General features: G+C 32.8%; 1 protein-coding gene and 1 long non-coding RNA gene across 3 annotated transcripts; one reads left to right on the top strand and one right to left on the bottom strand.

Annotated features, from left to right (window-relative positions):
- Positions 1 to 14,623: 14,623 nt before the first annotated feature.
- Positions 14,624 to 18,692, top strand: LOC128993640 (uncharacterized). Of its 2 annotated transcripts, XR_008490781.1 has the most exons (4): positions 14,624 to 14,895; positions 15,778 to 15,943; positions 16,861 to 16,971; positions 18,621 to 18,692. It is a non-coding gene; the product is annotated as an uncharacterized LOC128993640 (long non-coding RNA). The 2 variants fall into 2 exon arrangements; XR_008490782.1 differs by lacking the exon at positions 16,861 to 16,971 and having other exon boundaries at positions 18,621 to 18,665.
- A 17,128-nt stretch (positions 18,693 to 35,820) lies between these two features.
- On the bottom strand, positions 35,821 to 63,740 carry LOC128992649 (uncharacterized). The gene is made up of 7 exons (XM_054416335.1): positions 63,614 to 63,740; positions 47,689 to 47,960; positions 46,876 to 47,104; positions 45,498 to 45,739; positions 44,510 to 44,765; positions 43,283 to 43,454; positions 35,821 to 36,070 (listed from the first exon to the last, which is right to left on the bottom strand). The coding sequence occupies exons 1-7, from the start codon at positions 63,738 to 63,740 to the stop codon at positions 36,067 to 36,069; spliced, it is 1,302 nt and encodes a 433-aa protein (XP_054272310.1). The 3' UTR covers positions 35,821 to 36,066.
- Positions 63,741 to 72,089: the final 8,349 nt, after the last annotated feature.

Below are 72,089 nucleotides of genomic sequence, written 5' to 3'. Positions count from 1 at the left end.
ATATTACGGTATTTAGAATGTAAAATGGGGTAGAATAAGGTAGAAACCAGTCAAGTTTGCCTAATTTTATAACAAAAAATCGTTATATTTAAGTTATTTATTATTTGATAATTTGAATTTGGTATAGTTTGATAGATAATTTAAAATGCTAAATAAAACTGTAATTGATATTTTTTCATAAAATCATCCATTTTTGAGTAATTTAAGTTTAAAGAATTTAAATAGTCACCATTTTAAATTTGTAGGCTGAATCAAGATGAACATTTTTTATAACACTATTCTTATACTCTTCTACCCTGACATACATACAAAGTTTCATAAAGATAGGTTAGAAATATTTAAAGATAAAAATGTTTATGTAAATATTACAAAATGGTGGATATCTGGTTAAAGAAACGATTTTAGAAAAAATATTATACTTGATATTCTTTTTATTTTGACCTAACAAATCACTGGGTAAAATATGTCCCCACCTTTTTGAACACCCTGTATATTGCTACAGTTAGGCTACTATAAAAAATCTATATATTAATTTGAAACTGTTTTTCTTTGTCATAGCTATTTTGAGAGAACGGCTGGGCGTAGAAACTCGGTAGGGGTGTCTAAAGAAAGGTCTTGGTCTGTAGATGAGCCATCAAAAGAGAAACGTGGTAAATTCCCTCGGGGCTCTGCCCCAGTGGCCTTTAAAGTCCCATCCCATGTTATTCTTATGGAGGAAAACGGAGTTTTTGTCACAGCTAATTTGAGAGAACGGCTGGGTGTAGAAACTTTGTAGGGGTGTCTAAAGAAAGGTATTGGTCTGTAGGTGAGCCCTCAAAAGAGAAACGAGGTAAACTTCCTTGGGGCTCTGCCCCAGAGGCCTTTAAAGTTCACTCAGCAATTTTGTTTACATTATGAACATATGGATAGTTTTAATTTTACACTACTTTTAATGAACCAGCTGTTAATATTAAAATTGTATTCAAAGGTCTACTGAAACTGTCAAAATTAAATGTTTACATTATCTATATATTAATTTGAAACTGTTTTTCTTTGTGACAGCTAATTTGAGAGAACGGCTAGGCGTAGAAACTCGGTAGAGGTGTCTAAAGAAAGGTCTTGGTCTGTAGATGAGCCATCAAAAGAGAAACGTGGAAAATTCCCTTGGGGCTCTGCCCCAGTGGCCTTTAAATTCCCATCCCATGTTATTCTTATGGGGGAAAAACGATTTTTTGTCATAGCTAATTTCAGAGAACGGCTGGGCGTAGAAACTTGGTAGGGGTCTCTAAAGAAAGGTCTTGGTCTGTAGATGAGCCATCAAAAGAGAAACGATGTAAATTCCCTTGGGGCTCTGCCCCAGAGGCCTTTAAAGTCCCCTCAGCAGATTTGTTTACATTATGGCCATATGTATAATTTTACACTACTTTTTAATGAAACAGCTGTTAATATTTATATTGTGATTTATTGAATTTGTCAAAAAAATGAAGTATTTGCAAATGTTTTTTCTGATTTTAAAACCGATTTTCTTCTGCATCGTGTCATGTTTTGCAATATGATGTTGTAATGTTGTAATGTTATAATGTGCAATCCAAATCAATGGAAAATCCTAATATCACAGTAACTCTTAAAATATTTCTTATGGAGTTAACTTATGTTTATTGTATGGGTTGGTTTCTGCCTTTTTTTATCACTTCTTGGAGATCGTACGTAGGCGTGTTGCACTTAGATGATGTTCTTTGGCGTATTGCATATGTAGAAATAATGTTTTTTTGTTCATTCATAATCGTTAATAGAGAACCTAATGTGGCTATGAGTGGGAAACATTTGTAGAAAACTCTAAAAAAACAAGATCAGCTTTTGAAAAAAGATAAGATATTTACAAACAATTTTGATTATATCTAACTGTTGTGTACATCGTGAGTATTTCCATAATCTTTGAGTCGACTTCAATAAAGTCCTCGGAAATTATGACCGTTATTCGTTTTAAAATAACGCATGTAATGCTTCGCAATTGCTCGAATTCGAGCAACAGGTACACTAGTAAATAATTAATTTAAAACACTGTACAACACCTTATTAGATTAGGATAAATCCAAACATTGGACGAAATGGGAACCACTGTACCAGCTGATCGTAGTCGTAGTATCTTTAACTGTTGCCAATCAATTTCCAAGTGTACACGGATTACGTGCATAATAAAATCACGCTGTTTTGTGTTGTTTGGTTGGAACACTAGTGTTTGACAAAGTAAAAAATGTGCTGCAAAGTAAGTAAATGCAGCAATTAGCAGCTTTCTGTACTATAATCAATGCAAGGAAGCCCACATTTTCGGGCAAAAATCAAATAATATATTTTGTTTTGGTCAGTGTTCATTATTTGTAAACTAATTGACATTTACCGATACTTTATAAATAATCATGAACTCTGCAGACATTAGAGAAGTGTCGAGGGATTACGTTTTGCAGGTGATCAAATTAATAATCGCTTTAGTTTAAGCATTGACTATTTTAACAGTCAACGGTTTAAGGCAACGGTTACTTTATATTTTATAAATTGCGAGGCGTTAGCCCGTCCTACGTACGGGAATTCAGTAGTCAGTTAAAACCGTGTTCAATTCAGATCAGCTAGTTTACACAAATAAAGGCAAAGTTTCTTACAGTTTTAATGTGAAAAATCATCTTGTAAACAACTGTTGTAAGACCAAATATGTTTTCATTCCATCATAGGCCTATACGATATGCATTTTAAATCCAACATTTTAAATGTCGAATTGAATGTGACGAATTGTAAATGACATTAGACATTTATGTAAATGAGATGTAGGTTTGCAGTTACAATCGAAGTGCTATACACACAGTGCTACAATCACAGTGGAGGGTATCTTGAAAATGACAATAGCTTAGTAAGAAATATTCAAATCTAAAAAGTTGATCAAAATATATCTTCAAAGAAATCAAATATATCTTTATTTTAACTAATTACAATAAAACCCCTTTACTATAGACCGACATTCGTAACAGTTCGTCTATTCACCGCTAGACAGCACTGACATCGTCGTTCTCAACAGTTCGTCTCGTTACCGCTAGATGTCACCTAAACATAGCTTTGAATGTACCGTAATATTATCAGTAATATACCTTGTATTAAGTATAATAAACAATTTTGACCTTAATAAAACAAATCAAACAGTTATTTATTGAACACCAATTCACAACACTCTGGTCTAAAACTGCAGTAGTACCATAAATAAGCTGTTTTACTTATTGATACTCGCAGTGATCTTTGTGTCGCTCGCAGATATAAGGATCCTTACTAACCCATTATGACAATTCCCAATCTTTCATTGTGTGTAAAGATTATTTGAAAAGCCGAGAGTCGTAACTCCTAGTAAGTATGAGGTCGACGATTGGCTTATAAACGAACATTGTTAATAATATGATATGATTGATTAGTGATTTATGATGGGAGTTTGAGAGATTTTTAATAGTTTTCAGTTAATTTATAATTATAGTTGATTTTCAAATTTATTATTTTTACCTTTGGTAATGTTATTTTTCAACATGTTTTGTTTTTATTTTTATATCGGTATATCTATCTATATTATTAATACGCTACATGAAACTATGTGAACAATAAGGCATTTTTGTTTTAAGATTTAACCCCACAAATAGCAAAATATTCGTCTAGGTGTGTGAATTTAACTCCTTGGGCTCAGTGACTTTTAAAAGATCCTATGATAGCCTTATGAGAACATATTTGTTTACATTGTAATCAGATGGACAATTTAATCGCTGTTAATATTTTAGTTGCAATTTAAGGAAACGTGTGCTACAAACATTTAATGACTTGGTTGAAATAAAATATTTACTATTTTAATTTAGGTTGGCGTGAATATTACAATGGAAAATAGCAAGAAAGCCTGGACAATTTCACGTTGTGAAGCTATCGCATATAAGGATCCTTACTTAGCATTTGCTTATTCCCCCCGTAGAGTGAACCACATTTAAGTTAAAACTATTTGAAAAGCCCAGAGTCGTATCTAAGTAAGTATGAGGTCGATGATTGGTTTATAAACGGACAATATAAATGGTATGATTATTGTTTGATGAAGGGAGATTTTGTAATCGTTTACAGTAGGCTTAATGTTAGTCCGTTGATAGGCGACACTTTGTAAACATATCTTTTTACGATTTTTTGTAGTGTGTTCAAATTTGGCATATAGATTAATCTATATATATAATTCCGTAAGTCAAATTTTTGTAAAGAAATTGTGAGTGACTGGATGACCGTAGAAGGACGGGAGGGGTCTTATTTTAAAGGTCTTGACGTGAATTTTGAGGGAAAACTATTCATTTTTCTTATTTTTTTACCATAAATTCGCAACAGAATAAAACTTTTCCTATTAAAACAACATGGGGTTTAATTTGTTTACATCTTTTGAAATTAAAACAGCTGTGCCACAGATTTGTATTAGTTGTATTTCTGAAAATCTGTGTACTCATAGCCTTTGATATAGATACCAGCTGTACTTTTTTATGAATTTCAGTTTGTTTACTACAGCAATGTATAATTTTTAGTTATGGTGATCTATAGTTATCTTATCGTATTTCTTCTTTTCTACCTAAATATAGTAATGAACAACGGAGGAAGCCCGCTTCGCCGAGGTGTTGGCTTTCGAAATCAGCATGACAGACGACAGCGTAGGCGAGAAATTTATAATGAGGAAAGGAACCTATAAAAGGTGAAGTGTATGAAGGGTCACATTTTACAGCAGGCGAGAGTGTGTTTGTTAAGCCGCCAAACCCATCCTGTACTTCGAGATGGAAGGAAGGAGTGGTTACTGGACAGTTTTCGCTAACGAGTGTTGAATTCAATGGTAGGCCTCACCACATAGCAGATGTGCGAAAAGTATTTGAAAGTAAAAACGAAAGTGGAAGTTGTGTCGGTACCTCGAGGGCGTGTAGTGGTGTTGACACCACGGGGGCGTGTAGTTGTGAACTAGCATCAGCTGACTAATAGTTTGTTTATGTTTACGTTTTTGGCTAGTTTTGGTTGTTATGGTGACGAATAATTGGAGAGTTGGATTATGTTTAAAAGTTGAGATAGAAGGTTCCTTTTTTTGTTGTTGTGAAAATATAAGTAAGTTGAAGAAAGCCCTGAAAAGTGTTATTTACTCATTTATTTTCCCACAAGGTATATAATATATTGTATACATTTTGTGTTGTAAACTATTTTATAATGCTAGAAAATCAGTGCTTATTTATAAATAACCAATGAAGGTTGATAAAAAATTTATATATTTTGGGTTTTTAGGGGCTTTTGCCCCTACAAGCACCTAGTAATAATTATACGTCGGAATTGCGGCTATTTAAACTTTGTAAACTTAAATATCATTAAAGCTGCATAGCTAAATACAATTATCATTGTCGTTGTGTTTCTATTAAGGAAATTTTATTGCAAGCCAAACGATAAAAGTTGGTTCATAAATAAAGGAGACATCTCATTTTAAAGATACTTTACCCAATATTAGAGCTCATTGGTATCTAACAATTAAAACAGCTGATTGTTTTAGCTAACTAGCAGTGATGTTACCTAATTACCGCATTTCCTTTGATATAAAGTATCTAAAAATGGGGGTCTTCTTATTCATGAACAATTTTTTTTTATTTAGTAACGTTAGAATTGTATTTACGTTTTCTAAATAAAACATTGCTGTTCAGTTTTGTTTACCTATGTAGCTTTATGTTCTTTAAGTTTACTCATAAATGGCTGCAGTTTTGATACAAAAGATAAAAAATTTTACTTCTCTTAAAACCAGTCTTTGGGCTATTAATAAAAAAACTTCAATATTAATCCAAAATTCCAGAAACTTTTTGAAGAAAAAGAAATTGTTTGGAAAAAAAGACTACGTGCATGCTGAACTGGTAATTTTAATTTTGGAAGTTTTTGATAGTTCGTCTTCTCACCGCTAGGTAGCACTTACATCGTTGCTTGCAACAGTTCGTCTAATTACCGCCACATGTCACTAAAATTATTAGATTCTTTCCTATGTAAATTATATAAAACGTTTATTTATATGAGCATTTAGATTTGCTGCTACAATGGGAGATTTCTTATAAATGACAACAGATTAGTATAAAATAAACAAATAAAAAACTATCAAAATATATTTTTAACAAGAAACTACAATATATTTTTCTTAATAAGATTAAAAACTTTCAATCTGAAAACCAAATAGTAATCCCATAAAACGACGTTCCCATAGCTAGATCGGTGTTCAACATTCGTAAATTAATAACATTTATCAATAAACCCCTTTAACTATAGACCGACGTTCGTAACAGTTCGTCTATTCACCGCTAGACAGCACTGACATCGTCGTTCTCAACAGTTCGTCTCGTTACCGCTAGATGTCACCCAAACGTAGCTTGGAATTTATCATAATATTATCAGTAATATACATTGTATTAGGTACAAAAAAACTAATTTGACCTTAGCCAAACATAATTTAACAGATATTTATTTAACGCCCATTCTCAACATTCCGGTATAAAACTGCAGTAGTACTATAAAAAAAGCCTTTTTACAGTTGACACTCGCACTGATCTTTGTGTAGCTCGCGCATATAACGATCCTTACTTCGAATAATAAATAAGAAAATTATCTTAAAGTTAAGCTGTAAAATTATTTGAAAAGCCGAAAGTCGTGCCTCTCTGTAAGTTAGAGGCCGGCGATTGGCTTATTAACCCACAATGCTCATGATATAATTGATGATGCGATATTCTGCAATCCTTTAAAGTAGTCTACATATAAATAGCAATCCAATCCAACTATAATTTAATTATTAGGCCTATTATTTTAGTATGTTATTAGTATTTTAGTAGTCCGTGTTATTTTTCAAATTTTTGTTGATGTTATGTTTTGTGTGTTATTTTAAAAATCAATAAAGGCTTATTCATAATTATAAATGTTGATATAATAGAAGATCATTGTCTTATAGATTTTCAAGGTTGTTTAAAGTAGTTTTGTCTGTTTAGGAAATATATTTGTCTGTGTAATTTCAGGTAGGTAGTTTCCAACAAATCATATTTCTTGTTAGAAGAGATTCCTGGGCAAATTAGGCTCCGGTCGATTCTCGCACCAGTTTATAGATCTGTCACAGTTTAGTCTCAGTTGCATTCGCAATTCCTAAACTGTCCATCAGTTGGTTTCAGCTTCAATGAATCTTCCGTCACTTTATTAAGGCCCTGTGAATCTAAAAAAAAATATGGTAGTAATAAAACAACTACTATTACCAAACTGTATACTCGTAAAAAATCAAATAATAGTGTAGAATTAGTTATCTAGGATTAGTAAACATTGTAATCAAAATTTGGTTGAGAATTTAAGCTGTTAACTGTCAGTGTCAAATTTGTAACTAACAATATGTCAAGATATGTAAACCTTGACTTAGCGTAAACCTTAAAGTTTTCTTACTGTGAAATATATCATAAGACTACACTTTAAAAAATTAACGAAAAATCCAACGTATATACACAGCAACGGTTATTGAATCTTATTTCTTTCCATAAACAATGACGCAATAAAGAAAAAGAACAAAACCTATCGTCGTGACAAATATTGTACTTAATTTGTTTGGATCAGCTGTCTGAAATCGTGAAATGATCTATTGACAGTTTTGCTAATAAATTAAATTTTTACAAAGTGAGGCCATTTTATTAAAATCTTTATATTAGTATGAATTTTAAACAGTATATAACATTGTACATAGTAAAGTACATTTTCCTATGTAAATTACATAAAACATTTATTTATATGAGCTTTTATATTTGCTGCTGCGGTGGGAGATTTCTTAGAAATAACAATAGATTAGTATGAAATAAAAAACTATCAAAATATATTTTTAAACAAGAAACTACATATAGTTTTATTATCTATATATATAAAATCAAATGTATGTGTGTATGTTTGTCCTTTATGGACTCCGAAACCGCTCGACAGATCGTAATGAAACTTTTAGGCATTGTTAAGCATTATTCAAAGATGGTTTGAGTGAAGTTTGGTGCAGATCCGTCAAAAGGGCTCCGCCCCAGTGGCTCTGGAGTTTCCCATGTTAACCTTAGAAGTACTCATATTTAAATGGAATTAATTAATGAATCTTGACAGCTGGTTCAACTAAACAATTTGATTCTGTGATGTTCAATAGCATAAAAAGTTAATAGGTTTACCAACAGGGTGCAGCACTATTATTTTTTCAATTTATAACAACAGCTAATTTGCAACAAAAAGGTGAGTGAGCGTAGTGAACGAACTTCAACCTGGAGGGGAGTTAGCGTAGCAAACGAGCTAACCTGAAGGCAAGTGAGCGCAGCGAACGAGCTCCAACCTAAAGGTGAGTGAGCGTAGCGAACGAACTTTAACCAGGACGTGATTGAGCCATGCGAACGAGCTCATCTTGAAAATGAACGAGCATTTGACATAAAACCACATTAGGACAGGACGACGTCTGTCGGGCCAGCTAGTTCTAAATAAGATTAAGCATTTTCAATCGGAAAGCCAAATAGTAATCCCATAAAACCACGTTCCCATAGCTAGGTCGGTGTTCAACATTCGTAAATTAATTACATTTACCAATAAAACGCCTTTACTATAGACCGACGTTCGTAACAGTTCGTCTATTCACCGCTAGACAGCACTGACATCGTCGTTCTCAACAGTTCGTCTTGTTACCACTAGATGTCACCCAAACGTAGCTTGGAATGTATCATAATATTATCAGTGATATACATTTTATTAGGTACAAAAAAACAAATTTGGCCTTAGCTAAACATAATTTAACAGATATTTATTTAACGCCCATTCTCAACATTCCGGTATTAAACTGCAGTAGTACCATAAAAAAGCCTTTTTACAGTTGACACTCGCACTGATCTTTGTGTAGCTCGCGCGTATAACGATCCTTACTTTAAATAATTATTAATAAAATGATCTAAAAATTAAGCTGTAAAATTATTTGAAAAGCCGAAAGTCGTGCCTCTCTGTAAGTTAGAGGCCGGCGATTGGCTTATTAACCCACAATGCTCATGATATAATTGATGATGCGATATTCTGCAATCCTTTAGACTATTATAAATAGCAATCCAATCCAACTATAATTTAATTATTATGCCTATTATTTTAGTATGTTATTAGTATTTTAGGAGTCCGTGTTATTATTCAAATTTTTGTCGATGTTATTTTTTGTGTGTTATTTTAAAAATCAACAAAGGCTTATTCATAATTATAAACGTTGATATAATAGAAGATCATTGTCTTATAGATTTTCAAGGTTGTTTAAAGTAGTTTTGTCTGTTTAGGAGATATGTTTGTCCGTGTAATTTCAGGTAGGTAGTTTCCAACAAATCATATTTCTTGTTAGAAGAGATTCCTGGGCAAATTAGGCTCCGGTCGATTCTCGCACAAGTTTATAGATCTGTCACAATTTAGTCTCAGTTGCATCCGCAATTCCTCAACTGTCCATCAGTTGGTTTCAGCTTCAGTGAGTCTCGAATCTAAAAAAAATTATGGTAGTAATAATCCAACTACTATTACCAAACTGTATACTCGTAAAAAATCAAATAATGGTTTAGAATTTGTTATCTAGGATTAGTAAACATTGTAATCAAAATTTGGTTGAGAATTTTAGTTGTTAACTGTCAGTTGCAAATTTGTAACTAACAATATGACAAAATATTTAAAAATATGTAAACCTTAAAGTTTTCTTACTGTGAAATATATCATAAGACTACACTTTAAAAAATTAACGAAAAATCCAACGGATATACACAGCAACGGTTATTGAATCTTATTTCTTTCCATAATCAATGACGCAATATAGAAAAAGCACAAAACCTATCGCTTAGTTAGTCGTGACAAATAATGTATTTAATTAGTTAGGATCAGCTGTCCGAAATCGTGAAATGATCTTTTGACAGTTTTGCTAATAAATTAATATTTTTACAAAGTTTGGCCATTTTATTAAAATCTTTATATTAGTATGAATTTAAAAAAGTATATATCATTGTACATAGTAAAGTACATGTATTACTACATAATTTATACTATATATTAATGTAATACATATTTTTGTCAAAGCACGTACTGCACTATACTATTGTACAATGTTATATACTGTTTTAAATTTAAACAAATACTAAGATTTTTTATAAAATGGCCAATCTTTATACGTAATAAGCACAGAAAACATACTAGTAGTATGTTTTCTGTGGTAATAAGAGAAAATTAACATCTTACCCCACAGCAGGAAACGTTCCGAATAAGAAAATTTCCATTCAACTATTACATTTTCTTGCTTACCTTACGATCCAATTAGTTAATTGTGGATGAGTAGTAACTTCCTTAAATAATAAAATTGTAGGGTTAATAATTATTAACATTTACCAATAAAGCCCCTTTACCATAGACCGACATTCGTAACAGTTCGTCTATTCACCGCTAGACACCACTGACATCGACGTCTCAACAGTTCGTCTCGTTACCGCTAGATGTCACCTAAACATAGCTTAAAATGTAAAGTAATATTATCATTAATTGAAGTTGTATTAAGTACAATAAAAAAATTTGATCTTAACCAAACAAATAAAACAGTTATTTATTTAACCCAAATTAACAAAATTCTTGTATAAAACTGCAGTAGTACCATAAATAAGCCGTTTTACTTTTTGACACTCGCAGTGATCTTTGTGTAGCTCACGCATATAAGTATCTTTACTTGTCCATTCTTCGTCTTTGAAAATAATATCATACAACATTATTTGAGAAGCCGAGAGTCGTACCTCTATGTAAGTAAGAGGGTCGACGATTGGCTTATAAACGCATAATATTGAATATACAAGATATGATATACATATACGACAGGAGGTATAGCAACCTTTATAGCATGTTACAAAATAGCAATGCAATGATAATTAAAATTTGATTTTCAAAATTTATTAACTTCTTACCCTCCCTGTTGCAGCAAACCTATGTATTCGATAAACTAATTGTATTTATAAAGGGAATAAATGTAATATTCTTAAAGACATTTTAGTGCCAATTTAATCAGGCAAATGGAAATTCGCTTAATCTAATAGTCTGCAGGTTTGCTGTGGCGGGGGGTATTATTGGTTTTATTATTATATTCGTATTAAACTAAATTACCTTACAGAGTTTAACATTCATTGCCATTTGTTAGTAGAAAAGAGAAATTTGAGAAGGCTACTGGTTTTAAATGGATAAGAATCAAGACGACTTAATGCATAATACAAATAAACACTTAAGAATTAGATGCAAAGCAAAACATAATTTTTAATTCTAAAATGCGTTCACAAATAAACAAGAGATACAAATCAAACCTTAAATATTTCCATTTAAATCGCAGTCAAAAGCTATACAAGGGCTTCGTGCTCTCTACCGACATAACCAACAATTTGTAATAAAATAAATCAACGACTTTTTTGTAATGAGTCGACATTTGATATTTAGATTAATAATACATAGGCTACAGTATAAGTCGAAATTGGGGCTATTTAAACTTTTTAAACTTAAATAACATTAAAACTAGAGAGCGAAATACAGTTAGCCTATTATTGTCGTAATGTTTCTATTAAGGAAATTTTATTGCAAGCTAACTATATTAAATTTAAGAAAGGTGGTTCATAAATAAAGGAGAAAACTTATTTTAAAAATACTGTACCCAATAGAGCTCATTGGTATCTAACAATTATAACAGCTGATTGTTTTAGCTAACTAGCAGTGATGTTACCTAATTACCGCATATTGTTTGATAAATAGTATCTAAAAATGGGATTTTTCATGAACATTTTTTTCTATTTAGTAACGTTAGAATCGTAATTACCTTGCCTAAATAAAGCATTGCCGATATTGTTTTGTTTACCTATGTAGCTTTATGTTCTTTAAGTATACTCATAAATGGCTGCAATTCCGAAACAAAAGATAAAAAATTATACTTCTCTTAAAACCAGTCTTTTGACTATTAATAAAAATACTTTATATTAATCCAAAATTTCAGTAATTTATTAAATAAAGAAATTATTTGGTAAAAAAGACTACATGCATGCTGAACTGTTAATATTTAAATGTTGGAAGTTTTTGTCAGTTCGTCTTCTTACCACTAGATATCACTTACATCGTTGCTTGCAACAGTTCGTCTAATTACCGCCACATGTCACTAAAATTAGTAGATTCTTTCCTATGTAAATTACATAAAACATTTATTTATAATATGAGCCTTTAGATTTGCTGCAACAGTGGGAGATTTCATAGAAATGACAATAGATTAGTAAGAAATTTAAAAAAAATCATCAAAATATATCTTTAAATAAGAAACTACAATAGTTTTATTATTCTAAATAAGATTAAGAATTTTCAATCGGAAAGCCAAATAGTAATCTCATAAAACCACGTTTCCATACATAGATCGGTGTTCAACATTCGTAAATTAATAACATCTATCAATAAAACAACATTTACTATAGACCGACGTTCGTAACAGTTCTTCTATTCACCGCTACGCTAGATAGCACTGATATCGACCTTCTCAACAGTTCGTCTCGTTACCGCTAGATGTCACCTAAACATAACTTTAAATGTACCGTAATATTATCAGCAACATACATTTTATTAAGTACAAAAAACAAATTTGAACTGAGCCAAACAAATAGAACAGTTATTTATTTAACACCAATTAACAACATTCTTGTATAAAACTGCAATAGAACCTGAAATAAGCCGTTTTACTTTTTGACACTCGCAGTGATCTTTGTGTAGCTCGCGCATTTAGCGACCCTTACTTGTCCCCTACTATCAATATTGCATTGTAATCCCTATTATTATTATTTGAGAAGCCGAGAGTCGACTCCCTTTGTAAGTATGGGGTCGACGATTGGCTTACAAACTGGAGGATGTACATGATTCAAGTTGAAATCCCTAATTGGCAAATCTACTCTCAGTTAATAGATAATTTTCAAAATTATTATTCAAACCTTTTTTGACGTTTATAACATATTTCGTTGCTAATTTAGAATCATAATATAGGCATATTCATAATTATTAATTATCATAATTAACGTTAAATTATATTTATAATAGAAGATCTTGGCCTTATAGATTTCCAAGGTTGTTTATAGTACTTTTGTCCGTTTAGGAGATATTTTTGACTCTTTAACATCCGTTACTTTTGAAAAACTCATCTCAAGACTTGGGATATGCAAGGAGCGTAGCCCGAGGTGAACTGAGGGTAGTGAATGAGCCTCACACATTCCATGTATTGTGGAGTTGTGGACAATGTTTGTGGTTGTTTTTGGCAAATACTATATTTTGTTTTGGCCAGTGTTCATTATTTGTAAACTAATTGACATTTGCCGATACTTAATAAATAATCATGAACTCTGCGGACATTAAAGAAGTGTCGAGGGATTAGGACGTTTTGCAGGTGATCAAATCAATAATCGCTTTACTATAGACCGATGTTATTAACAGTTCGTCTATTCACCGCTAGACAGCACTGACATCGACGTTCTCAACAGTTCGTCTAGTTACCGCTAGATAGCAATAAAACATAGCGTTTGTTGTATCTTAATATTATCAGTAATATCCCACATAGCACAGAATATTTATTTGATATCAAATAAACGTTCAATATATCAAACTATGTCAAATCAAAAATTTGATATTTATTTGATATTCATTTAATGTTCAAAATGTCAAAGTCAAACAATGTCAAACTTTGAATATTTATTGTATCTTCAAAATATCAAAGTCAAATAACATCAAATTTAGAATATTATCTAAATATTCTTAATGTTAAAAGTTTGATTTTCTCTTTGAAAACTTCCAAATATAGGCTACTAGTTTTAAAAATTTTTAGATTTAACTTTTTAAATTATTTAGAGTAAAGAATTAGTCCCCAGCCTACAGGGGCCAGGGGCCCATTTCATAATAAACTACAAGTTACAACTTGTAACTTCTTATTTCCATTAGATTTGCATTGGGCAATCAGCTGATTTACTAATAATATTAGTTTGTACTTTATTATGAAATGGGCCCCAGTTTGTAACATGGAGGTCGGAGGTCAATTATCTCAAAATAATTAATAATAGGAAGGAACACTGAACACTGTATTTTTTAATTAATTGATGATGGATTTTGACTTTACGCGGGGGGGGGAGTTGTTGGAACATCTAATATTTTTCTGAATCTAGGCTTACTACACATTTCAAGAAGAGTGAATAGGAAACACAGCTTTTTTAAAAGTTTTGTTTATTAATAAAAAAGTCAAACTCTTAACGATTGGCCTTATCATTTTATTTTTACTAGTAAATTAAACCAAACGTAAATTTAAATTTTTTTAAGTGTAATATAACTCTAAAAATATGTTAAGTATCTAGTTTGAGCTTGACTTGGCCCATTCGTATGAAAGGAAGAGAGGAAGACTGAAGACAAAACACCAACTTAATTCTAACCTAACTCAGCAAACAAAACAAAACATTACAATACAAAACAAATTACAAAATCCGTCGCGCGACCAGTGGTGGCCAGTTTACTCACGGTGTGGATTTATTTATTTATTAGGCCTAACCAACAAATTGCCCATTTTGAGGGAAAGTACACGATTTATGTAAAATGTACCTATGACAACTAACTTGTTGAGTAGGCTACACAAGTAGTGAAAATAAACTATGGAAGCAACAAGAGTATCAAGATTCAAGAACAAGACATAACCTCAAATCAGTTAACTTAAGTGTGCTGATATTTTGTTTAGTGTGTGTCACTGTTAGTTTAGAGTTGTTATTTTTGTGACTGGGTATTGGCATAACCTACACCGAACATCTTTTCACGTTTTGATCCTTGGAGTATGTAAGTATAAGTCACTATACCTAGTATCATAGACGTATTTTAGGCCTTGGCCTTACCTAGACCTAAGTTAAGTTACTGTACAAATTAAATTGGCCAGCTTATCATTCCTAATGCCTTAACTTAAGTATAAATAGATAAATCTGAAACCTCAAAATAGGCAATCTGTTTTAGAGGAAGTATTTTTCTGCATACTAATTAGGCCTAGGCGTAAGCTACTAAGTTAGGCGGCTTGCTTAGTTCTTACTGAACCAGTAGTTTATTTAGCTTCAAAGGGCAACTTCCGGATGAAAATAGTGTTCAATATATAGGCTAGTAAGTAGGACTAACTTACTGGTTTACAAGGCAAATGGAATACCATACTGTGTTGTAATACCTTGTTAGGCTAATTTTGAAATATTACTAAGTTATGTGGGTTATATTTTACGTCAGTCACTAACTTAAGTTTATGTAAATTCACCATCAAGAATAAGTTAACTTAATTTAGGCTAGCCTAGGCCTAACATATTCTACCTCAACCAGGTTACAATTTACCGGTATTATAAAAGAAATAGCCTAGCCTATTTGAAATCCATTTTCCTTTTAAACTGAATTGGGGTACACTTCCGTATCTGTTGTCAAAAACAACTGAATGAACATAGGCTATAACGATCGATATTTTCATTCTGTTGTTTTTAACAACAGATACGAAAGTCTGTTACATATTACAAATCCCCTGTATTGTCCTTAGTCTTTTGTATTTTAGTTGTTGTCTGCTTCCTTTACCAACCAATGATTAGGCCTAACTAATCTTGATACATATTTAGGCCAGAGAAAGAGAAAGAGAAAGAGAAAGAGAGGTATGCATGAATTTAACTAAAAGTAGTTTTCTCTCCATTGTTTCAGTTGATAACTCTGCAGCTTTGGTGGAAGTTATTATTTGGTAGCAGTGAATAATTTGCCTACGGTACCAATTCTCCCGAGTGACAAAGTGGCTGACTAGCAGCCTGTAGGCTGGGAAGGAGGAATAAATTTTTCTTTTGCAATCTGCATCTGAAGCCAGCTATCTTGCGTAAGTTTTTTTTTTTATTTACAATCAGACATTAATAATAGGTAGACATACATATATTTCAATTAGGTTTTCTCAAAGTTAAAAAAGTTAAAATAAAGTTTCAATCTTAGGTGTTTTTATTTCAATTTTTCTGTTTGATTCGCCATGACTGTGTATGTCTTTTTTGCCATAACGGGTACAGTTCCGCAGAGAACCTGCGATATATTATCGGATGAATAACATTATATATATCAATAATTATCCGATTCAATACATCGTTCCCTATGTTTTTTTCACTATGTAAACATCAAATTGAGTTATGATTTGCAGTTTTGGTGAATTGGTTTTGCAATATTAATATCAAACCAGATATAAATACCGTCCGATAATATATCGCAGGTTCTCTTAGGAACTGTAGATAAGTTAGGCTCTACCACCAAAACACAACCTAATTCATGATAGGTACCTATTGGGCAATAACGTAGCCTAAGGTTCATCACACAGTTAATAGAGTTTCTCTTTTTTGTGACCCACTTATATAGGAAGTCTCTGATTTACACTATATAAATATTCCGGCAGTGCTAACTTGTGTAAAAGAAAACTGTATTAGTTGAATTTTTTTAAACGCACACGTAGGCCTATACACACACCAAACTACATCCGACCGTTGCACTCATTTCAGTCAGTGCTCACCCCAATATTTGTCCGTTCAAGTGACTGAGGATTACTTTTACCACTACCTAGGTCAAAATTTTCAATTTTCAGATTTAGATTTAGCTTTAACAAGGCTACTCAAAAGAAGCAAATGCCATCAAAATATAAAATAGATTTCACTAACAATTTAATATGTGTACCTAGTTGTAGGCTATCCTGGGTGTTGATCAGGAAAATTAAAATATATACAAATTCTAGTGCTAATACTAATCTCTTTTATACAGAGGCAGAACCGGTACGCAAGAACACTAGGATCGTGGTGTAATGGAAATATATGTTGTTGCTACTTTAATCAAGAATTGGCTTCGCCCAGCAAAGTTTAGGATTGATGCAAGGTAAATTTATTGTGTTATTTATAATTTAGGTTAAAGAAAAGATTGCTTATCTAATTACCTAATATAGAACTTAAATTTTATTATAATTAACAGATTAGGCCGACATCTAACTACTGTGATGTTTTCTTTTCAAATTGTGAATTTTCAGTGACAGGCTATGCAAATGAGCAAAACTTAATCTGCGGTTTTATTCATCTCTTTTTTCTTTAATGTCAAGAACTCAATGCCTTATCGAAAAATTTAATTATAAAGTACAGGTATAGTAAAAAAATAGGTCTTAAAAATGCCTAACGAAGGGGTCTCCAACCTACAGCCTGTGGGCTACATCTGGGCCCTCGTGCAGTTTTGTTCCAGCCAGCAGAAAGCCAGCATACGTTTTTGAAAATTATTATTTTTTATAGCAAACACCAATTATATTCTCCCACGATTGCGTAAACACGTGTGGTCAGGTGGTCTCAGCTATATCGTGATCATCTCCCGTGATCTCGCCAAGACTCACGAGCATATTATACTGCAGTCTCGACGGTGCCGTGATTGTCTTTTGCAATCCCAGCAACACCCTTCATTGTTGACCGTGATTTCCTTGAGGTGTAAAAAGAGAACTTTGTCAATGAATGCAGGCTCAGCCATGGGATATTTATTTACCTCGCGGCTCATACCATAATTAAGAGCAATTAACTGTCTCTTCCCCATTCAACAACATGTGTGTACAATACCCTGTCTCCAAGTTGGCAGGTTAACGTATTTAAATAGGAACATAGTAAATGTCTCTCACTTGCTAATTTTTTCTCAATAGGCCTAGGGGAATATTAGTAGTAGTCAAGTAGCGGCAGATTAATTTAAATATATATATTTTTAATTGATCCTAATTGGCAGAACTACAAATTGAAATCTTAAACTAGCTGACATTTTAAGTGTCAAATTTTATAGCCTATTCTCACTAAAAAATCATTGAACTTTTTGTCAAAGATTTAGCTTAGAATGTGATTACTTCTTAATTGCACATCTTTCGTTAGAATTAGAGGCATTTATAATTTTATTTTATGAACAGAACTATATTTTAGATTATTAAAAAAGGAAACTATGTAGTTTATTTGTTTATGGATAGATTTTGATAAAATTTGGCAAACTTATTTACTTTATCCTATACTATTGACGTATGCTCAAAAAAACTTTTTACCTTCTCCATGGCTGCAAACCTAACCTTGTTAAATCTAATCTTCATTCAATTTTTATCTTGTATATTTTTTTATATTATCAGCAAGTTAGGTTAGCTTATGACAGTTTAATTTTATAATAGAATGCTCTCATTTTGTCCGTAGTAAACCTTAATTCAATTTTTTCACAATCAGCAAGTTTGGTTAATTTGGTTAGGTTACGACATTTTAATTTTATAATAGAATGCTCTCATTTCGTCCGTATCACAAAAAGCCTTTACCTTGTGACAAACGACAACTACAATCGCATCGATAGTAGATGATGTTGTGATTCGATAGAGTAGCGAACAATTAACGTTAGTTGCTAAATCGGTGGCGTTTTTAGACAAAAAAGTGCTCACCGAGGAAAAAGGGTTGGAGACCCCTTGTCTAACATATTATATTTTATCTATAGCTGTCTTAGAAAATAACTCTGTTGAACCTCTTTTACAGGAACAATAGAAAACTCAAGAAGGCCATTTGGGAGATGAAGAAGACCAGAATTATTTTTTTTGAAAATTGTACATATCTTTTTTATATTTGTGTTTAAATAATTTTTAATTAAACTTATTTTATCATACAAACAAACTTTTTTCTTTAAAATGTTTTCCTTGAATGCAATTTTGTTTTAAACAAATATGTTTTGTGATACTTTTGTTAATGTTTTGTCAAATAAGAAATATATATATATATATATTTACATTTTTTGGTCACCCAAGAACTTTAACAAACTACCTATAACTTCAGAATAATAAGTCAAATCAAGGTAAGAACAGTTAAGAAGTCCGAACTGATATTATTTTAATCGCCATGAAATTTGAAATGTGAAAAAAATGCAACCTAATTCTTCTAAACATATTTTACCAATAAATGTATGAGACATTTATTTGATATTCAATTTAATATTTATTTAATGTCAAATTAAGTGAGGTTGAATCTAAATTGACCATTTATTTGATATCAAATAAATGTTCGCGAATATTAATTTAATATTCGAATGTCAAAAATGTTATATCAATATTTATCACCATCATATTTAAAATGTGAATGTAAATTCAATCATATTCTCTTTATTATATTTTACCAATAAATTTATGAATGTCAAATTTGATATTTATTTTATATTCAATTTGAATATTTATTTGATGTAAAATTGAGTGACGTTTGAACCTAAATTGAACGTTTATTTGATATCAAACGAATGTTCGTGAATATCAATTTGATATTCAAATGTCAAAAATTTGATAGCTATTTGATATCAAATAAATATTCGGTGCTATGTGGGATACATTGTATTAAGTACAAAAAACAAATTTGACTTCAGCAAAACATAATTTAACAGATATTTATTTAACACTAATTAACAACATTCTGGTATTAAACTGTAGTAGTAATATAAATAAGCCGTTTTACTTTTTGACACTCGCACTGATCTTTGTGTAGATTGCACATATAAGGATCCTTACTTTTCCCCCATAGCATGATTTTGCATTAAATTATTTGAAAAGCCGAGAGTCGAACCCTAATGTAAGTAAGGGGTTGACGATTGGCTTATATACGGAACGGACAGTGCACATACATAATATGATTGATAACGGGAGATTTTGTAAACCTTTAACCTTAAGAGTAGCCCTGGCCTAATGTTAAATAATACCTAGTAGATTTTCAAAATTATTATTCAAACATTTGTTGATGTTTATTACATATTTTGTTCCTATTTTTAAAATCAACATAGGCATATTCATAATTAAAAACGTTAAATAATATCTCAATAGAGGATCATGGCCCTAATAGATTTCAAATGTTGTTTAGAGTGCTTTTGTCTGAGATAGTTTCGACTTTGTAACTTCTGGTAGGTAGTTTTCAACAATTCATATATCTTGTTACAAGAGATTCCTGAGCTAATGAGGTTAAGATATATTCTCACATCACATCAGTCTAGTCAAAGTTCAGTCTCAGTTACATCCGCAATACCTCAGTCAACTGTCCGTCAGTTGGTTTCAACTTCAGTGAGTCATCCGTCACTTTGTCTAGAGTTTTGTTACATACACAGTTAACAAATCATGTGCTAGTAATAAAACAGTTACTTAATATACAAAATATTAATAAGTAATCATAAACTCTGCGGACATTAGAGAAGTGTTGGGGAATTACGTTTTGAAGGTGATGAAATTAATAATCGCTTAGTATTTTGATAGTCAAAGGTTTAAGGCAACGGTAAATTTTGGTTTATTTTATATTTTATAAATTATATGCTTATACAGTACATCACTGTACAATTTTATATACTGTTTAAAATTGAAACTTATACAGTCTATAAATAACGATTTTTAATAAAATAGCTAATATTTTTACGTAATAACAGAATATAATTATCATTATTATACCTCATTGTAAACGTGGTGAATAAGCAAATTTACATTTTTACCAAAATATTCTTGTATTCCATTAAAAGTATCGGAATCTTTCCTATGTAAATTACATTAAAAATTTATATGTAAATGAGCATTTAGGTTTGCAGATACAGTTACAGTGGAGGGTATCTTGAAAATGAAAATAGCTTAGTAAGAAATATACAAATAAAAAAATTAAACAAAATATATCTTAAAAGAATAAAAATATAATAATATTTTTATTCTTTGTTTGATTAGGAATTTACTATTGAAAAAGCCGAATTTTAAACCCATGAATCCACGTTCCCATTGCTAGATCGATGTTCAACATTAGTAAACTAATAACATTTACAATAAAACAACATTTACTATTAACCGACGTTCGTAACAGTTCTTCTATTCACCGCTACGCTAGATAGCACTTACATCGACGTTCTCAACAGTTCGTCTCTTTACCGCTAGATGTCACCCAAACATAGCTTTGAATGTACCGTGATATTATCAGTAATATAAATTGTATTAAGTACAAAATACAATTTTGACACCAATTAAACAAATAAAATATCTATGTATTGAACAGCAATTCACAACACTCTGGTCTAAAACTGCAGTAGTACCTTTAATAAGCCGTTTTACTGTTTGATACTCGCAGTGATTTTTGTGTAGCTCGCGCATTTAGCGACCCTTACTTGTTCATGAATTATCTTTTTTCGCCTTTACACTATTTTCATTATTTGAGAAGCCGAGAGTCGACTCCCTTTGTAAGTATGGGGTCGACGACTGGCTTATAAACAGACATTATAATATAAATGGTATGATTTATGTTTGATGAGGGGAGATTTTGTAATCGTTTACAGTAGGCTTAGTGAGGCATTTTTGTTTTAAGATTTGACCCCACATATACCAAAATGGTAGTCTAGGTGTGTAGATTTACAAACTGACCTTACATTTTTGAACAAGTCCTTAGGCTTTCCCCCAGTGGCTTCAAAGATCCTATGTTGCCCATATGAGAACATATTTGTTTACATTATAGTCAGATGGATAATTTAATTGCTGGTAGGTATATATAGTCAATGATAGTATCTAAAAAAATACGCATTATCTCATTTGTGAAATATTATTTTTAAATTTCGTAACGTTAGAATTGTATTTACGTTTTCTATATACAAAAATTGCTGAGATTTCTTTGTTTAATCTATGATGTAATTGTGTATTTAAGTTTACTCATAAATATCTGCAATTTTGAAACAAAATATAAAAAATTCGCTAAAATTATTCTTCTCTTAATAACCAGTCATTGAGTTATTAATCAAAAATAAATTTAATACTAATCCAAAATTCCGTAAATTTCATAAAATAAATAAATGGTTGGGTAAAAATACTACACGCATGCTTTGGTTTTTGTGTATTTGTGTAAATACAGGTATTATACGTTGATATGTTAATACGTATTGTGTTTGAATCGCCCAATCCCCTGTGTGAATATCAAAATATGCAATTTTTACATTGTTGCTGTTTTGCTTTGTATGTGCTCGTACCTGCTAAACGTAAAGACTACTGAACGGACTGGGCTTTTTTAAATCCATAGCTTACTTTACGATCCAATTAGTTCATTGTAGATAAATAGTAACTTCCTTTAAATAAAAAGATTGTCGCGGTAATAAAAAGTGTATATTACTTAATATTTATCTTGAGGAGTAAGTTGGTAGTGAAAGGGCACAAAATAATATGTAAAACAGTTTCGGGATGGAACTTGGGTCCTGGTATATGAAGGTGGGACATGGGAAAAATAAACGGTAACCAGTAAAAATCAAATAAGAGTGTAGAAGTTAGTTCTTTTGGCTTTGTAAACTAAGTAGATTAGTATAGTCTTGAAGACGTACTACATGCCACTCTCAACAGTTCGTCTATTCACCGCTAGATAGCACTGAAACCTAGCTTTTAATGTACTGTAATATAATCGGTAATATAAATTGTATTAAGTACAAAAATAAATTTGAACTCAGCCAAACAAATATAAAACGTTTTTTATTTAACTCCCATTTACCACATTCTGGTATAAAACTACAGTAGTACCATAAATAAACCGTTTTACTTTTTGACACTCGCAGTGATCTTTGTGTAGCTCGCGCATATAAACATCCTAACATACCTACGCCTTATCTCAGCTTAAAATTTGGTATTCCCATTATTTGACAAGCCGAGAGTCACCTCCTTTTGTAAGTCTGGGGTTGACGATTGGCTTATAAATGGACAAGGTACATGGCATGAATAACAATGGAGACTTTGTAATCCTTTAGATTAGGTCTGGCCTATATAAGTTTAGTAGTTGATTTACAAAATTATTATTCAAACATTTGTCGATGTTTTTAACATATTTTGTTGCTATTTTTAAAATCAACATAGGCCTATTCATAACTATAAACGTTGAATAATATCTTAATAGAGGATCATGGCCCTATAGATTTTAAAGAACACTTTTTGTCTGAGATAGTTTCAACTCTTTAACTTCTGGTAGTTAGTTTCTAACCAATCAGATTTCTTGTTAGAAGAGATTCCTGAGGAAATGAGGCTCTGGTCGAATCTCACACCAGTTTACTAGTCATAGATCCGTCACAGTTCAGTCTCAGTTATATCCGCAATTCCTCAGTCAACTGTCCGTCAGTTGGTTTCAGCTTCAGTCAGTCATCCGTCAAGGGCTTCGCAGTCCTTTACTACCACATGTTTTGTTACATTTACATGTAAAAATGTGTTAGTTTTAAAAGAAATACTATTACCAAACTGTATACTGGTTAAAATAAAATAATAATGTAGAATTAGTTCTCTTGTATTAGATAGAATTGTATATTCATCTGGTTAAAAAAAAACATTATGTATTTTAAAGCCTTATCGAAATATAGTTGAGTTTTTTGTTGTTGAATATAGTTGCAAATTTGCAACCAACAAAATGTCAAAATATTATAAAACACGTAGACTTTACAGTTTTCTTACTGTTAAAATATATCATGAGAATACTTACTCTTACTCTCTTACTCCTGTGGCCACACAAATCCAAGGAGATTTTTGGCCTCGCCAACAAGGTGCCTCCATCTTTCTCTATCTTCTGCCTCGTCCAACTCTGCGCCCAGTCTTCCGATGTCTTCAGCAACCTGGTCATCCCATCTAAATCTCGGTCTCCCCAGTGGGCGTCTTCCTTCAGGCTTTCCCCTCCACACTCTTCTTATACTGCTGCCTTCTTCTCTTCTTCTAACATGCCCAAGCCATCTGACTCTCCTACTTCTAATTAAAGCTACAATATCAGGTCTTTTATAAAGGTCCCTTAACTCTTTATTCTTTCTAATCCTCCACGCCCCATCTTCCAAAGTTGGTCCGTATATTCTCCTCAGTATTTTATTCTCAAAAGTTATTAATTTTCTCTCTATGTTCTTTGTGAGGGTCCATACTTCCGAACCGTAGAGAAGAACAGGTTGGATTATTGCCAGATATATTCGAACCTTGGTGTTTCTTGACAGGAGTCTGCTTTTCAAAAGTTTTGATAAGCTCCAATAGCATCTATCAGCTCCATTCAATCTAGCTTGTATTTCCTGATCCATCTTATTCTGGCTGTTTATTATCACACCCAAATATTTAAATTCTTCTGTGACAGAAAATTTATAACTCAAACATTCCAGTGTTGAGGTCACATGTTCTGCCTGCCTTCCTATCTTCATAAATTTTGTTTTATCTTCATTCACTTGTAACCCTACCTTTCCTGCTTCTGTTATGAAGGCTTCAGCTAATACTTTTAGGTCATTTTTCTTTTCAGCCAATAAGGCTACATCATCAGCAAAAGCCAGTACATTGATTTGTCCTTCAATATTCGCACCCAACTGAATAGATCTGGTTGCTTTCAAGGCGTCTTCAAGGCCAAAGTTGAACAGAAGAGGAGACAGTCCATCTCCTTGTCTTACCCCAGTATTGATGTCAAAAGTGTCTGTTAGTTCTCTCTCTATCCTAACTTTACCTCTTGAACCCTCCACACACATCTTTGTCAACCTTATAATCTTTTCTGGAACATTTTACTTTTTCTTAATATTGACCATAGTTTTGATCTTGTAATGCTATCATAAGCTTTCTTAAAATCAATAAACAGAACATATAGATCTTTGTTATATTCCCAGTATTTTGAGGCCAGCTCTTTCATGATAAATATCTGGTCTGTTGTCGACTTTCCCTTCATAAATCCTGCTTGGTGCTCTCCTATAACTTCCTCTCCATACATTTTCAACCTATTTAAAATAATTTTGGACAATATTTTGTATGTACAGTTCAGTAGTGATATTCCTCTGTAGTTGGCACACTCTAACTTATCCCCCTTCTTGTGAAGAGGTACAATAACTGCCTCCTGCCACTCTTTAGGCATCGTTTCCAAGTTCCAGACTTTTCCTATCAACTTCTGTAGAAACTGTATAAGTGGTCTTCCGCCGTACTTGATTACTTCAATAGGAATTCCATCTTCTCCAGGTGCCTTTCCATTTTTCAGTGTTTTTAGAACGTTTTCAATTTCATCATGATTAATTATTAATATTAAATTATTAATTAAATTATTATATCATGAGAATACACTTTAAAAAATTAGGAGAAAGCCTATGTAGGTTCACACAGCAACGGTTATTAAATATTATTTTTACCCATAATCAATGACGCAATCTGAAAAAATAACAAAACCTCTCGCACAGTTAGTTGTGATGAAATTTTTATTTAATTTGTTTGGTTCAGCTGTATAAAATTGTGAAATGATCAATTAATTGACAGTTCTGCTTGTTTACATTGATTTCTTTACATCGAATAAATTCAACGCATGTGTACTATACCATTGTACAATGTTATAAAATGACCAATAGTTGTTCGTAATAAGTATCATCTTAATTACAGCCCACAGTAGGGAACGTGCTGAATAAGCAAATTTCCATTTAACTAAAAAATCTTCACCGATATAATTTTATTTCCCCTAAAAGTATCGGAATATTTTCTATGTAAATTACATTAAAAAATGTATGTAAATGAGCATTTAGGTTTGCAGCTACAGTGGAGGGTATCTTAGAAAATTACATTAGCTTAGTACAAAATATACAAATCTAAAAAGTCGATCACAATATAGCTTAAAAAATATAAGATTTTTTAATCATTATAAGATTAAAAAATTTCAATCGGAAAGTCCAATTTCAACCCCATAAAGCACGTTTCAAAAGCTAGATCGATGTTAAACATTAGTAAACTGATAACATTTTCCTAAAAAACCTATTCACAATAGACCGACGTTAGTAACAGTTCGTCTATTCGCCGCTAGTCAGCACTGACATCGTCGTCATCAGCAGTTCGTCCCGTTACCGCTACGATTACCAAAGTCAAAAATGGTCAAATAAGAAATAGCTGAAATATTACGGTATTTAGTATGTAAAATGGGGTAGAATAAGGCTGAAACTAGTCAAGTTTGCCTAATTTTATAACTAAAAATCGTTATATTTAAGCTATTTATTATTTGATCTTTTTGAATTTTGTATAGTTTGATAGATAAATTAAAATGCTAAATGAAACTGTTCTTGACATTTTTCATAAAATCATCCATTTCAGAGTAATATAAGTTTAAGGAATTTAAATAGGCGCCATGTAAAATTTTAGGCTGAATCAAGATGAAACATTTTTCTAACAATGATCTCTTCTACCTTAACATACATACCAAGTTTCATAAAGATCGGTTAGAAATATTTAAAAATAAAAATGTTTATGTAAATATTACAAAATGGTGGATATCTGGTTAAAGAAACGATTTTACAAAAATATATTCTTGATTTTCTTTTTATTTTGACCTAACGAATCACTAGGTAAAATATATCCCCATCTTTTTGAACACCCTGTATATTGCTACAGTTACTATAACACATATAAATAATTAATTTAAAACACTGTACAACACCTTATTAGGTTAGGATAAATCCAAACATTGGACGAAATGGGAACCACTGTACCAGCTGATCGTAGTCGTAGTATCTTTAACTGTTGCCAATCAATTTCAAAGTGTACTAAAATTACTAAAAGCACTAAAAGTGAATTTTTCCTATGTAAATGACATCAAGACATTTATGTAAATGAACATTTAGGGTTGCAGCTACAGTTACAGATGAGGGTATCTAGAAAATGAAAATAGCTTAGAAAGAAATATACAAATCTAAAAAAAAGTTGATAAAAACATATCTTTAAAGAAGAAAAATATAATAATTTTCTTCTGTTAGATTAGGAATTTTCAATTGGAATGCCAAATTTTAACCCCAAGAATCCACGTTCCCATTGCTATATCGATGTTCAAAATTAGTAAACGTATACCCTTTACCAATAAAACCACATTTACTATAGACCGACGTTCGTAACAGTTCTTCTATTCTCCGCTACGCTAGATAGCACTTAAATCGACGTTCTCAACAGTTCGCCTAGTTACCGCTAGACTTCACCTAAACATAGCTTTGAATGTACCTTGATATTATCAGTAATATAAATTGTATTGAGTACAAAAAACAATTTTGACATCAGCCAAACAAATAAAACAGTTATTTATTGAACACCAATTAACAACATTCTTGTATAAAACTGCAATAGAACCTGAAATAAGCCGTTTCACTTTTTGACACTCGCAGTGATCTTTGTGTATCTCGCGCAAATAAGGATCCTTATTAAACCATTAATATATGGATTCATTTTACTCTCTTTGTTAAAGATTATTTGAAAAGCCGAGAGTCGTATCTCTTAGTAAGTATGAGGTCGATGATTGGCTTATAAACTATCGAAAATGGTATGATTATTGACTGATGATGAGAGAATTTGTAATTGTTTACAGTTAAATAATACTATTAGTTGATTTTCCAAATTATTATTTTGACCTTTGGTGATGTTATTTTTTAGTATGTTTTGTTTTTATTTTTATATCTATCAATATTATTAATACGCTATATGAAACTATGTGAACAATAAGGCATTATGTTTTAAGATTTAACCCCACATATACCAAAATGTTCGTCTAGGTGTGTGAATTTGCAAACTGACCTTACATTTTTGAACAAGTCCTTGGGCTCTGCCCCAGTGGCTTTTAAAGATCCTATGTTATCCTTATGAGAACATATTTGTTTACATTATAATCAGATGGATAATTTAGTTGCTGTTAATATTTTAGTTGCAACTTAAGGAAACGTGTGCTACAAAAATTTAATGACTTGTTTGGAATGAAATATTTACTATTTGAATTTAGGTTGGCGTAAATATTACAATGGAAAATAGCAAGAAAGCTTGGACAATCTGGCTTTGTGAAGGTATCGCATATAAGGATCCTTTTTTCATTTCCTTAATCTCCCCGTAGAGTGAACCACATTTAAGTTAAAACTATTTAAGCCCAGATTCGTATATAAGTAAGTATGAGGTCGATGATTGGTTTATAAACGGACATTATAAATGGTGTGATTTATGTTTGATGAGAGGAGGTTTTGTAATTGTTTACAGTATGCTTTATGTTAGTCTGTTGATAGGCAACACTAAATAAAACTCTTTTTACCACTTTTTGTAGTGTGTTGACATTTGGCATATAGATTAATAATATATATATGTCGGAATTGCGGCTATTTAAACTTTGTAAACTTAAATAACAATTAGCTAAATACAATTATTATTGTCGTTGTTTTTCTATTAGGGAAATTTTATTGCAAGCCAAACGATAAAAGTTGGTTCATAAATAAAATCTCATTTTAAAGATACTGTACCCAATATAAGAGCTCATTTGTATCTAACAATTAAAACAGCTGATTGGTTTAGATAACTATCAGTGATGTTACCTATTACCGCATATTGTATGATACATAGTATCTAAAAATTGGGGGTTTCTCTTTCATGAAATTTTTTTTTAATTTCATAAAGTTAGAATTATTGTAATTACGTTTTCTATACAGTATAAAACATTGCTGTTCAGTTTTGTTTCCCTATGTAGCTTTATGTTATTTAAGTTTACTCATAAATGGCTGCAGTTTTGATACAAAAGATACGAAATTATACTTCTCTTAAAACCAGTCTTTGGGCTATTAATAAAAAATACTTTAATATTAATCCAAAATTCCAGAAACTTATTAAATAAAGAAATTGTTTGGTCAAAAAAGACTACGTGCATGCTGAACTGGTAATTTCAATTTTAGAAGTTTTTTTCAGTTCGTCTTCTCACCGCTAGATATCACTTACATCTTTGCTTGCAACAATTCATCTATTTACCACCACATGTCACTAGAATTATTCATTTCCTATGTAAATTACATAAAACGTTTCTGTTATTGACCCTTTAGATTTGCTGCTAAAGACGGCGATTTCTTAGAAATGACAATAGATTAGTATGAAATAAAAAAAAATATCAAAGTTTATCTTTAAACGAGAAACTACAATAGTTTTATTATTCTAAATAAAATTAATAATTTTCTATCGGAAAGCCAAATTATAGTAATCCCATAAAACGACGTTCCCTTAGATAGATCGGTGTTCAACATTTGTAAATTAATAACATTTACCAATAAAACCCCTTTACCATAGACCGACATTCGTAACAGTTCGTCTATTCGCCGCTAGATGCACTTACATCGTCGTTTTCAACAGTTCGTTTAGTTACCGCTAGATGTCACCTAAACGTAGCTTGGAATGTATCGTAATATTATCAGTAATATACATTGGGTTAGGTATAAAAAAACAAATTTGACCTTAACCAAACATAATTTAACAGATATTTATTTAACGCCCATTCTCAACATTCCGGTATAAAACTGCAGTAGTACTATAAAAAAGCCTTTTTTCAGTTGACACTCGCACTGATCTTTGTGTAGCTCGCGCATATAACGATCCTTACTTCGAATAATAAATAAGAAAATTATCTTAAAATTAAGCTGTAAAATTATTTGAAAAGCCGAAAGTAGTGCCTCTCTGTAAGTTAGAGGCCGGCGATTGGCTTATTAACCCACAATGCTCATGATATAATTGATGATGCGATATTCTGCAATCCTTTAAAGTAGACTACATATAAATAGCAATCCAATCCAACTATAATTTAATTATTATACCTATTATTTTAGTATGTTATTAGTATTTTAGTAGTCCGTGTTATTTTTCAAATTTTTGTCGATGTTATTTTTTGTGTGTTATTTTAAAAATCAATAAAGGCTTATTCATAATTATAAATGTTGATATAATAGAAGATCATTGTCTTATAGATTTTCAAGGTTGTTTAAAGTAGTTTTGTCTGTTTAGGAGATATATTTGTCAGTGTAATTTTAGGTAGGTAGTTTCCAACAAATCATATTTCTTGTTAGAAGAGATTCCTGGGCAAATTAGGCTCCGGTCGAATCTTACATCAGTTTATAGATCTGTCACAGTTCAGTCTCAGTTGCATCCGCAATTCCTCAACTGTCCATCAGTTGGTTTCAGCTTCAGTGAGTCTTCCGTCACTTTATTAAGGGCCTGTGAATCTAAAAAAAATATGGTAGTAATAAAACAACTACTATTACCAATCTGTATACTCGTAAAAAATCAAATAATAGTGTAGAATTAGTTATCTAGGATTAGTAAACATTGTAATCAAAATTTGGTTGAGATTTTTAGTTGTTGACTGTCAGTGTCAAATTTGTAACTAACAATATGTCAAAATATGTAAACCTTAAAATTTTCTTACTGTGAAAATATATCATAAGACTACACTTTAAAAAATTAACGAAAAATCCAACGTATATACACAGCACGGTTAATCTGATTTCTTTCCATAAACAATGACGCAATATGGAAAAAGAACGAAACCTATCGCATAGTTAGTCATAACAAATATTGTATTTAATTTGTTTTGATCATTTGTCTGAAATCGTAAAATGATCTATTGACAGTTTTGCTAATAAATTAATATTTTTACAAAGTTAGGTCATTTTATTAAAATCTTTATATTAATATGAATTTCAAACAGTATATAACATTGTACATAGTAAATTACATGTATTACTACATAATTTATACTATATATTAATGTAATACATATTTTTGTCAAAGCACATACTGCACTATACTATTGTACAATGTTATACACTGTTTTAAATTTAAACAAATACTAAGATTTTTATAAAATGGCCAATCTTTATACGTAATAAGCACATAAAACATACTAGTAGTATGTTTTCTGTGGTAATAAGAGAAAATTAACATCTTAATTATACCCCACAGCAGAAAACGTTCCGAATAAGAAAATTTCCATTCAACTATTAAATTTCTTGCTTACCTTATGATCCAATTAGTTAATTGTGAATGAGTAGTAACTTCCTTTAAATAATAAAATTTTAGGGTTAATAATTAATAACATATACCAATAAAGCCCCTTTACCATGGACCGACATTCGTACAAAGTTCGTCTATTCACCGCTAGACAGCACTGACATCGACGTCCTCAACAGTTCGTCTCGTTACCGCTAGATGTCACCTAAACATAGCTTGTAATGTATAGTAATATTATCAGAAATATACCATGTATTAAGTACAAAAAACAATTTTGACCTCAGCCAAACAAATCAAACAATTATTTATTCAACACCAATTAACAACATTCTTGTATAAAACTGCAGTAGTACCATAAATAAGCTGTTTTACTTTTTAACACTCGCAGTGATCTTTGTGTATCTCACGCATATAAGTATCTTTACTTCTCTATACTTTAGCTTAATTGATCATATTTGTTGTAACATTGTTTGAGAAGCCGAGAGTCGTACCTCTTTGTAAGTAAGAGGGTCGACGATTGGCTTATAAATGCATAATATATGATATACGACAGGAGATATAGCAACCTTTAAAGCAGGTTACAAATAGCAATCTAATGATAATTAAAATTAAATTTTAAAAATGTATTAGCTTCTTACCCTCCCTGTTGTAGCAAACCTTAGTACTCGATAAACTAATTGTATTTAAAAAGGGAATAAATGTGATATTTTTAAGGAGACATTGTGCCAATTTAATCAGTCAAATGGAAATTCGCTTAGTCTAATAGTCTGCAGGTTTGTTGCGGCGGGGGGTATTAATGGTTTTATTATTATACTAGCTGGCCCGACAGACGTTGTCCTGTCCTAATGTGGTTTTATGTCAAATGCTCGTTCATTTTAAACCTCGTTCGCATGGCTCCATCACGTCCTGGATGAAGTCCGTTCGCTACGCTAACCCTCCCTTAACTTGGAGCTCGTTCGCTACGCTCATTCACCTTTTGGTTACAAATTAGCTTTTGTCATGAATTATAAAAAAATAATAGTGCTGTTGGTAAACCTATAACTTGTTAATGCTATTGAACATCACAGAATAAAATTGTTTAGTTAAACCAGCTGTTAAGATTTTTTAATTCCCTTTAAATATCAGTGGCGCGGAGCCCTTGTTACAAATCCGCACCAAACTTCGCACAAACCATTCTTGAATAATGCTTAATAATGCCTGAAAGTTTCATTACAATCTGTCGAGCGGTTTCGGAGTCCATAAAGGACAAACAAACAAACAAAAAAATAAAAATACATTGGATTTTATATACAGGGTGTTTTTTTAAAAACTTGCATCTTTATTTATGTAAAAACCGCAATAGATAGACATATGCAGTTTGCGGGAATCATCTATTGACGTAGGGGGCCCATTTTTTTTTAAATTCAACGTTACATTTACATTCCCCCCTTTCCCCTGCCCCCAATTTACTTTTTTTAAATAGCAAGGTGCCCCTTGTGACATATCAAATGAAAGAGCATGAAAAAAGAAAATGTGTGATGAAAAAAAAATTAAAATTGGTTCATACATTTGTATAATTTTATTATTTTATTAATTTTAAAATGCGTTGATAAGTAAACAAGAGATACATTAAACCTTAAATATTTGCATTTAAATCGCAGTCAAAAGCTATACAAGGACTTCGAGCTCTCTACCCTTCGTAACCAACACTTTGTAAAAAACATTATCAACGACTTTTTTGTCACATTTGATATTTAGATATTTAAATTAATAATATATTATTTTAAAGGTACTGTACCCAATATTAGAGCCCACTGGTATCTAACAATTAAAACAGCTGCTGATTGTTTTAGCTAACTAGCAGTGATGTTACCTAATTACCGCATATTGTATTGATACGTAGTATCTAAAAATTGGGGTTTTCTCTTTCATGAACATTTTTTTAAATTTCATAACGTTAGAATTATTGTAATTACGTTTTCTAAATAAATAATAAACACTTTCTGTTCAGTTTTGTTTACCTATGAAGCTTTATGTTCTTTAAGTTTACTCATAAATGGCTGCAGTTTTGATACAAAAGATAAAAAATTATACTTCTCTTAAAACCAGTCTTTGAGTTATTAATAAAAAATACTTTAATATTAATCCAAAATTCCAGAAACTTATTAAATAAAGAAATTGTTTGGTAAAAAGACTACATGCATGCTGAACTGGTAATTTTAAAATTTTGGAAGTTCTTGTCAGTTCGTCTTCTCATCACTAGATAGCACTTACATCTTTGCTTGCAACAGATCGTCTAATTGCCGTCACATGTCACTTGAATTATTTGACTCTTTCCTATGTAAATTACATAAAACTTTTCTTAAAATGAACATTTAGATTTGCTGCTACAGTGGGAGATTTCTTAGAAATGACAATAGATTTGAATACAATTAACAAATAAAAATGCTATCAATACATATCTTTAAACAAGAAACTACAATATTTTTTTTTTTAATAAGATTAACTATTTTCAATCGGAAAGCCAAATAGTAATCCCATAAAACCACGTTCCCATAGCTACATCGGTGTTCAACATTCGTAAATTAATAACATTTATCAATAAAACCCCTTTACTATACCGACGTTCGTAACAGTTCGCCTATTCACCGCTAGACAGCACTGACATTGTCGTTCTCTAAAGTTCGTATGGTTACCGCTAGATGTCACCTAAACGTGGCTTGTAATGTATAGTAATATTATCAATAGTTGAAATTGTATTAAGTGCAATAAACAAATTTGATCCTAACCAAACAAATAAAACGGTTATTTATTTAACACCAATTCACTCTATTCTGGTATGATACTGCAGTAGTGCCATAAATAAGCCGTTTTACTTGTTGACACTCGCAGTGATCTTTGTGTAGCTCGCGCATATAGCGACCCTTACTTGTCCACTTATTATCATTCAGCTCCATATAAGTACTATTATTATTATTTGAGAAGCCGAGAGTCGACTCCCTTTGTAAGTATGGGGTCGACGATTGGCTTATAAACGGAGAATGTACATGATATTGATTGAAGATGATTAAGATGTTGAAAATTTCAAGTTGAAATCCCTAATTAGTAAGCCTACTCTCAGATAATAGATCATTTTCAAAACTATTATTAAAACCTTTTGTGATGTCAAAAAACATATTTCGTTGCTATTTTTAGAATCAAAATAGGCCTATTCATAATTATTAATTAATCATCATTATTAATTATCATAATTAACGTTGAATAATATTTATAATAGAAGATCTTGGCCTTATACATTTCCAAGGAAGTTTATAGTACTTTTGTCTGTTTAGAAGATAGTTTTGACTGTGTAACTTCTAGCGGTTTCCAACAAATTATATTTCTTGTTTATTATATTTCTTGTAAATTATGTTTCTAGAAAGCATAGGCAGATACAGAACGGTTAGGGAATCTTTTATTTCCATAGTAATTATTAATTTAAAGCAATAGTAATTATTTATTTTATATTGTAATAATATTACAGTACGGTTTTGACTATATATGACTAAAAAGAGATATGAGACACCATAACTAAATAGTTACTGATGAATAAGAATTAATAAGCTTGACTAAAAATCTATTGTTGTAGAGCATTTGAAATGGTGTTTTTCAAAGTATCCGTCAAAGACTCAGGGAACTACAACAATGCATCGATTTTACAAACTAACGACCAATAATAGATAATTTATTATGAATAAATATGTAAGCCCGAAACAAATTTATTGATTCGCATTCAAAACAAAGTTGGCATTCAGTGAAGTAAAACGTAAATACAACAGTATCCAGTAGATAGGAGGCGCAACTATCAAGCTTTCTAACACTTTAGCCAATCGAAGAATTTCATTTTCATATCTATCCAGGCCCCCCCCTTGTATTCAGGTAACCCTTGTAAATGAAAAAGTTTTGACTAAATTGACTAACTGAAAAAATTTGGAGTTTGTTTGAAATCGTATCACTAGAAAATTGTATGGGACATCGTACTGAAAATATTATTGAACAATGCTTAGTTGTAAAGTATGTTTGTTCTTAGATTATATGGGCAAAATGTATTTAATCTAGTAATAAACCCAACCCCCACTTTGTTTTAGAAAGACCTTTAAAAATCGGCATAAGTATATTCCTTGTGGCTTCCACATATATTATTTTCCTTCAAATATAAAACTATGCAATGCACATCTAAACTGTTTTACGAATAGTATTTGTCTGATTGTAGGAGCTGTACAAATCCACTGATTGACGATGATAAATATTGAGTTATATATACATTATGAATGAACAATAGTCATTGCATTTCCAAGATATGGGTTGGAACAATTTGTGCTCATTGTTAAACTAACAATCAAAACAGCTGATTAGCTAATTATCAGTTATGTAACACAATAACTGTATATACTATTTGATACTTTTGACTAGCACAAAATATAACCAATGTTGATACTCAGTATCTCAGTATCTTGAATTGAGTTGTCTCTTTTATTTATGAAATGGTTTTCTTAAATTTGGTGTCATTAGATTTGTAATAACAATGTCTAAATAAATAAACCCTGCGATCGTTTTAGTTACGTATTTAGTTTATTTCTGTTTAAAATTTTAAATATTTAATAAACAAACATCACAAAAAATAATATGTTTCCTTAAAATAGGTCTTGGCATTGTTAGTGTAAGTTTCTCGTTAACCATTAATTCACAAAAAAAAAATGACGTTGTAAAAAAAAACTGTCCTAGATCATTGGACTTTTAATAAATGGTCCAGACTTAAGCTACTAGCTGAAATTAGTTAGTCTCATCGAACAAAAAGATTGATCCCTGCATCAACGATTTTAAAAATAGATCCTTTAGATTTATTGTATTTAAACTTTCAAGGTCTTAAACAGTAGGAAATAAAAAAAAAATGAGATGCTTAATCTAAATGGGTATGTAAATAAATAACTTCATACAAAAGTACAAACTTTATTTTACTACAAGAATTAAAAAAGAAACCAGTAAAAGATTTAATTACCATAAAAGTGTTCTTTCCCGCTATTCGTACTAGGCTATTAGCGGCGTTAGCCTCTAATAATCCAGTACAAAATTTGTATTTTCAATAAATAAACTGAGCTAAGACAAAAGATTCTAGTCGATCACAGGCAGTAGAAGAGGCAAGTTCTTCAAGTCATGGCACGATGGAATTATCAGGAAAATCAACTGAAACACAATAAGTGAATGATTAAAAATATCCAATATTATCACTAGAAAGGTTCTAGCATAGACAAGAGGTTATAAGGTATACTAATAGTACGTAATATATGTTCTATTAGATTCTTTACTAAAATGAATGTTTAGAGGTATAAATTATTTTGTAATATTGATTCCATGTTTTAAATTTGCTCCAAAATAGGCCAAATTTGCCACAAAATGTTATCCCTTGATCACTAACCCTATCTTCCTTATGGGTAATACAAGTTTGTTATAAAAACATAACCTTATTTACTTGTAAAATAGGTAAAACGCATACGCTATTAATATCAGATGTTCAAAAAACAAATTTTTGTCTATTTTCAAGTCTTTGAACAAGATATTAGACACAACAAGTTAAATTTAATCAGCTGTTTTTCCTTTCTCATAGCGATGAAAGGTCTGAATAGTTGACTTTGAAAAAATAATGTTGCAAAACTAAACACGTGTTTTTATTTGCAGTTTGCTTTCATTAACACAGCTGTTAATGCCAACAATGGAAATATCATCTTTACAGGTTTTAATTTCTTCCCTTATACTTAGTATATAGGAAAAAGATTGTATTTTCAAAACTTTCGAGTTTGAAGTTATGAATGGATATACCCGTTTTGGGATTCCCTGAACCTAAATTAGTGTTATTTTTATCCAATTTTGATGGAATTTGGTACTTGGGTCTAATCAACGGTAACATTCAACCGTTTTCTTTTAATTTTTGAATGCTTTATTTTCAATGGTTATTACCTCATACAAAATACATATATAACGGTAAAATAGCATTTAATCATAAACTGCCTGAATGATTTAGATTAACATTTAGTATGTAATACCTGTAGCTGTTTTTTTTTTTTTTTTTACAAAATGGCTTAACCCCCATTTCTGTAAAAATCAAGGGTTAAAAAGTCATTGAACTTATGTGATTTTGCCATAAAAACCAATAAAATAGCGGGAAATTTAAAATAGAAAAAAAACGGCTCGACCGATTTTGAAAAAATGTATGTTATGGCCATGTTACTGTATACAAAATTGTGTAACACCTAATACTGTGAAAAATACTGTCCTAAATTTATTGTAACTGTTGAGATTATGCCCGTAAAGTAACCTTAGTTACTCCCACCGCTTGCTTACGATAAGGGTTGTCGACAAGCTAATGGGAGAAAGTATTAATATGGTAAGGGGAATATTTTATTCATTGAATGATCAACCGAATTTGGCGACTAACGCAATTAATATCAATATTGTTTTTACACTTATTATTCTTTAAACAATGCTAAATGCTCAAAATATGTAGCCTATATTTCATCCAATTTATCGCAGTTAGGTGAATTAACGTAATCCTTGAAAGTAACCGTCGATTTCGACGGGTTTCACCTAGTTACTATTAAATAGTATTAGTTAATATATCGATGTTCACATGACCGGATGTGTCATCAGCTCTATCCCTAGTCCGTCGGTCATTACCCCTCGAGGCACCGGCCGATGGACCAGGGAACAGCTATGATTTACACTATCACCCTCTACTACGACATTTTTTTTAGGTAAACATTCCAACGCTCATGATGACATCGAACACTCATGCATATTTGTATATAGGCCTAGCCAGTCCAAAACCTGAATACACTGTAGGTATGAATCAGACCGCTTATATCATAAACAACTAAATATTAAGGCTAGTTTCCTAACCAGAGAACACACAAGAATGGCACTTTACAAGACTTTTTATACCAAGCCTTCATAAACTAAGAGTATTTCATAAGTTACGTTGCCTGTGTAGATTTAGACTTAAAATCAGTAAAAAATCAGTAATGGATTGAAAATCTAAGTGTTATTTACGTTTTGTTTGCACTATAATGTAGTGTACCTGTTTCTCGAAATCGACTAATTTTTAAGCTATGTGTATTACCAGGAATTATTTCAAAACTAATAAATAAATAACGTCTTTGTTGGGCAGCGTACATCAGATTATAGATCTGTTTTACATTAAAACTTTTGTCATTCAAGGAGTTTAAAATACTCAACTAAAAGCTTATGTTATTAATAAAAAAATCACACTGTTCATAACAGTTTGATATAATCAACATTTTTTTGAAAATGTTTAATACTGTGAGTGAAAGAGTTTTTTTTTAGCAACTACCACAGTACTACGTAAAATCCAAACAATATTTAGGTTGATTGGAGGTCATCACTTTCTCGCAACTACGCGATAGAGGGCTGACCCAACACCCCAATAACTGGAATGGATTGTTGTGAAAGGAAACTCTAAGAATTTGCAAATGAAGTCCATTCTGAGTAACGTGTGGGGATTAACGGGACATTCTGTACGCTGTTTACAAAATATTTCCTTTGCCTTTCCAAGTACTGAATCTATATGGTTTTGCTTATATTAAACAATAAGTCAAATACGTTGTAGCAGATGTCTTTGGCTGCATTTTACAACAGGTATTTCGTTCACCTTTCTCAGAAATAGCTGTTCATGGCGTGTTCCTGAATCAACAATAAGGTATATTGTGTTATTGTCCTAATAAACACGAGAGACATTCGCCTATCTTTATGGTCGTATTATATAAATAACATTGAACTGATTAATTTAACAAATGATCATTGTTAATTTATTGTAACACTTAGGATATTTATGTACTGTACATTTATGTTTTATGTTTTACATTTATGTTTGTTTTGTACTGTATTTATGTTTTAGTATATATACTGTTTAAATATTTATTTATTCAATCAATGTCCTGACTAATCAATACACAACCTAAACGATATTAAATAGAGATTTGATCATATTGTCATAGCATCTCTTTATAAGAAATCTGTCCGGAGTATGTGCAATTTTGGTTTATTAAACTTATTGGTAAATTGGTGTAAGATTGTTTTAGGTTTATTCGTAATCCGGACGCATACGAAGTTGAAGCTTTTGCTTTGGTATTGACAGTCAAGTAAAATAAATAAATAATTAAAATAAATAAATAATTAAATAATCTTATAAATTTAAGAAAATGGGTTATTCGTTTGGCTCTGCTACCCGACCATTTTTATTATTGAGGTCTCAAATTAAAGGTATGCACGCACAGATTTGCCATCAAGCATCGGCGTATATTTTTCTATTATCTCACTCGGCTTATACGTAAACGAAATTGCTCCCCATGTTTTTCTTATGGGAGTTAAATTTGGTTTTCATGATTTTCTTCGTTAGGCTAAACAAATCATGTTAACAATTTAATTTTTGAGTTGTTCTAATTCTTATAACGTAGTTTTCTAAAGTTATCTGTTGTGGCTGCCTAGAAATAATCGGACGTTTGTTTCTCCTTTGAAAATGTATTGATAATTATAGTAGTGGTAGTTAGTTATGTTACAAGACTATGACAAATTGCCAATTATTGAGTCAACTTGGTCCCCACGCACAGGCTTCGCATATGTGGGCCCTGTCGATTTTCAGAAATTACGTTCATTCTGTATCTATTATTCTTTTGTTATGAATTGCTTTTGATTTTATTTATTTGATTTAATTTTACTATGGTATTTTTCCGGACAAACTCCATTAAACATATAGCACGGGTCGAGGTTAATTTAACAACTTAAAACTAATTCATTCAACAATAGTTTACCTGAAAACTATTTTACTAATATTTGTTTAAAGTTTTACAGAATACACTTACACATGATGCTATTGTATGTTTTTATTTATACATGATATAGGCACTTACAACAAAACTTGTGAATTTTTGTGTTTATTTATACATTTATTGTATGGCAACAACGTAAACTTAAAGATAGGAGCGAGTGTATGCAATTCCAAGATAGAGTTTAGTATTCACCGATCCTACGATAGTTTAAGAGTATATTTCGTACCTAGGGCCGAAAATGACTTTTTTCAGCTCGGGATCATTTTTAAGTTCGAGACGAAGATGAAATCGGTCCGTGGTACGATTGCTGTTTTTCACCAAACTATACAAAACTGAGAAAATATATCAATAATGTAGGCAAGCATGTTTCTTTACAACCTTTTTATCAGCTCGTGAACATCACAGAGAAAATATCCGCATATCGGTGGAAATGTATTTTCCTGTCGATCTACAGAATGCCTTTATAAATTAAAATAGGCTAAAAAGACATAAAAAAAAGAATTACAAATGTTTAAAACTAACATGGGTTTAACGGGTTGCTATGCTGGTGACGAAATAACAACTAATTATGAAAATAAAATCAAAACAAATGGAACATATTCCAATCACATTTATTATTTACAGTGTATGTTAATACCCCCGCCGCAGCAAACCTGCAGACTTAGCGAATTTCCATTTGCCTGATTGGATTTAAACTAAAATGTCTCCTTAAAAATATCACATTTATTCCCTATTTAAACAGAATTAGTTTAATGAGTACTTAGGTTTGCTGCAACAGGGAGGGTAAACAAGTTTTTTTATGTAAAATGTTAAAAGGTACTGTGGTTTAGTAAGAAGTTAATGTATTTTCCAAATTTGATTAAAATATTTTCATAAACAAGCAAACTACAACAGTTGACTTCTGCTCCATAAGAATAACATGGGAATTTTAAAATTACAATTTTTTTGAATTTTCTCCGTAACAATTAGGCGCATAATAACGCTTCAATATACTAAATTATTTGTTTTTTAAGCTCTACAAAATGGTTTGAAAAGAAATTTAGAAATTTGGTGTTTTTAGAGTCAAAAATGGGAAAACCTATTTTTACCCCATAAAACCCCCCATAAACCCCCGTTCCCATAGTCCGATCATGCTGGTTCGCGAACTCATTCAAGTTTATCCCGCCTTACACCTTCAAACCAAATTTCATCAAAATCGGACAAAAATTACTCAAGTTATCGTGCGGATGGACACACACATATATATATATATATATAAATTTGAACGAATGGTGTTTTTGGCCTCTGGGGACATCAAAATGAAAAAGTAAATCGGTCCCGGGCTTAGGTCTTACCATGAGACCTACGGTAATAGCTACTTCCCTATAGGGAAATTCGCTAAAAGGAGAAGTATGTGTAGTACATTGCATAGTTTTTGTCGAGTTTTCAACCGCTGGACCTCAACTTCATTGTACACTTCATTGTTCATTGATCACTGGGAAATCCATTGTAAACTATAAGATATGCACACTAAACAATGCAAATACTTTAAGGTTATGTGAAAAAATATTTAAAGGAATCAGCAAAAATAGTAATACATAATTGCTGGGCAGCGGTCTATTGCAATTCATTAGGGATATACTGCTTGTATATTTAATGATATATATATAAATGTTTTAATTAAATAAGCGATTTTCGGTACTAGGGCTGGAAAATTTTAATCACAACTATAGCTGCCATTTCGACCCTGGACAGCAATGCGTAGCTTTCAGCATCCAATTAACGTCTGTAAAACTACTAAAACATCGTATTGCGGTGAAAAATATTTGCCAATCATACTCAATCAACTGCAGTTCCTGATTTAATTAAGGGTATTATTAAAAAGTACTCGTGCAGTAATCAATTAAACAGGGTAACGAATTGAAGGATGGATACAACTAGACTATAAGGACGCAAAATACGCGTAGGTACAACTAGACGTAGGGACTACTAGACGGAGGGACCACTAGTCGTAGAGACTACTAGTCATAGAGACTACTAGTCGTAGGGACAACTGGTCGCATCCGTACAAGCTAGGTGATACTACTTGTCGGTGGGATACACGTCTAGTTGTACCTACGTCTACTTGTACCTACGTCTAGTTGTACCTCCTAAAAATCTGCAGGTACAACTAGTCGGGTGAGCCACCGTCTACTTGTACCTACGTCTAGTTGTACCTACGACTAGTTGTCCCTAGGCCTCGAGGTACAAGTAGACGGAGGGACAACGAGACGGAGGGACAACGAGACGCGGTCCCGTCAGATTGCTGATACCGTTTTTATTTATTTGTTAATGCTTTGTCTTGGCTAATTGATTAACTGTGACAGTCAAGTTTATTAAATAGCTACTACAAAGCAAGAACATCTGTTTTGTGTGTTGAAGCAATGGAGAAGTTGTGATCGTTAAAAAAAACTTCATAAAAATCAGGACCATCTTTGTTCTAACCGTTAACGTTGTGTTAGGGTTTAAATACACCTAGTTGCTTACCGATCTCATGAAAGTGATATTAGTAAAAACAGCACATTATTTAAATACCCCCACCACAGCAAACATGCACACTAAGTGAATTTCCATATCGGGGATTTTATTTTCACACAAATCTATTTTAATATCATTAGGTTTAATGAGTAATGAGTAGTTTGCTAATACAGGGAGAGTAAAACTTAGTTTTAATAAAATATTAATAGCTTAGTATAAGATAAATACATTTATCATGTTTTATCAAAATATATCAATAAATAAGCAAACTATAAAAGTTAACTTATTCTTCATACGAATAACTTGATAATTTTAAATTTACATTTTTTAAATTTCCTCCGTACCTGAAAACCGTATAAACACCTAAATATATAGAATTATTTGTTTTCAAGTAATCGTGCTAATGGACACACACATAAAAGGTGAATTTGAACGGATTTTGTTTTTTGGCCTCTGGGGGATATCAAAACGAAAAAATAAATCGTTCTCGGGTTTTACCATGAGACCTACCGTAGGTTATTCCCTATATGGGATATTCTCTAAACCAACAATTTTTGTGTTCCCTAAACGGAAATGGTGCCTTTTAACTATCATCGGGAGAGGAGGTGCTCTCTTATACCAGGTCAAATGGAAGACCAAACTGTGTAGAAGGGGCATGACGATCAACTTCTAAAATGTGAAATTTAGGCGTGGAAAGTTGATACATATTTCCAAAGACTGTCTCTATTTAAATAAGCTTTGAAATCCAGCTGATCAGTTGATACTTGTTGTTGTTTTTATTTATGTTTATAATAAAACTATACTACACATTAACATTATGTGCACTATTTGGCTGCACTTTACGTCCTACACTCATCCGAATAAATATATCGATCGATATATCGATTTCATCCGATATTTCAAGTTCGGATGGTTAGGCTAAAACCTAACCTAACTAACCGAATGAAATAATCGATATATCGAAAAGTCTATATATCGATATTTTTCATTCGAATGAGTGTCGGACGTAAAGTAAACACTATTTAATTTAATTAGTTTAGGTGCATAATAGTTAGTTTACCATCTGGCCCTGAAAGTAGCCACGCAAGTTTGTTGGTAGACGTCGTAGGCTGTGCCAGGACCACAGTTGAGCACCTGGGTGATACCGTTTCTACAGACAGCCACACTGGAGCAAGACGGGTTGAGGCGGTAGTATGTGTTGTCACGACATGTCGCTGCCGGGTCCAGTAAACCTGGGAAAATAGTTTGAGTAAGTAAACATCTAAATCTGGGTAGACTTCCGTATCTGTTGTCAAAAAAAAACCGAATGAAAATATCGATAAATATATCGATTATTCAATTTATCGAATGAAACAATCGAAATATCGAATAATTGATAGTTTCATTCGGTTGTTTTTGACAACAGATACGAAAGTCCACCTCTTTTCTAACCAGCAATTCAGTGTGTGTGCTATGGTAGGTTATTTTATATTCTTTGTAAGTTGGTGTACCAAAGTGACGAAGTGAAAAGGTGACTATTTTAAACGGTAGCGTATATTATTATATCACATAAACTACGATGAGAAACTAAATATTAAATAGTTTCATTGAGCAAACTAGGAGAAACTCAATTCTTTGAATAAAACAGTATTTAATGAATACTTAAGAACCGAAGGCAAAAACTATCACTCTTAGGTTAAATTAAAGCTTTAAATGTTCTATATTTAAAAGAATGTTGAGAAAATCTATTTTGTATAGTTTCTAGCTTGATACAGGCTCTAAAATAAAAGCTAGGAAGATGAACAGCCCCAATATGTATTTGTAGTTAGCAAGGTGATCTTTACCTACGACCGTTTGTTAAACTAGCCTTTTCAATTCAGTTTTTAGAATTGAAAAGATTCACTTAAAGGTATTGTTTACTTACTTTACAGCATTTTGGACGAATGCGTTCAAGAATTGAGATGGCTTGAACATAAACTTATCAGCTGTTAAGGCCAAATTGATTTTACAATAAGTGAGTGGTTGGGACAATGAGTGGTCACATCAAAATCAGTGGCAATGAGAGGTTATGCACGAACACATAACCTCTCCTAGACGTTATGAGTAGTGATTGTTAACAATTAAAAACTTTTGTAGGCAAAGTACTGTACGCAACTCGTGTAATTAGTCTTTAGAAGTTTTAAAGGCTCCCGCCAAGGCTCGAACCTTTATTTTTCTACTTACGTGACCTACAATACTACAATAAACTCCATCTTACATGGATATGGATAATCAACAATACTTCTGCATAACAGAAACTTTTACTTACTTGCAGGTATTTTCTTGAGGTTGTAGTACGCCTCGGGACCAGCCACCGCAGGGGCTACTGCTGGAGCAGCCTCGGGCCCCTGGGTGGGCTCAGGCAGAAGGGCGGGTTCCGAGGGAGGTGCCGGGGGTCCAGGAGATAGCGTGGGGTACGTCGTTTCCCCCTCAGGTACTGTAGAGGTCTCTGGAGGAGGGGGTGGCTGGTTGGAGGGTACGCCGTCACATTGGACTCTGTAGGGGTAGTCGCATACTTGAAGGTCCTAGACAATCGTTAATATTATCAACTTTGGATAGTAAGTAGACTTTTCAATTTATAGATCTATCACTTCATAGTGCTATTTTATAGATTCGGGGTTATGTTTATAGCTTAAGGGTTGACGTCTGTGACTTTGGTTACTAGAGGGGGGTTAGGGGTGTTATACCGTCAAATCCACAAGCATTTTAGAGGCTTGGAGAGCTTTTTAAAAACAACTTTATTTTCCCGGTTACTTTTAAAATATTATAAAAGAATCTTCAGCTTAGCTTGGAGAAGTATTTGATCACACATTAACTAAAAATATTTATCATCACTTAGTGTAAAAATCGGAGGTATTTTTTTTATACTATCTTGCTTTTAAGGGGTGAAAAAATAAGAATTATAGGTAAGAGTTTTCAGAATATATATATATTTTATGGTGAGGTTTTTTTATGAAGAGTCCTCTTAGTCCTGTAGTGAAAAAATTGTTTATTGTAAAAAATTACGTTTTATAGGATCATCATAGGGCTTTTAAATGCTGACATTTCCCACGCAAGTGTAAAATTGTAAACATTACACTTTAGGCTCGATGAACTCAGTACTCTAAAGCTATCAATTTAAGTTGAGTTAATTATTTTTAGATAAGTAGGCACAGTATTTTGTCCCAACACGTTTGATAACTTTGAATTTTAACAGATCCCAAACTTTATTCATGCCAATTGCAATCTGTTATTCTTTAATTCTAACCATAAGTTACCTTGTGGAAGTTGAGCCCGGCAGGACAAGTGAACTCGAAGGGCGTGTACCCGACACACATGTAGAACACTCCGCAGTTCTTGGTGCTCCTGTAGGTGCCGAACTCCGTGGGACAGCGAGCTCCAGGAGATCCAAGGTCCTGACTGTCCGGAGTCTGTCCTGGAAACTCTGAACTCCCAGGGTACTGACCACCCGAGCCTCCAGAGCCGCCAGCCCCACCAACGCCACCTCCAACTCCGGGCTCTGGGAATGTATGATCAGTGAGGGGTGGAATCTTTGGTAATTAAACTCCCATGTTTGACAGCATGCTTTGTGCAAACAGCTCTAAGACCGTAAACTAATAAACACTGGGAAACAATCTTATAATTTCAGCTGAAAAGGAGTGTATCAATCAAGTTGTACTATTATGCTGGTTAAACTATTGTGCGTTGTGTGCAGAAAAATGAAGGAAATTACAGTTAAAATAGTGGATACATCAATCATATAGAAAAGTGTTTTAAGCGGAATGTTTACATCCTCCTTGTTAGTTTTTTCTGAAAGCAAAGATAAACTTGGTACATCAAGATAGTATTTTTAAATTAAATTAAATCATTGCTGGTATTTTTGGAGTGCGACAGTTCTGTCCAAGAGGTAAATGTTCTAATTGCCAATCCCCAAAGGATTTCATGGTTGTGATAATTAAAAAAAACTCGGCCTTAAGCTGTGGGCAGTCATTTGAATAAAACAGAATAGATTTGTGTCTCAACTAAGAGAAACTTATTCAGATTTTAGGTGTTCTCCCCATTTGTCCAAGTCAGATAATTTTTTTTGATTTGGTATACAAAAACATAGCCAATTAATGGAGACCTGGGAATTCTGTTTACCCAAAAGATTGACTGGAGTTACTTGGAGAAAAGTAATTATCAGTGTCGATTTCGATTACGTAGGTTATTAAAATACTTCAGCGTCCAGCGCCCGCGCAAGACTTAATCTACTAGCTATTAAACGTCCTGCAATTATCTATAAATCTTGATGACTCTACTTTATATACAAATCATATTAAAACTGCCCTCAATATGATGCAAGTTTAGTAAACTGCAGGAATAAGCCATTATAAATTTGCCAACTGTTCACGAAAAAAAATTATAGCTTACGGAAATATAATTAATTTTCTTTAGATTTTAGCAGTTTGATTTATTAATTGCCTCATTCACAAACTCATGAGTCTCTGTAATGTGTCGATGTGCACTTTTTACTTGCCTAGCTCTCGGTCATTCAGGTCAGCAATTCAATGCATAGTGAAAAACAATATACTTTGACTATATTTGAACCCGTGACCTCTAAGACAAATCTAACACTCTAACCACTAGAGAGGATTCACAACGCCACGTCATACTCACGTTGGGTAGGCTCTGTGCAGGCGACGTTGAAGGCGTAATCGCAAAAGTTTGTGGCCTCGTTGAAGTAAAGACCCAGAGGACATTCTTGCTCCACCACTACATCATCCCAGCAGTTGACAAACTTGCCACAAGAGGTCCCGGGGAATTGTCCCCTTGGAGCCTTGCAGAGGGCTTTCAGACCTTCCGCGGGCTGGGAAGTCGTCGTCTCGCCTCCCCACTGGTTGTCCACCTAGAACATCAAAGAGTTAGCTTGTAGAAGGATACAAATTGGTGAAAATTTGTGTTTCAAAGCTTGCAGCTTGCTTATTTAATTTGTCGAAGATGGTGTTTTAGTCTCTGATTGATCAAAAATCACTACCTTTGCATGCAAAACACTTTCTAAGTAATAATTACCATTCAGAAATGCTGCTGCAATCACCAGTACATTATAGCTAAAAAAATGTTTTCTTTATTTTGCTATCAGATTGGACATTTGTGAATCCACTTTGATAGCTTTAAATCTTAAAAGGATAACAGGATTCATTCAAAATAAATCTTGAAGCTACCCAAGGAAATTTGAAAGTTGTTCTGGAGTAAGGTGTTTGAATAGGCCATCCTATCGAAACGTTGAACAACTTGGCTATTATGATTAGAACTGTTGACAGGCACTGTAAATCTATATGGGTTGAAATATTCACTACAGTCTGCATGATGGAGCCTGTCTCTTCGTCTACCTGGGGACTGTCGTAGCAGGTAGGTTATATCATACATACTATATGTGCTTGTTGAGGGTCTTGAGAAACCTTCATGGTAATAAATCACTCAACCACCTACCTCAGGTAAAGGTTGTGGCGGAGGTGGAGGAGTATCAGGCGGACCTGGGGGCAGTGGCGCCTGTATGGTCGGTTGTGGAGGCAGCGCCGATGTGCCGGGGATGGGAGCGTCAGGGCCAACTGGGGCGGCGGGGGCGGCGTCTTGTCTATAGTCTCCATAGTATCCTCTGTTGAGCAGAGGGCTGGAGTATAGACTGGGAGCCTGAGGAGCTCTCTGCGCCACCGCCTGCTGCCATTGAAGAATCTGCTTCTGGTAGTTCAGTGCAGCTTGGTCTGGAAAAGATTCAGAGTGTTACTTCTGAAGAAATCATTTCCGCCTATACTTGACAGTGTATTTATTTATTTCGAAAGGGGTTGGTGGCCTCTTACACATTGCATTTGCCAGTCCACATGGGTCGCAGAGCAAACATCCAACAAGGCTTACATATAGCCATTTTTCATTTGGCTATCAATAAAAGTCTGTTATGGCAACAGAACGACAGAACAAGACCAGGGTAAGGACCGTTCCCTTACAAAAACGTTGGTAAATGTAAATGGCCGAGATATGTATGTATGTTTAACAAAATACTTTTTTCAGTTTGACCCCGTAACCAAACACTCAATATTATTTTCGTATGTTACTTCTGAGATGGCAACTAAAATAAATCATAGTGTTTCGAAAACAATACAACTTACTTATCATTGAACTTTGTAATTCTCTACCCCAAAAAATCAATTTCAGATTATGAGTGCTTTAAAGTGCAACGTTTTACTTTGTTAGCTTAGTGGTTAAAGTAACGGAAAGTGTGAAAGCAACGGGTTGATCTTCGATTCATCCACAAAAGTTTTAGAGGCATGGATTTCCCTTGAAGGGGATTTAAGTCTACCATACAGAATTTGAGAAGAATTAGTGTAGACATTAACAGAAAAAGGTTTACAGCTATTTTTTGTGGGATAGTTCCTCTACAGTGTCCAATCATACATCATTAATCTAAATAAACATAGATTCCATTGCTAAGTGTAATGCATTTGGTTACCATTTTTATTTCATTACATTACCTCACTTGGCTAAGTTACTGAGGCTGTGAACCGCTTCGGAGCCAGCCAATGTAAGAAGCCAGTACGAAAAACAACCTAAACTATAGACATGAATCAGCCGCATCATGAAGTATTGTTCCGCAAACGAGCATCCACAACAAACAAAACCGTATTAGCTTTAGCTAAACAAAGAAAGGCAATATTACGTAAGCTTATAGTGTGGGAGCGCCTGTAATAGAGGAGCATGTCATATTGCTGTCTTTGATACTTACTGGACAATCAATGACATTAGCGGTTCATTCACCTTTCAAGTTGTGTAATCTACTGAGATGCTTAGTAAATTAGCTTCTTGATAGGATCATAGTGCCTTTAGTGTAAGCAAAGCTGGTCTGATATTGTAGGAGACTTCTGCATGAGAGAAAATAGTTCAAACCCTCCTAATCACCAATGGGTTTTAGTTATATATAGCCATGGCCATTCCTTAACCAACGTTAGCTTGTAAGTCCAACAATAAAAAAATATGGTTTATCTCAGGTAAAGAGAAGCTTTTCCACATCGAGACAATTACTCCTTTATTGTGCTAATTCTTATGTCACACTCTATATATTCTATTCTATTCAAATAGAATAGAAACGGAAATTCCTACAAAATTGAGTATACATAGTAACAGAAAAAATGAAAGAAACTCGAGCAGTCTGTGACACAATCATAAACTCTTGTCAACTTTCAATTGGCATTTGGAAGCTGTTTTAGACTTAAAAATGAAAAGTCTGTCATAAGATTTATCATCCTAAGCTTACAACAGTTTTTTAGGTAGTCCCTGCAAATTGTAGAGTTGTTGTTCGTTGTTTAATGTGTGTCTTGGTATTTAAATTAGCCTAAAAGGGATTTCAATAATTATATAAAGGCCCTTTGAATCGATCTTAGTGCATTCCAAACGCTACCAACTAGAGGAAAACAAGACTAATATTCTACACTAGTATGTGATGACTAAATTAAATGCAAAAATTTCAATTTACGGACATTGACTCATCGACTATCAGCTGTTTTTGCCCAAAAAGAACTTGCTCAGGCAAGCAACCTGATGACAGCCTGTCTAAATAGCACCGATCAAATATGCAAAACGGCGTTCGCTTCCCGTCATTTTGATGTAGTTGGGAAATTTGCTAATAGCCAAGATTTCGACCACTCCTTGCAAGTTGATGTTCATTGAACTGATTTAAATGAAAGGTGAATGACAGCAGATGAAATCCCAAAAGAGTTTAGTCGATTTTGGAATTCACACCTTCAATTGATACTGGCAAACTGGAGTTCGAGATAATTGAGGTTTGATCAGAATTTGCCAAATATTGTCAAATAATTTGATGACTCCTCTTCGTCAATAGCTATACCCTTTTCCAAAATTATTTCAAATGGTTAGAAGGCTTGATGAGGCCTCTCTATAAATCATTTCATAATCACTCTTATAAACTTGCAGTTCCACTGTATAGGTTAAAAAAAATTGTATTATTGTGAGAAAATTTAACTGAAAAAGCAAAAAGTCAAGTTCATACCAAACAATACAAAAAGTATTAACAATAAAAAAGAGGGATTTAAGGCTTTAAATTAAAATAATTCTTAATACCAATAAATCGATATTCATTGTAGTGAAATGTAAAAATTAATTTTTTTAAGAATTCAATAAGTCGAGTTTTAAAAATAATGGCAAATTGGAAACATAAGTAATCTAGCGATACTATAGTCTCCTTGAGATCTCCTTAAGAAACTCCACGGATTTATAGTAAACTAGCCGCAAAAGAGCCGTCAGTATGCAAAAGAGACAATGTAGGTTTCATGAAAATGCCTTAAAAATGGTTTAAAATCCACAATTTAATTTAGAAAAAATATTGAACTGTACTACTTAACTTGATAATACGTTATTGTTAACTCAGGCTGTTAGCAACCCTCCAACTCATGTTTTACAAAAGTAGTTTTCGCTGCAGGACAAAAAAAAACAAGATTATAGAACTATACAAATCCCACACACTTTAGTCCATCGAATTCAAGACTCGTCTCATCCGACGCTTCAATCAGAACACAATGATGAATCGAAACCTTGATAGCTTAATCCGTATCTTATCCCTGTATCTACAGATGCATCTGGTTGCACCACACCCCGCGGCGATCAGAAGATACGAGCTCTGGGACAAGTCAGTGATTGCGGTGTAAACAATCTATGCGGTGGATTGTTGATCGTATTTCTTGTTTATTGTTTATTGTTGTTCTTGTTTATTGTCTGGTTGGTGAGTCAGTTCGACGTGTAACAAGTCGGCGACCGCTTGTGTTGTATTGGTTTGGCTCTTGTATTGTTATGAACCTTTGAAAATTAGTGAGAATGTTACTATTTTTTGATGGATAAAAAGAACAAATAGATAAACATAAAAATGCACTCATCATTTTTCAAGGATTCAACATCCCCTCTGCTAATCTATAAAATGGTGTGGTGTAAGGGAGTAGGTTTACTTGTTGGAGTTGATCACCATAGACCTCAGTCTCCATGAAGAGTGGTTAAATTTAAGCTCGTGTCACTAATTTTGTAGTGTGTAGGCCACTAATTTTACCTTTAAAGTGTGGAAAAGAATATACAAATCCAAATAAATCCACAAACCCCACTCTTAAGGTCTCTGACAAGGCGAATAAATATAATTCTTTCTGTCAACGTATATTTAGCCATTACAACTTGCCTTAAATGTACTGTACATGACACAATAATTATTTTGTTCAATTCGTCCAATAGGTTGAAACATGAGAGCTCCCATTATTTATAACCCACCTGAAAAATAGTTTAAATCAACCATATGTTGACCCTTTTGACCGATAATCCAAGGAAATTCCATGTCAGAGTTGACAGAACGCATTTAATTAATTCGCAGACCCCGCCAAGGAATACTAATGCGAATGTATCGTGGCTGGCGGAATGTGCTACAAGTTGCATAAATAAATGGTAAATGATCGTGAAAGATAGCTACAGCTTGGGTCAATGTTCCACTAATGAGCACTACAAGTGATGTGATCGCCAATGGATAGTGTTGCTGAAGTGCTGCAGCTTGAATGCTGGATCGGCAAATTGAGCCGAGTCTTTTTGGGCTGATCACTTGGGTGAAATTTACTGACTGTGAATGCATGAGGATGATTTGGGTTAGGCCTTATACGGTTGAATAAGTTTTTCAGCTTTTTTACCTTTGCTAAGTTTTTCTGATGTGATGACCATAAGTAAGTAGCAACTGCTGATGTTAAGAGGATAATTTTGAGATTTGCAGCTACGGAATCAGTAAATCGTCTTGTAAAAAGTCTTCCTGGAGTGATTGGCGTAGGAAAGTACACAAACACCGAACGCAAAGAGAACTATAGTTTGGAATGTTGACAGATAGTCAGTCTTTCTTTGACTCTTGAAAAGTTAACTAATTGAAAAATCTGCTAATTGAGGATAAGTTCTAGCAGTTGAAAAGGTAAGCTAACGGGCACCAAGTGATCTGAGCACTTTTAGTTGAAAGGATTTTCGCTGGCTGACCTCTCAATGATATTCAAAGTGCAAACAAAATGTTCGTGGTATTTATTTTTCCGAAATATTTTCTTTGATGTATTACATTTTTTGTTTTGTAGTTCTAGTTGAAGAAACATCATTAGTTTGCCTGTTTATTGGGAAATTGCGTATTACGGCACCAGTTCTCTTAACTACACAGAACTATAAAGACAATTCGAGGAAACTCAAACTAAAATAAAAGGAATGGAAGCTAACCATTAATATTTTTGCATAAACACCTGTCTGAATGGACAAGCTTCTTAAAGTTGCTCAAATCTGACTTGGAATTGACTGGATGTCATTTGAATGGCTCCAGAGATTTTGAAGACTTATGTTTAATCTCCTTTGATTCCATTTATTCTTGCTACAGCCGACAATAAGGATTTAAATATTCAGTAGGTGGTTTTAATGTGATTTAATTTTGCATGAGAATTTTCAAGATTTCGCTCACAGTTAATTGTAAGTTGACTTGCCAATATGTCTCCAGTTTTGAAAGAAATTTTGAAAACGATATATTAACGGAAACAAAATTTGACAATCATACTCCTAGGATTCAGACTTTTTGGCACTTAATCAGTTTAGTTGTTTGTCGAAAGCTTCAACAATTGGTCACATGACCTTGTAGAACTTCAAACTTCTTCAAACACAGAGCATTTGTTACGCCACAAACGACTGCAAACATATCTAAGTATTAAGTTACACCATCAATCATAATTACTTCTGTTCCATTACAAGGTCTTAAAGGTATTTACACGTTCTATTCTACAGATCTGCAATGATTGCCATGATTGTTCTGACAAATCTCAACTTAATCCTCTCTAGAAGATTTCCATTAGCGTCACTCCTCTGCTGTAGGCGGCGCACTCAAGGCAAGACGGGTCTAATCTCTTCTGGCGGCCTCCTAGGGTTCATCCTCTAGACTGTCATGTCAGATATGTTAAGTCTAGCATCTACAATCGTACTGCTTCTTCTTCGCGAACCTGGTCAGAAGACGCTGTACTAGTTTTTGCAAGTCTGGCTGGAAGTTTTTTTTGGGAGCTTTTTATAGGTTTGCTAGGCCGTCTTGAACTTATGTTAAGCTTGTTCTGTTGTAGAGTTGACTTTTAGATGTAGGGTTGATCTACCGTCTATAATATGTTGTAGTATTTTTAAACTTTCTTTTACTATTCCAAACTATTTAGGGAAATTTAACCAATAGACTATGGAAAGCACTAAAACTGTTAAACGTATATGTTCTTCCGACTTCAAATGCATGGACCAAAATTTTGTAGTTTACTCATAAAGTAAATTAAAAAATTAACTAGCAACTCGAGGATTTGTACACAGTAATGTTCAAATTTGCTTAAATAGATATATCGTATTATACCCTGATAAATATTTAATTTTTTCTTGAATCAGACAAGATTACAAGACCATCCTCTACAATTTTGAATGTATCATCTTTCAATTGTTTAGCAAATAATTCTTTCAATTCATACTACAAAACATAAACAGAGTTCAATGGCGGTCAACGCAATGAAAGGAAAGCGTAAAAGTGATCAAAATTATGATGGATAACAATCAATGGGCACAATGATAGCACAATAGTAGCACAATGGTAGGACAATGGTAGCAGATGCTTACATTGTGTTCTCAAGGCTTCTCTGCGGGGGTGGTAATGATGTGTCTTATTGGCAGTGTGATAGTCTTTTATACACATAGCCTAATGTACAGTAGTTGCATAAGTAGCAACATAGTAGAACATAACTGATTGGTGATTAATTCTTTTAACTGATTTCTGAAAAAATCTGTTTTTAAATTGTTTTACTGTACATCAAACTTCGGTATCCTTTAATAGTCTAATGGTTCAATTATTTTTTTTCTGTAGAAATAAAATATTTTTACCTTCGCGACAAGTAGTCCATAAATTTCTATGTCAAATCTCTTAGTAACAATGTCAGAAGTGGTTCCTTTAGTTATTGAATCATATATATCTTTAATTAAACTACAAAATTTCACATTTGGATTGTGGATTGTTAATTTTATCCTATTAAATATTTAAGGAGCCCTTTTCTTCGAAATACTAACTGTCTATTGAAAAAAGAACCAAATATGTAAGTTAGCAAAATAACAGCTGTATCCAATGCTCGTAGCTTAGAGACATTTTAGAGAGAAAATAATCATACACATTTTGGGGAAACCTTACCCAGCGAAGTAAGATCTCAAAGAAAAATTGTGTTATTACAGTACAATTTAAAAACGTATTTAATTGATTTAATTGGCACGCACAAGTAATAAGTACTCCTGTATTTATTTATATAAGAGTTAAAAGACGGGCTAGAAATAATGAAACCTTTTTTATGAAATGAGTTATTCTTGCACTTCTCAAGCAAGGTAATGTAATTTTTTCATCAGTTTCGTGTTATACAATAATACTTTGTCAGATCTTAAAAGGTTTGGTTGACTACCAGCACAATCTTCCGTTGGATACTCCAGATCGGTAATTTATATCTTGACGTCAACGACTTCTCTCAAACCACTCGTTAAAGTTCCTTGCACCTAGGCAGATTTGCATCATAAAATATCTGCATCATGTCGTTCTATAACATATTGGCTGGCGCTACCCACACATTATGGTCAATACTATCTTGACTGGCCATAACCAGTCCTATTTTTATAAAGCGAAGTTGGCTGAATCACCACAGACCCTCATTTAGCTATATACAGTTTAGAGAAATACCAGAATTAATTTTCCAACAGTGTGCTGCATTCCTTTGCCGATTATCACACACACACACTAATTTTGTATTAAAGTCAAACTGGAACTAAAAGTGAAAAAATATAGTTTTAATACTGATACACAATTAAAAAATTCCTATTTGTGTCAAAAGGTATAGAAGGCATAGGTTATTTGCGCGAGGCATTGAAGGTATATTTGGGTAGGGGTACGTCGAGTTCCTGAAAGTCAATAGGGGTGATTAAGGTTAATTTCGTATCTTTAAGATTTATTTTAAATTTTACTCGTATATTTGGACGTTTTTACATGGGTCACAAAAAGAGCACAAATAAAGTTAATAGAAATTTACTGACAAATTATGAAAGCTTGAGATTTTTTAGATGAGAAAGACAATAATTTTTAGGTTTTATTTCGTCCCAAAAAAAAACCTTCGCTTTACGATTTTAATTTCCCTTTATGAGATCTAGGCTACAGCTGCAAAAAATTACTTCAAAACAAGTAATTGAAAACAAAATGGTTATTTAAATACTGCATTAACACTGTAGTGTTTTTCATTTGGTATTTGTTACGTTTGTACAACAAATTTTAGAACAATGCATTAATGCACAACTTCTCTCACAACAAAATTAATACAATCTTACTATCCAGCTGGGAATAATGTTGAAAATATTTAGTTATTTTGTATGCCCTTTTTCTAAATAATAGAGAATAACATATTTTTGCAAGATAATCTTTCTTAAGTTTACAAAAGATATTTTAAAAATGTTTATTATGTGGTCTGCAGATAAAAAAAATCATTGGATGGAACATTCCTGAATTAGAGTGACCTGTGGGTAAACAAACCTATAAAATAGTATAGATAATGTGTGTGCATATAAATAGAAAGGCATTCTATAAACAATAAATGTTTCCCAAATAAAGCTATAGCTAATTCAACGTATAATGGATCATTATAAACCAGAAGAAGTCACATATTTATGGACTGACAGGACCTACCTGAATATTGAATGTGATTGGAACCAACTGTCCAACCAGACTGGCAACATTTCAAAAAGTCAACGACCGAAAGTAGAACTTGTGTCGTCCCAGAAAAACTAAATATTCGCAACCTCATCTGAGTACAAAAACTTGTAATCCTGTTTGAGTTTTTAATTCATCAATTATTTTTTGTTGTAAATTAACTTTTTTAATGCCGTTAATATCTCAAAAAACGTTACGTGGCTTAAGCTTTCAAACAAAATGCTAAATTTTATATTAATTTAAGGGAAATACTAAGTGTTAACATGATTGAAATGATACCCAAATTAAAATGCGTTTGATACCCAAAATGTTGTTATAGAACATTATAAAGGGCTGCCGAAGGGTGTAGGGTATGTTGTATTAATTTCTTTAAACCCAACCAAAACATATGAGAATGTTTATTTCATTTGTAAATTTCTAACTGCTATATGAATTGCTTGGAGAAGTATTGAGTTTATAGTAATCAAAGACAGCGAATGAACTAAAAAGAACGATAATCAATAAGAGCTCCTAGGGGACCAAGGTTTCCGTGATAAGGAATCAGTGTATAAAGCTACAAATTATTATTATAGATTCCTCCCATTTTCTCAAAACTGTTTAATTCGCTCCAAAAGATTAGAATATGAATATGATAGGAGTAGGTAAAAAAAATTATATGATATATAATTTAAATTTCTATTTTGCAGATCTGCCATGATTGCCAAGATTTTCCTGACAACTCTCAACTTAATCCCCTCGAGAAAATTTCCATAAGTGCCACTTCTTCTTTGCTGCAGGCTATATACAGAAATATATTTAATTCAACATAGTATTCTGAGGATCCTCAAAATCTCCTTGCCCACTGAGTACAACGGTCCGCGAAGTCCTTCACACGACTCCAAACAAAAAGCCAGGTCCCGCAAGCCAAGTCATATTTGATTGGTTGTTTTTCTCCGATCACGTGTCATCACGTACGTGTGACGTCATAATCCCGTAACATCGACGTCTTCACTAGACTTCTTCTGGATCTTCCTGCTATCGCTGAAGACTTCTAATGCTCTTATCGGGGTTAAAATTGGTTACTCATCACTTAAGATACAATTATTAAATGAAAGGTAACTTGTGATGAAATTATATGAGAAATAATTTGCTGCAACATAGCTTTGTTGTCCAAAAACTGATGACAGTTTTTAAATATGAATATTAAAAAATATTCAAGAAATCATTCAACAATTATTTGGTTTAGTAGATTCAATTTGTCTTCACATACATACGATTCAATATACCTTCTGTGTGGTTTCCCTCTCTTAGAATAGTTTTCAAACGCATACCTTTGGCAACCAATATCTACGGGCCATAAGAAGTTTGGCTAAACTAGTTGGTTGTGGACTTCAGAATATCTGGATTGAAATATAAATGGCTAGTAAAGAATTTGATGGCTTCATAGAGATAAACTATTGTGTCAAAGGTCATTGTTGTTTTGAATTATAGCTCATTATGCTGAAAACTTCCCCTACTCAAAGTCTGTAAAGTGTTGACTGTTCTGTCCCTTAACACCGAGGGTTTAATTGTCTTGGCTAAAGCAACCGTCGATCCCAGCCATAATTAAACTTACTCACACTAATTCCTCTACCAAAATTCTACAGATATTCTTTGAAAATAGGTTTTATAGGCTCAGTTGAGCCCTGGTCTTCAATCGTAATGACAATGTTGATAATTAAAAATGACCTTCACATGAACATCCGTCAGTAAGTACTACACCGAAGAGCAGCTTCACTGCAAGAACCTATCAAGAAAATTCCAAGTTCAAAGCAAATCCCTCCTCAAAGTGCAACAACCTAAGCTGACCAAGACCTAAATCAACGTCAGTGTAGGCAGACCGGTAGATAAGGCGCCAAGCAGAAGCAATTTGATCAGCTGTTTGAGTATTCGGCCCACAGAACATGTCAGCTGGTTTGACAGACAGAAAACGTGCTCTGGCTGACCATTGGCTGAAGAGACTGGCGTATCTGCGGATTCCACTGTGAGGTCACGAACAGAAGTCCTTCACAGCTTGTTGAGCTGTTAATATCTTAATTTGGCAGTTTTTGGATGAATTCGTTTGATTGGATGAACGTAGCTGATGAGTTTGATTGGATCACCGTTTTTAGACATTATTCATTTCATTGGTTTTGCTGGATTCTGTTGGTTATTGGTTGGGGTTTAGTGGATAAGTGCGTTTTGAATAAATTGGTTTGATAGGATTACTGTTAGAATGGATGATTGCGGTTTTGGGGCGTCTTCATTTAATTGGATGATCATTTTGCTTTATGAGCATGGTTTTTTAATAACCCTTTTGATATGATTATTGTCTGATCGTGTGATTGTGGTTTTGGGTGGTCTTTATCACATATTTTTGATAGATTGTTTAGTAATTTTTGGTATTTTACCTCTTGCTCGTAGTTTAATTTAAATCAATTTAATACGTTAATATGTCCTTTTGTTATTTCGTGAACTGGTGAGAAGCAAAGTGAAAATCCATATAAAGCCCAAATTACCCATGAACCTTTGAGAAAACTACAAGTCACACCCACATAAACCATATACTTAAAATGTTCGTCATGACGAGAAACCTTGCGCAAAAACTATCCATTATCTCATAAATTGCCCTACAAGGTCGTAATTGCTTTCCAAAAGGAACATTCCATATACCTAATGTTAAAAATACCTCAGCTGTATTTATTTGTATGTTATTCTTTCAGTTGATTACCTTATTAAAATCAGGTGTGACTGTTTGTTTGTATTGTAGTTTTGTATATTTCAGCTTAACTTAACCAATCAATAGTTTTATTAATACTTATGAAATCAAACGGGAGGAAGCCAGTGGGTAACAGCTAGTTTATATAATCGATAAACTGTATTAGTTATAATAACTAACTTATCTCTACGCTCTTACAACTATCATGCAAGTAAAGCAAAGAAGAGTACATACAAGACAGCAACAAATTCATCCACTTAGTTACATACACACTAATAGGGTTTATGCCCCGTAAGCTACGAAGTTCTCAGAATATTCGATGAACTAAACGTAAAATATACAACTACTGCTAGCACAACATTTAGAGTCCGCTATTTTATCGAGAACTTTTAGTGGGAAGCTGAGGCTAAGACCTAGGTTCTCCTTGAAGATTCAATTAATGAAGTTTATATACCTCCCAAAGAAGTAGATTCTTTTAAATTAACCATGACAAATATCTGTAACTAAAAATCTTAATGAAATTTAAATTTATGTTAATCCTGATATTAGCAAACTGCAAGCCCATCCACATCTTAAGTAATTGCCCCTGAAGCCCGACGCCGACGAGTCCATTACCCGCCTGATACTAACATTACTGACCAGATAGCTAATGGAGCCAAGATGCCACTGGTCGCTAATAATTATACAATTTAGACTGGAAATTGCCATCAAGGAATCTTTAGAAAATGCCTACAAGTTTTTTAAACGATGACAAAATTCTGAATGTTCTATATAATTTTATTGGTTGGGATTCTAGAATTAATGTGTTCTTTGTGTTTGCAGTATGTATTGAGTAGGTCATTAACCTGTAGGGAAGGTCGTGACTTAATGGTGAAATTAGATAATTGTGTGATTTTTGAGGGAGTACTGCGATAGCGAATTTTCTCCTTGATCGTCAGCCAGATTATTTTCCTGTCATGTTGGTAAACTGATTAAAGTAAGTCAGAAAAAAAACACTGTGAACAGCTTTATAATTATATAAATGTTAACAGCTAATTGACGAGATTTTAACACAGTATTTGAGGAAAAAAAGCTCAGAGCTCCATTATTACCTCAAGTCAAATCCCCAATAACATTGGAGTAAAGCTGATGACTTATATTTTGTTTTTGCTGGTTTTAATCGCAACACTCTTAATTTTATCTTTAGCTTGTACTAACGACAAATTTAATGGTTTTCACCGTGGTAGAAAATTGACTACAATTTTTTTTATCTGAGAGTTACAATAATTCCTTGGCTCTCTGTCAATTGACTTAATAAAAAAATGAATCGATGGACTTTGGAAGAGACTGACAAATAAATTCAGAATTTCACGAATGTCTCGACAATAGTACAAATATAACCAAGATGAAACTTGATAACAAAAGGTATATAACTAAAGCTATTGAAGAAAACTACTAAAGCATCCTACGAAAACAATATATGTAAAAGCCGTAACATCAGGATACACTCTTGTAAGAAAACGTAGCTAAACTCCTTTTTCCATCACAGCCATTATCCTCACTAAGATTACAATTACCCATTTATAACCCATAAATCTAAGTTTATTAAAAATTATTTTTGAAACTCATTTATAAACCGAAACAAAATTTAATCTTCCAAGCATTAAAAAACAAAAAAACAAATGCCTTTTACATATACAACCTCTAACATAAAATTAAGAGTTAAAACAGTGAAATCCTTGCAAAAAATTGTGGATTGCTCCTAGAATCCTGTATCCTTGGACTTGATATTGTCCTGGGGCATCTTTAGACAGGGCGATGCCCCCGGTTGCAACATCTTCGATTTACGCCCACACAACATTGCGGCACTAAAGGGAACTAGGACTTGGGACCGTTGGAGTTTGTGTTGGTGGGATTGGTGGAGCTATAAAAATATTTGCTGCCTAGAGTCTCATAAACATAGTGAAAATAGTATTTCCCGAGATGAAATTTGTGAGGAGTTAAACTAGCGAGAATTCCATTCTAGGAGATTCTAGGACTTAAGGGCGAATACTGATAGATTAAAGTTGGTGTTGGTTCATAGTTTTCAGAGTGTAAAATTTCTATCGATAGAGTAGGAATATGTCAAATAGTTAAGAGATAAAATGTTTTAGAGGTTATATAAGTAAGACAATTCTATTGAGGAAATTACTTATGTTACATTTTTAGTTTGTAGAGTATATGAAAAAGTGTAGGGGTAATGTAGTTTGTAGGATGTAAATAAAATAGAATACCATTGATAAAAAGGGAGGATAAGAAAAATATTAAATAAATGTAATGCTATGTCATAAAAAATTTACTAGTTGGTGATTACTAACCAAGATAAATTAAGATGGTTTAATATAGTAGTTTTCATCACTAGGAGTGAAAGTGGCTCTTTTTGGTTCACAATCCAAAATGTAAGTAAAAAAAAAACACTTTCGCTCCGTGTGGTAAACTACTATTTTCACCATACTGTGGAAATAACCTCCTAACCGTAAAAAATAGACCCCATTTGTGTTGTACAAAGTAGTAATCAATGTTTACATTACTATTGTTTACAAACATAACTTATATCGCGAAATTAGCAGTGTTTTCATAATGCACTGACAAAAATTTTGAGGTTAACGAACAGAAAAAGTTATCCTATTATTTTGAAGCTACCCGAAAACGATGAATTTGTGGACGACTTAGAGAACTAAAAAAGGGTTGCTTTCTGGACAGAATGGTTAAAATTAATTAGCATAAAACAATATATTATATAAAACCTGTTAAACTATCAACAGCATAATACTTATTATTCCATTGTGTTTAGAAATGGTTTATATCAGGGTGAAATTATCTCTTGCAAATTAGTAAAAACTACTAAGAATGTTTTAAAGGTAAATCTTGTTTCTATGTTTGTATCTTAAAGTTTGAATGTGTAATATATATTTTAATATTACATATCCTGTATGTTTACAAAATTTTAGTTGCATAACAAAATGTGTTGTTTTTATTTGTCTTGACCAACATTACAAGAAATCGATTCACAATTTGGAATACTCGAAGGGGATTACCTATCCAATTCAATCTTAATCCAGCGATTTCAACAAGGATATGATGACATGTTGACAAGATTTTCTGTCGATGTCGATTTTTGATAATAAATTACCAGAGATGGACCTTGCAATTAACTACTATTTAACTACTATCCTTGTAGAGTATCCTTAACTCGATCAAGGGTGGTCTAAAGATTATATAACTCTATTACGTAAAACCGTTAGTATTTTTCTGTAAAGTTGTATTTTGTGTGCAAAGTACCAATTTTAGCATGCTTCCCTAGACTTCTTCCAACCTCGCTACATTTGTAGGTTTGACTTTAGGGTGATAGTTTTATTACATATTTCCAATCAGTACATAATGCTTTAAATACTTTTAATACTTTTCATTGAAATGGTGACCATTCCAAATAGGTATTTTAACCCGAGTATGAATGGAGGTGTAGGATGAGTGGTGCGATCTTGTAGTCTTGTTAGTGACTAAGGTTGACATATTCCTTAGACACAGCTGTTAATCAATAGTCCATAAAATGACAACTAAGAGACCAACACAGTTTATAGTGGAATCCGAACCACATTTTTGCCTTGGTTTTAACAAATTTGGATTTAAATATCAGGATAGTACTGCGGATAGTCGAAGTACTCACTAGTGCGGACGTTAATCCACACCAGAGAGTATCGCATCCACAGTGCACTACTATAAATATCCACAATTCGGGGTAATTATGTTATTGTTTCGAACAATTATGAGTCATTAAATTTATAAATTTAGAAGCTAACCCAAGGTAAGCTACAAACGAAATATAAAATACAATCCCGGTACTAAACTCAAACGTAAAACAAATGTAAGTGTAATGTAGTAAATAAAGTTTTTCATCCTAATCCTTAGGAAAGTATAAGGAAATGAGAATTTTTTTGTGATTCCATTCCATCGTGGTAAATAACTTAGTTTGCTCATTTGTAAAATAATATTTTGTTGCCCAACTAAAAAAAAATAGTTAAGGATTAAAAATGTGTAGCAATGTATTGCACACAGTTCATTTGATAAAAGGCATTTCTAGTGAACAATTTTTTGATCTTTTATTATTTTAAAATCATTGTACTTTGTAACATAGAGATACGCCACACCCCCATCTGTGAATACAAGCACGCGCCAAAACTACATCAGTATTCTGTATTTCTCTCTATGAGGTATCAACATTCTTCTTCTGGTTGTTCCCACCGACAGAAACCGCAAAACACTAGTAAAGTATGAATACAATTTATTCATCTTGTAAAATTATTACGTCAAGTCAAAAAAGTATACTCTTTCAAAACTTTGTTCGTAACTATCCACTTCTAAAATAACAGATTCAAATTGGCATTTTGATCCTAATTATTTATCATTATTACTGATGAATTTAAAATATGACTAGTTATTAAAAATATTAATAAATGTCGAGTAAAATATAAATAAAAAGGTGTGTATTACTATTTAATCGTTGCATTACATTTCCATTTCTCATATAAATGTGCCCCCCCCCCCCCTAATAAAAATGTTTTTGAACTTAGTTAAAAATAGAGAACGAAATAGTACTTATCCTTTCACTATTTATTTTAATTGTAGTCACTGAAAAATTAATTTTCAAATTAACGAACCACCCCTTATCTTAATCTCAAACTTTTTAACAACATAAATTTTAAAATATTTGACTATTGTATTAGGTAGCTTTTAAACGTTTTCATGTAAAGATAGTGTAAATAGAAACAGTGATAGAAGACCAACATGTAAGCATATCCTATTAAACACCCTTCAATCAATTTAAGAAAGATACAAATTTACAATAAACTAAAATTCAAAATATTTGTTGTAATTACCATTGGCCCTGCTAATCTGGTGGTGCTGCAGCCCCTGGTACTGGTAGGGCTGGTAGCCACAGACGTTAACGACCACGAGGCTAACGACAATAACGACCACGGGAGTAACGACCAACGACCGCGCCATCTTTCCCGCCAATGTCACGGCCAGGCGCGGCGTCCTCTATATAACATTCACCCCACCCCCGTGCCCGTCTGTGGCGAATATAGAGCATTGGGCATTGTTGGGCTGATATTAGGGCTTGTGGGATAAAGTAGTGAGTAAACGTATGGCTTGTGAAATGAAATGAAATGAAATGAAATATTATTTATTTATACAGGCAACGTTAGGGCCACACTTTCTACACTTAACCTCTCAACGAATTTGGATCATCAATTTGGGTAGTGATGAGGTTTTGATTAGATGATGTTATGCGGGAGTGATTTAGGCGATTGTTTTGGTCAGAATGTTTGAACATGGTTAATTATTGGTAATTAATAATTTGTTTTAACTTTAAAAACGTTAAAATGTGTTTATGAGGATTTCAATGGATACTAGATTAATGGGTTGTCTAGTGGTTAGAACGCTTGCCTTTAGTCCAAGAGTCACAGGTTCAAACCCCGTCAAACATTATTAGTTTTTAGGTATGTTATAATCCCATAGTCCGGTGGAGGTTATCTTCATCTATCGGTCCACGTAGTTTGAAGAAAATAAGAGGAAGGTTAGACATTTGAGGCAAGGAGAACTTACCACTCTACTAAAATACTTCCTCCACTAAAATTAATGTAACTCAATAAGCAGAGCTTTTTTAATACAGTATGTGCATGAGTAACAACTGAAGAAAATTTTGTATTTAACTTGTTCCATACTCAAAATAAGTGTTATTTTCATTTATGACTCCCTTAGTATGAATTAAATTATTTTGGAACGACAGATGATGCCTTTGGGCATATATACACTTGAAGACATATTATTAATTCCAAAGTTTCATTAGAAGTGCTGTCCTTCGTGTGCTGTATATCTCCATTATGATTACTATTGCTAAATTACTGTACAGAAAAACTGGAAATTTCAGTAAACAACATATTTAAGAAATTATGCTCCGATTAAAGTGTAGAAACTAATACAAATGTTGGATAAATGGTGATTTTCATTTGTCACTACTGACACGTCCATGACAGATTCACTGAAGATTACTCCGGGGCAAATCATTTGGAAACAATAAAATAACTACCAGACTTCTAAGGTCGGGTACCATATTATCAATGTATATTGCCTAGATTTCTACTTGCTACCTCGTATACTGTTTAAGAATACAATTGCTTTCCATTAGTTAAAAATATTAGAAACAATTGTAAAACTTTGTTCAGAAAGAAATATTGTTGTGTTGCGTAGTGTTTGGTGTCTGAATGTTTAAAAGATATAATATTATTAGCACAGCAAATTAATAATTATAATGGTTTAACTTTTCTTGATTTGTCATAGGCAAAACAAAAATAAAACTTCCAACGAATAATATCAACTAGTGGACCTGTTGCTCGAATTCGAGCAATTGCAAAGTATTACAAACGAATAACCGTAACAGTTATAATTTCCGATGTAAAAGAGTCAACTCCAAGATAATGTAATCAATCACTCCACTCCAGTTATCAAAACTGAATAAGAACTCACTGTGAAAACGAACGCTCTTGTGTGTATAATGTGTTTACTATAAACAGCTGTCATTAAAATACAAATTATTCGTCTGTTTAAGTAAACAAAATCCTTTCTTCATAAGAAATACATTGAGACTTTGATGGCCTGTGGGGCAAAGTCCGAGGACTTTTATTACAGGAATTGGTGAAAGGGGGCATATACACAAAAAACACTTTATTTTGACACGTCGTTTGTAAAAATCCGTTCATTATTAACGGAGGAGTAGTGTTTCGTAGAAATCGCCTTCACGTATTATATATAAGGATTTAGAGTTAATTTGCTAGTTCATTACAAGAAATAACTAATGGAAACATAGAAATAAACACCTTTTTGTGAGTCCTAAAAGCTTTCATAGTCCACAGATTCCTGTGAGTATTTCTTTTTTTTTAAATTTGACTGAACCCTTTCACTTTTGTGAACCTTTAAGTTTGGATTAACGTTTTTTAGTCTTTCAATTTGGATTTTACTTTAGTCTGACAGTTTATGTCAACGGCTCTTACGACGACGTTTGAATATGTCTTAACGTCAGTGAATTTTAAGACGATTAAAACTTGACGTTTGGCTTCCCTGTCTTAACGGGCCTCAGTTTGTAACACAATACACATTTTGTTGGTCAGATATTCCAAAAAAATTAGACCCAAAATAATAACAATATACTCGTATAAATAGAAAGGATTTCTTAAATAAACCACCATTTAAACTTATAAATTAATCGGACTACGATTTAAAAACTATTCTGTGTCCATTGGTTATTTTCTTACATTTAAAAAATATTGTTTGTTTGGATCTCAAAAGTTCTGTCCTTAAATTTTGGTAGAGATTTCACATTTGTGTTTTGGAACACAATTTAAGACAAAAAATCATAACAATTGCCTGATTTACTGTTAAGCGAGTTACTTTTAAAGCATAAAAAATTATTCTAGCCTTAAAACAAGGCCCCACTAGAAAAACTTTTTTTCTGGTGGAGCCTTGCTTAAAATCTGATATTTTATTGTTATAAACATAAGGTTCAGACCTACAGCTCAACCTAATGATGCACTCCAAACCATAAGGTCTCAGCTTTATCATAACTAACACTGATAGGTGATTGGTGGAACTTTATCCCAGGTAATCTGAAGAAAGTCCCTCTCTTAAACCAATTGACCAGCCGACCACAATAATATTATATAACAGGCGTCCATTGAGCGCTTCGTATAGTTAAGGCTTTTGGAAAAATACACATCACGATTAATACTATCGCACCATCTAATGAATGGAGAAAACGATAAACATCTTTCTAAAGTGTTGAATTTCAATAACAAAGCGTAGGGCTAAAAATATCACCAATCTGTATCATTAATTTTACATTCGAATGAGTGATAATAGAGAACATATTTTATGCAAAATGGAAAACTGAATGCAGAGATTAACGAAAAAATCCCAAAGAGCGCAGCAAAAGATTTACGGATCCACCAAGAGTGTAAACCCAAGGTATCAACCCACGGGCAATCGAAATTTATTGCACCATAAAATGATCCGGGCCCATAAATTTATTTAGCAACCTCTTTGTGAAAATTCCGCGATATTTTGAGATCATAAACATTGGAACATCATCTAAGTCAAAAGTAAATATGATAGTCGTTGACTAAGCTTCAAGGTAACTTATATTGCAGCTGGGACGATTGCAAAAAAGTAGTGCCGAAAAAATACTATTTATGTTTTAATTGGTTGATATATTGGCGATTGTGATATATCAATGGCTATAAGACGTGTTTGAGGGTCATGATTAGACCCTTCTGTTTACTAACGTATGACAACCCTATATTAGGTGGTTAATTCTAACCTTGAAGCAAGGTCATTCGCATGATCCAAAGGGAAGCTATCTTTAATCTTTGGATGAATTGAAAATCGATCGTGTTTTGCTTTAGTTGTTTTAGTATTTAGCTAGAGGAATTGCTGGATTAGAAGAGTTCTGTAGTTAAAATATGCAGTCTTTGTTACCAAAGTTGTGGAGTCAGATTTTGCAAATAATAGGTTTGCACTCTTCTTGTTAAAAAAATATAAAGAGTTTGGATATAAAAATCGTAGAATTTCAGACAAATGAAATTAAAATAGTTCATTGCTACAGGAAATATATTGCTATATATTATTCTTAAGTGTACAAAATTATCTACAATCAGATAGAAATCGTAATATGGAGATACAGTAATATATTTCTGGAAATACCAGGTCATTTTGTTTAGCATTACTTGGTAATAAAACGTTGTATTTGTTATTTTAACCGTTGTAATACATATGCAATACATTGTAGCTTATTTCATTTGGGCTTAAGACATTTAATATCCCAAAATAATAACGTTCCTCACCTAAAAATAATTTGATATTAGTTTTTTAGAAATTAAACAATATGTTAGATTAATTAATCTGTAAAAATAAGGTATTTTACAATTTAGTACTGTATACGATTCAGAATAACTCCATAACGCCACACATGAAGAAAACTACAAAATTATTAATTTCACCCACAATATTTCTCAGCTAACTCAAACCAGTTTCTCCACTATAATTTTAAGAGATCTTAAAAATTACGTCCGCATAAATAATGAGCAAAACTGAGTCACTCGCGAAAATCTGCATAAATATCTCGTTTAAACTAGCCAACAGGGGCCAAAAACAACATATTTATCTCGTCGACAACCACCGAAAACCGCATTTTCGCCTTATATCTCATTAACTAGAGGTCAATGAACCTAGATTTATGGCCAGTTGCTAACACTTCATACATGGGGACTTAGCAAAATAATGGAGTCCTCGGCGCAGTAGATAATATATCGCCTAGAAAATACCAGATGCTGAACATCTGTTGATCGGAATAGAATATCAGCTGATTTGGAAACCTTCCCGCTAAATTCCCATGTCGATTCCGCGAAAACCCGCTATGAGATTTATACGACCACCTACTCGGATGCTGTTCCGAGATATCTTTGACACCTTTGCGGGCGATTTGAACAATGCGACGCCGACATGGCTTTTCAATTTTGGTAATTCAGGAGTTCTAAGATGCACCGAAGAGTTTAGAAGTTCATCTTGTAAATAAAGTATTTGTATTGAAATAGCTTGTACAGTAGTAAGTGCTGCATATTGTTTATTTTTCTAATATTTACAAAGATGAAGGTCCCTAATCTTTTAAAAAGGAAGATTGAAATTTAAATTTTTACTTAGATTAAGCTTGTTTAAGAGGAAAATCAAACATGTTTCAAATGAGAGATTGGCCTCATGTAGGATTGAAGAATGTAATTGCAATACGATCAGCTGTTTTGTTGTAAATATTTAAGTGTATATACAATGACTATAACCTTTGACTATTAGTCAATGCTATAACATTTTGCTGGATTTGGCACCTGGGTAAACTTTACGCTCATAAAAATCGTATACACCTCTTCAGATGGTAATGAAGAATCATTTATTACAAAGAATTGAATATCGACAAGTAGATGAGTAAATTTGGAACATCAGTATTCGAAAACCATTGAATTTGCAGGGGAATAGGTTACAAACGAAAGTAGTGCCGACAGTAAACTCGTAAGAGCTTTGACCTGAAATAGTAGACCTACACTTAATAGCAGGTTTTACTATAAACTGAGCTTTTAGTAGTCGGTTATCTTTTGTTTTCGCAGCAACAACTCGGTATCTTCAAAAGCTTTTATGATTGGTGTTTGCCTCCAAACAGAATAGATTACTTAATGTAAGAATCAGCTGTAAACCTGGATTGATTAGGGGGTCATGGTTAGTTTCCATTGAGCTTTATAACTCTAAATTAATAGAAAATCTAAATTAATAATTTAAAATCGTTCAAGTAAACTTCTCACACTATTGTAAAATCATAAGCCTTTTTAAAGTGCGTGTTCTCTCTTATCCTCTTAATTTATAAGCTACATTTTAAGCGATAGTTTTCAAATGTATTATTATATTCTGACAAAAAGTTTAAAATTTAGTGAACAACACAACACAAATTAGATTTAATATCCTCAGATCAGATGAAGACAAATTTAAGTTAAGCTACGTCCGGTTTAAATAAGGTACGGTTTAAATTACATACGGTTTAAATAAGGTATTTAAACCACTAGCACTAAGTTACGTCTGTTTAATTAGAGGGCCTTTTGTCTTTTAATATTTGTTGCTTTTATACATTGTACTGTTTAAATAAAATCAAACTATCCACTTATAAAAGAAAAGCAAATTCTATTTCTGTGGTATTACAACCAAAGAACAAGACCACAAATCTCTTGTACTGTAAAAAGGATAAGTATAGGATTAGTCACAACAAAGTACAAAAGTGATTCCACCCTTTTACGCACGCTTGTTCCAACATGTCGTGTTTTGGGGACTAATTTATTACGCAGCTCCATTATCGATGTTGTACGCAGACGGAAACAACGATCAGCTGTTCATCGTGAGTGCGTGAGACACTAGTCAGGAATGTCACAGGGTTCAAGGCCAGATTTGGGCGAAACAATTTCCTCGATTGATTCAAGTCTGGTTAGAAATGTAAAAGCTTTTAGTAACGAAGTTTAAGTGAATTTTGTAGCTTGCTGGTATATTTAAATTGGAATATTTTGTGCTCTACTTTTCAGCGGATGGATACATTATATGAAATTAGATTTGTCTTACTTATTAGCAGTTGAGTTATCATCTGGTTGGAATAGACTGCTTAGATAAACAACAATATAGTTGTAGATATGAGCGCACAAGTAAGGAGTCCCGTACCTATGTAGCTAGATAGTAAATCTAAAAATTATACACAATTATATACATCTTGAATAAAAATAAGAAAACCCCGTTAAAAATACAGTAAATAATCTGTAGACATACAATTAATAATAATCAAGCGTAGGTAAATTGAAGAAATAGGGTCAAATGCATTCGTGACCTGAAAATATGCATCTGAGAGCAGAACAATCTGCGGTGTCGTGGTTTTCGCCTGCATATGATTTAGCACGCCACAAACAAGGTGTACATTTCAAACTGCTAAAATTAGCATGGAAAGAAACACTTGGCTGATGCCTAGATGACACACTTTCTTTATAAAAATAATTGTCATTGTTGTGGATAGTTGAAAAACTAGGAAAAATAGATTTGTATAATTGAAGAAATGCCATGCTTATGGACCAGCAACGGATTATTTATACCGTTTAAGTTCCCTCTATATTAAATAATAAGTCATGCTTAGTTTTCGCATTAAAAAAAAAAACTGCCTACAAAGTGTGATCCATTCTTCGTTTACATACACGTACTCAAGCCTAACCGAACTTAAACTACAGGTAAAATAGGATTAAGATTTTCCTATTGAATTTTCAAACCCGATGACAAAATCTGCCAGTATACGACATTTCATATTTTCATTCAAATTGTGATTGTTTGTAGAATATTGTGTTTTGATCTAATACAAGACTACAGCTGACAATGTGGCAACCCTGCACTCCCGGCCTATTTCCATGGTAACAACGGAAACAACAATAATGTAAACATAAACATTGCACATACGTATAAATTAGTGCTACAGCTGTCTTGGTAAGCCTGGACTGCGGTGTTGCCACTTTTATCTTGCCACGGCCTTGTAGTAAAGAAAGCTATGGTTTGTCTCATAAATGAAATTTTTTCCCACAGGTAACGGTAGTAAAACATAGCAAATTCTTACACCTGACTCCGATTTTCTTGTAAAAATCTGTCACCATAACTGCTGTATCATTATGCTGCTTAGTCAAAGCCGCATGTCGTATTGATACAGTATGGTGTACAAGCCATTCAGTTCATAAGCCATGATTGCAGCATCGTAAACCGTGTGGAAGATAACCATTGGTTAAGTATAATGGCGCCCCTCTGGCAGTCATAGAACCGGTAGCCGCAACACCTCCACACTGTCTGCTGGAGGTTAAAGAAGGTCACCAGATCTTGCGAGGTGTGAATATTCTGAACTTGAGATTCTAGTGAAAGTATGATCTTTCTATGAGACCATGGTAAAGTTGGATTTGTGATGCTTTGTTTCGCTGCACTTCTTCGGCATCGTTGATTTTCACTAGTATCATTATTGTGTGAAGCCTAAGGTTACACTTAGGTCGTAGGGCGAGGATGCAGATCCTGAAAACTGGATCGAAACCTACATACCATGGACTAAAAAGTCAAATGCTTAGCCTACATTACGTTCTGGGCTTACAGGTTGAATATTAATTTATTCTAAAATGTTTGGATAAATAAATCATAGATTAAACACACTCCCATGAAATTTATAATTCTTTGGATCAACTGTAGGTAATTTGAAGGGTTGCCTCTTTCCATGTAGATGGCAGCTGGTTTATTTCTACTTCTTATTATTAAACCGAACTTCATTTAAAGAACAACAAAACTATTCATTTGCATCATTACCGAGGAATAAATCATAAATCGAAAACATGTACAAATAGGAAAAATACATTAAATTTACATTAGAATACTCAAGCGTCAGCAAGATGAAAGTATCATTGATGCACAGTCTTAAGATTTTACAATGAGATGAAAAGTCTACTTACACCACCCAAAATCAATACTGAGATTCACTTAGAATCATATTCTTGAGAAGATACTGTATACCTAATCTTCATTGAATTCCGTAAAATGAAGAACAGACGATTTGTTTTGTTTGTGCACAAGATCACGAAAGAATGCTGCAATGTTACTGTCCTGACAATGTTTTTTCTACAATAAAACAACCATAGGCTGCACCTACTGGACTCGTTTCTGAGTCAGTGTCCAGTTCTGGACACTCCAGTAATTGGGATCATGTTC

The sequence above is a fragment of the Macrosteles quadrilineatus genome, unplaced genomic scaffold (genome assembly GCF_028750875.1).
Source record: "Macrosteles quadrilineatus isolate MER2022 unplaced genomic scaffold, UCM_ALF_1.0 Scaffold_4__1_contigs__length_99947679, whole genome shotgun sequence".
NCBI lineage: Eukaryota > Metazoa > Arthropoda > Insecta > Hemiptera > Cicadellidae > Macrosteles > Macrosteles quadrilineatus.
Note: the sequence above shows the minus strand (reverse complement) of the source record. Positions and strands in the feature narration are given on the sequence as shown.

What these genes read in the sequence shown, in the direction of transcription:
- LOC128992649 (XM_054416335.1), bottom strand. Translation starts at nt 63,740, where the DNA reads ATGGCGCGGTCGTTGGTCGTTACTCCCGTGGTCGTTATTGTCGTTAGC. An exon ending in CGCCACAACCTTTACCTGAG is followed by an intron (nt 47,105 to 47,688) that starts GTAGGTGGTTGA and finishes TTGATGTTCTAG; the next exon opens with GTGGACAACCAGTGGGGAGG. An exon ending in CTGCACAGAGCCTACCCAAC is followed by an intron (nt 45,740 to 46,875) that starts GTGAGTATGACG and finishes ATACATTCCCAG; the next exon opens with AGCCCGGAGTTGGAGGTGGC.